Genomic DNA, 72089 nt, shown 5'->3' with positions numbered 1-72089 from the left:
ATGTATCCGTTTTGCGTGTCTTTTCTTCTGAGTATACATACATTTGCCAGGAAAGTGTAGCGATCGACCAAAATAGTCTTCTAAAGTAAAGAAACTGAAACAACCACATTCACTCATGTGAACAGGTCCGACACCGAGATGGCCCATGCGCATTGAAGATTTGCAAGGGCAGGAAATGTTTGGATACCCGAAGTGGAAAATTTGTCTGTGTCAGAGGTAAATGCTGAAAATGGCTCATTGTTATTAACATTGCTTTTAACAATTCATGTATAAATTTGTTGTTGTATGAATATTGCAGTCTTGTTTACACTCAGGTTTTAAGGAAAGCATTGTTCCTAACTAGATTTTATTTATTCTATCCTCGTAGCTTTATTGTCAGGAAAGAGAACATGAAGCTTTCATATGCTGTTTTATGTACTTATTTGCAGTGTAATGTTGATCAATGGTTTACAGACATACATGTTTGATTAATACCAAAAATAGCAGTAGGAACATTGTCCCTTTCAATATAAAAGAAACGGGAAGATATTGTAGACAATTGAATAAACCAGCTTGAAGCCTTAATTCATTGACTAATGGAAACCAAATAAGGACCAAATAAGAGCCAGGTCAAACAAAAGGAAATCCTGCAGGATCCTGAAAAGGAACACGCATGAAAGGGGTATTATGTGCAAACTAATAGCTCAGTTATTGAACCAAAATCAAGAACCAAAGAATTCATTTGGTTTTGAATTCTTGATTCTACGTTGTATTTGAGTGTGACAATAAAGTGATATTTAGATACAATAAATGATTTAATCACCAAGGAAAAGTAAAACATCCTGATATGAAATGAAATCTGGTTTCAGCACTAAGTGACATGACTTGTGAACATCATGTTCCACCAAACTGGGCTTGGGTTACACAACCAATGGATAATGAAGGTAAAGGATTTCATCGATTGAGATATATATATATATATATATATATATATATATATAGAGAGAGAGAGAGAGAGAGAGAGAGAGAGAGAGAGAGATCCAATGATTACAATGAAAACATATAATAAAAGGCTTAACATATTTACTATTCCACACAACTTACCAAATTCAGAGCGGTGACATATCTCCTTTAGATTCAGTTTGTACAGGTATGAGGTAAATTGTACTGTGATAGTTTCCCACACATTTTGATCCAGCTTTTGAGGAAATTCTGTTCCAGTACCAAATGATAATAATAACATATTTGTTTTTCTTGCATTTCGAAATCACCATATGTTTCAACGTCAAGAAAGTCAATGCCAGGAGACAAACATACAGTTCTTTCTGATACAAGCGTTTCACAATGTCAAATAATGTAGCTGTCATAGTTTAAAGCATGCTTATTAGAGAGCTTGCATTCTTTGGACAGTTTACTGCGTGATGAGACTTTCACACAAAGTTGTAAAGCAGTTTGCAAGTTATTTCAGTTCAGGTTGCTTAATCATTCTGACCCATATTTTCACTCTTGAAATTGGATGAAGATCAGAGCTATTTAACCCTAAAGATCTTAAGGAGTTAATATTTTGTCTTGCTTTCTGACAGTACTTTTGAATTCCTGAGTTACACGAAAGATTATCCGTTAAGAGTATCCAACCATACATCGTAGAATACATTAGAATCAGCGGCATGCATGTGTGAACTATCAATTTAACAAAGACAGTTATGCCCTTTGCGTTCTACACAATTATTGTGCTTTTTGATGAATAATATGTTTGGCGCCACCTTCAGGCATATGTATGTACAATTTCAAGGGATGTTTGTACGCCTTTCGATGATGCGCTTACAAGTGTCAATATCGTCAGAAAGCAAGACTGCAGGAATATACATACCATATGCACGAATGCTACGTTGTGCTTCTCTGAGGAGTGAGTGGGTGAGTGAGTGAGTGAGTTAATATTTAACGTAACAGAAAAAGTATTATATTCGAAAATAGATATATTTAGACTGAATAAAAACCTGTCGTTGAAGGACAGTAAAATAACTAGATTTATCACAGATTAATATTTAAAACTAGCATACAATCATAAAAATATATCACTAAATGAAACAGTACAATATAATAAAGAGTTATAGATTGCCAGCATCTGAAGGTAGATCACCATGCTAGGGCCCATGGGGACTTACAGTACTTTTGCTACCTGCATGGACCCCAGCCGGATATACATCATCCCTTCAGCTGTTGGCGATTATGACAAATTAAGCCAGAGTTAAACGAACATATATACTACTATTAAAAACGTGGCCGAAAAAATATACTTTGAAAGACGTGGTCTCACATACCTCTCAGGGGGACAATAATTTTACACTACTTCAACCCCCTTCGAGGATACAGCCACTAACAATCTCAGTTATCACATTTTTTTCTGCCAATTATAAAAACACTATTTTTATATACACAACATTTTATTCTTTTTGGGGGGAACAATTCAATTTCTTTTAAAAAGCCAATTATGAAACGAGAACTAATAGTGTTAAAAAGATCTTTCATAGATTTAACCTTGAAATAGTTATCCCTTGTAATGGAAAAATCAACACAGTCAAGCAGGACATGCTTGACTGTGATTCTTTCATCACAAGGGATGCAGAACGGAGGATCCTCATCTTTCAATAAATATTCATTGGTGTAACGCGAATGGCCAATACGACATCGTCGTAAAATTACCTCTTCAAATCTTGACTGACAACCCAAGTAGGTGTAACCGATATTTTGGTTTAATGTCATGTAATTTACTAACGCCTACTTGGGTGTCCCACTTCTTTTGCATCAGATCTCGTATATATGATCCAATCACAGGCCTGTAATCAGTGTATGGAACAAGAAGTGGTGTCACAGATTTGTTGAGTGCTGCTTTAGCAGCAGCATCGGCCATTGTGTTACCTTTAATGCCAACATGGCTTGGTAACCAGGAAAACGCGATGTCGTATTGGCCAGTAGCAAGTTCATTATATAATTCAAGAATTTTGATTAAAAGTGGATGTTTGGTAGATTGATTTGTGATTGCCTGAAGACAGGAAAGTGAGTCGGAAAATATAATAAATTGTGTACGCTTTGATTGTTTACGAATGTATTCTAGTGCTGTATTCTAGTTAATATGTCCTTTGATTCGGCTGTAAAAATGGAACAGTTATCTGGCATTCTAGATGATATAGTCCTGGATCCAATGATGGTGACGCTGGCAACTGCGTCACCATCCTTTGATCCATCGGTAAATTTAGATTTATAAGTATCATATTTGTTTCTTAACTGATTATACTCTTGTTGAAAAATTAGTTGATTTGTTTCAGATTTTTATAGTTTAGTTAAGGTTAGATCCACCTGTTTTCACTAACTGCCATTGGGGGGAAGTCAAAAGTTGGGTGGGGGCTTGGGTGGGATTTATTTTACCAGCCGAAATGGCCTATTGTATTCTTAGGCCAAGGGGTGGAATAAGAGATGATTTTTTTGCACAGTCATAGGCTGGATTGGATTTCAAAGAACGTAATTTAGAAACACATTGACAAGATAATTCAATGCGACGTTGTTTAAGTGAAGGTTCATCAGCCTCCACATACAAACTATGAATTGGAGAAGTTCTAAAGGCTCCAAGGCAAAGCCTCAGGCCCTGATGATGAATAGAATCCAGTTTTTTCAAATTGCTTTTACATGCTCCACCATATACTTGATGGAGCCGTAATCAAGTTTAGAGCAGATGAGGGCTCTGTACAGTTGGGGGAGGGTTTTCTGATCCCCTCCCAATTTTGCGTTTGAAACTACTTTTATTATATCAAGAGCCTTCAGGCATTTACTTTTTGAATAATTTATAAGTGGCAGAAAGGTCAAGTGGTGGTCAAAAATAATACCAAGATACTTCGCCTCTTTGACATCTTTGATAGGAGCACCATCCAAAACTAAATCAGGGTCCTTTTGCGACTTATACTTTCTACAAAAATGAATGCAGTTGGTCTTGGCTTTTGAAAATTTAAAGCCATTTTCCGGACACCATTTATGGATTTTGTTAAAACACAATTGTAGTTGCCTTTCAATGGTATGCATGTTTTTACCGCGACAAGAAACATTAAAATCATCCACAAATAATGATCCATCACGTGAATCGTTTAAAACCTTCGACAAACTGTTTATCTTTATGCTGAACAATGTTACAGACAAGATAGTGCCTTGTGGGACACCCTGATCCTGATTGTAATGGTCAGACAGGGTTGAACCCACACGAACTTGAAATTGTCTATTTTAAAAAAACAGATATAAATAGAGGCAAACAGCCTCTTAAACCAAAATCATGTAGATCTTTTAAAATACCATACTTCCATGTGGTATCATATGCTTTTTTGAGATCGAAAAATATTGATACAGTATGTTGTTTATTTATTATGGAATTGTTAATAAGAGATTCTAAACATACTAAATGATCGATGGTAATACGATTTTTGCGGAAACCACATTGAATGTTAGTAATGAGATTGTTGGTTTCCAAGTACCAAACTAAACGATTATTTACCATACGTTCCATTGTCTTACAAACGCAGCTAGTAAGGGATATTGGCCGATAATTCGAGGGATCGGTATGATCTCGACCAGACTTAGGAATAGGAATGACAGTAGCATTTTGCCATGATGATGGAAAATTACCAGAAGTCCAAATATTGTCAAAGATATATAACATTGTTTCCAAACACGATTCAGGTAAATGTTTAAGTAGCTGATAGTGAATATTATCTGGCCCCGAAGCACAATCATTAGCTTGCCCAAGGGTGATGTGGAGCTCATGAACAGAAAAAAATCTCATTATAATCCTTACGTTATCGGACTTAAAATTAATTTTCTTTTTTTCTTGCTGTGCCTTAAATTTCTGAAAGTTTGGCACATAATTTGACAATGAGGAATGTTTAGCTAATATTTCACCTCATTTATTAGCAATATCAGATTTATCTGTTGGAAGAGTGTCACCCTCCTTCAGATGGTGAACATTAGGTTCGGGTTTTAATCGTTCAGTGCATAATGTGTGAAATAAAGACCAATTGGCCTTTGTAAAATTCCATCTTAGTGATGGTGGGGTATCAGTTGGGTTTACAGTTGAAATAACAGTGGGGAATTGGTCACTTCCAAAAAGGTCATTGTGGACTGACCATTCGAATTCATTCAATATATTGGCATCTACAACAGACAAATCAAGAGAAGAGTATGAGCCATTTGCAGGATGTAGATATGTGTTAGTGCCATCATTATAAATACATAAAACGTTATTTGAGAAGAAATACTCGAGTATCCTACCCTATGAGTTGGTGTTATTACTGCCCCAAAGTGGATTATGGCCATTGGAATCTCCCATGATAACACAGGGCTTAGGGAGTTAGTCTTAAAGGGCCTGAAGTTCAGACTGACGTAGAGAAGATGATGGCGGAATATATAGTGAACACAAAGTAAAAACAATGTGCATGGTCACTTGGATAGTGAGTGAGTGAGTTATGATTTTACATCGCATCGGCAATATTGCAGCCATATCGCGATGAGAACAAGTTTATTATTATAAAAATACCTGTCGACAAAGGACAGTAAAACAGTAAGGTAATTATCACAGTGTAGACATAAAACTTACCTGAGCAATATTAAAACAAAGAAGTCTTCAGTGTATTAGTTATTAGAAAGTAAAACCAGGCTATAGACCACTGGTAACCAAAGCTAAACCACCTAACTGGGGATCATGGGGACTTACAGTACTTTTGCTTCCTGCATGATTCCCAGCAGGATTTATGTCATCACTTTGGTCACGTGTGGTTGTATGAAATATTAACCAATATTAAAAATCAAAACACAATCAAGGAATTAAAACACTAGTTGATATTAATTACTTCAATATAGATGGAATTATGTGCCACAGTCAGGGGGACAATAATTTTACACTACTTTAACCCCCTGAGTGGCACCGCCTTCATACATTTCAGTTGACAAGAATATCCAACTATTCTAAAACAATTCAAAATTTATCAAATAATAGTATTTCTTTTAAAAATCCGAGTATTAAATGAGCACTGGTATTATAAAAAAGATCCTTTAAAGACGTTGAATGATAATAATTGTCCCTTATGAGAGAAAAATCAACACAGTCAAGCAAAACATGCTTGACTGTGATTCTCTCATCACAAGGGACACAAAATGGAGGATCCTCACCTTTTAAAAGATACTCGTGTGTACATCGACTGTGTCCAATACGACATCGTTGCAAAACAACTTCGTCATGTCTCGAATGGCAACCCAAGTAGGTATACCCTATTGTTGGTTTTATAGCATAAAGTTTGTTTATACCTACTTGGGTGTTCCACTTCTTTTGCATTAGATCTTTGATGTAGGATCTAATTATTGGCTTGTAATCACTGTAAGGTAAAAGAAGTGGTGTTACTGATTTGTTGAGTGCTGCCTTTGCAGCAGTATCAGCCATAGTGTTACCAGCAATTCCAACATGACTGGGCAGCCAGCAAAATACGATGTCGTATTGGGCAGTGGCGAGGGTATTATTCAATTCTAAAATATTAAGAATCAGCGGATGATCTGAAGAACAATTATGTATGGCCTGAAGGCATGACAAGGAATCAGAAAAGATGATGAACTGTTGAGATGATTGGTTTTGAATGTATTCCAATGCTATAAGAATAGCATTGGCCTCAGCTGTAAAAATAGAGCTAGTACCAGGAATTCTCGAAGACACTCTTTTAGATCCAATGACAGTGGCATTTGAAACTTTGCCACCATCCTTTGAACCATCGGTAAAAATAGATCGATGAGAATCATATTTGGACCTTAATTGGGCATATTCTTGTTGATATACCAATGGGTTGGTGTCAGATTTCTTTAGGGTAGTTAGAGTGAGGTCTACCTCTGGTTTAACTAGTTGCCAAGGAGGTGTAGACAGTAGCCGGGAAGGTGAGATAATAGAAAGATCAATATTAGCTGCTGTAATATGTGGTTGAATTCTGAACCCCAGAGGAGGAACAAGTTTTGGTTTGGAGTGAAATAATTTGGCATACATGGGATTAAACACACACTCATATGCTGGATTCGAAGGGTTTGAGTACAATTTAGTCACATATTGTAACCAAAGTTTGATTCGACGTTGTTTTAGAGATGGCTCATCTGCCTCTACATATAGGCTATCGACTGGTGAAGTTCGAAAGGCTCCAAGACAAAGTCTCAGGCCTTGATGATGTACTGAATCTAATAATTTTAAGTTGCTTTTACAGGCCCCACCATAAATGATAGAGCCATAATCGAGTTTGGAACGGATGAGAGAACGATATAAATGAAGGAGTGTTGTCCGATCCCCTCCCCATTTTGAATGAGAAACAACTTTCAACAAGTCAATTGCCTTCAGACATTTAGTCTTCAGATATTTGATATGTGGTAAAAATGTTAGATGATTATCAAATATAATACCCAAGAACTTGGCTTCCTTAACAACTTTAATAGGAAAACCAGCCAAAAATAGTTCAGGGTCTTTATGCGGCTTATATTTGCGGCAAAAATGGATACAGTTTGTTTTGACTTTGGAGAACTTAAACCCATTCTCTAGACACCATTTCTGTATTTTATTGAGGCATAGTTGTAGCTGTCGCTCAATAGTGTGCATATTTGTACCACGACAAGATATATTAAAATCATCTACGAAAAGTGATCCATCCACTGCATCACTTAAAACCTTGGAAAGACTATTGATTTTAATACTAAATAGAGTAACTGACAAAATACTTCCTTGTGGGACACCCTGCTCCTGATTATAATGGTCAGACAGGGTTGAACCCACTCGGACTTGAAATTGCCTGCCGTCTAAAAACTGTGATACAAAATGTGGTAAGCGGCCTCTCAGACCAAACTCGTGTAAATCTTTTAAAATGCCATGCTTCCAGGTAGTGTCGTAAGCTTTCTCAAGATCGAAAAATACTGACACTGCATGTTGTTTGTGGACAATAGCATTTTTTACAAACGATTCCAATCGTACTAAATGATCAATAGTACTACGATTTTTGCGGAAACCACACTGAATATTTGTTAGTAGATTATTGGTTTCTAAGAACCAGACTAATCTATTATTTACAATTCGCTCCATGGTTTTACAGACACAACTGGTTAAAGATATAGGACGGTAATTTGCAGGATCTGTATGATCCCGACCAGGCTTTGGTATAGTGACTACAATGGCAGTATGCCACGAAGGAGGAAAATTCCCCGACGTCCATATTTGGTCAAAGATAGCCAATAGTGTTTCTAGACATGATATAGGCAAATGTTTCAGGAGCTGATAGTGAATATTATCAGCACCAGCCGCTGTATCGTGAGCTTGCCCTAGGGCTGTATGTAGCTCATGGAAGGAAAAAACTTCATTATAGTCTTCCCCGTTATCAGAGTGAAAATTAACATTTTTCTTTTCCTGTTGTTTCTGATATTTTATGAATTCAGGGGCATAATTAGACGATGACGAATGTTTTGCCAATGTTTCACCAAGTTTATTTGCAATGGCTGATTTACCAGTTAAGAACTGATCACCTACCTTAAGATGGTGAACAGTAGACGTTGATCCTTTGCCTTTAATTTTTTGTATCATGTTCCATACTTTGGATATAGGAGTACGGGAATTTATTTTGGAGACGTAGTTCCTCCAAGAACGACGCTTATTTTGTTTATAAGCCCGCCTGGCTTTTGCATTTGTAATTTTTACTTGATCTAAATTATGAACTGTGGGATGTCGGCGGAAGTACTTTTCCGCTTTCTTCCTACACTTTCGTGCCTGTTTACATTCGTAGGTAAACCACGGTTTGCGAATATGAGGATTTGCAGAGGACTTAGGAATTGTTTGATCAGCTATTTCATTGAGCTGATCTGAAAACAATTGAATGGGATCTTCAACATTTTGAAAATGATGAGGGATTAATTTTGCAGTACACAATGTTTCATACAATGACCAATTGGCCTTTGTAAAATTCCACCTGGATGTGGAGGTTTCAGGATTTGGATGTACAGCTTTTAGAATGGTGGGAAAGTGATCGCTTCCGCAGAGGTCATCATGGACCAACCATTCAAACTCATTAAATAGTTCTGAATCTGTGAGAGACAGATCAAGTGCTGAGTATGTTCCAGTGGCAGGATGTAAATAGGTGTTCGAATCATCATTACAGATACACAAATTATTATCAGAAATGAATTCCTCAAGTATTTTCCCTTTATTGTTTGTGGTAACACTTCCCCACAGGGGGTTGTGCCCATTCAGATCACCCACGATGATACATGGCTTGGGGAGCTGATCATACAGATTTTGAAGATCAGATAGTCGAAGCAAAGTAGATGGAGGAATATACAAGGAACATAGCGTAAAGACAACGTTCAAAGTTAAACGAACAGCAACAGCTTGAAGATTTGAATTGAGAGCAACAGGGCTGTGAATCACGCCCTGTCTAACCAAGATAGACGACCCCCCAGTTGCTTTGTCACCTGGGGGGGAATATGAATGATGACAGTTATACTGTCTGATATCAAATTGATCTGTACTTTTAAGGTACGTCTCCTGAAGACATAAAGCAGACGGTTTAAAATCCTGTATCAATAATTGAATGTCATTAAAATTGTTTCTAAGTCCTCTGCAATTCCATTGTATCATATTGGACAATTGAGTCATGGAGGCTCAATTGGAGATCTCACACGCGAACGTGAGGACGAATTACTCCTACTGTCCTGTACAGACAGAGTTACCTCCATGTCAAGAGGCTCAAAGGAGTTGTGAAGAGATAGTTCTGGGGGCGAGGCTGCCGGAGATGATTGTTTTCTATTCAATTTCTTTTTTTTCTTTTTGTCAAGTGAGCTGTCAAGTGGTTCAGTGCTTTTGTTCTTTTCTTGGACAACTGTGTCAGGCTGACTAACAGTCAGAGTATCAGTCTGAGTGTCAGACTGAGTAGAAGTCTGGGTTGCGGAACTGGTCTGATTATCAGAAGTTGGTGGACTGATTCCAGCGGTATTAAGGGGCTGATCAGAATGGACCCATGACAGATCCGTTTGGCATGTGATTGATGCAGTGGCAGTAGATATAGTTGCAGAACGTGTAACTGCGGCAGAGTAAGTAAGATGTGATGGAGTAGTGGATTGTTTAGTGAACAGTTTTCTTGCATCTGCAAAAGAAATGTTATTTTCATATTTCATTTTATTGATTTTTGATTCAAGCTGCCAAACAGGACACGACTTAGAAGAAGACAAATGTTGGCCACCACAGTTAGCACAAACAATGTCCTCCTCACAGTCGTTACCCTCATGGCTGCCAGCACAACGATGACATTTGACAGGTTTAGCACATGATTTAGAACCATGGCCAAAAGTTTGACATTTAAAACATCGGAGTGGATTTGGGATATACATATCCACTCCGATATTAACATAACCAGCTTTGATTGATTGCGGTAAGGAAGAACGCGCAAAAGTGAACAGGTAAGTATGCGTATTGGTGACAACTCCATCGTTGATTCTGGTGAAACGTTTGACAAACGTAACACCTTGATCCTCCAGTTCAGACACAATTTCTTGTTCTGACATATCAGACAGGCATCGAGCTCTGTCCCGAACAATTCCCCGACACGAGTTCAGTGTTCTGTGCACGGACACAGCAACATCAACATTGGCAAACTGAGTAATTGATAAAAGGTTCAGAGATTGCTGTCTCCGTGCACACTCCACAAGTAAGGAGCCAGACCGAAGACGGGTTACATTTTTTACTACACCACAAATTCCGGAAACAGCTTTTGAAATAGCAAAAGGGTTTAGTTTTAACGGTTGATGATCAGCAGCCTCGATTACCAAGAAGCGAGCCCAAGAATCATTGTTTTGAAACACATTTTCAGTTAAACTGTCATTTTCGAGTCTTCTCTTTTTTTCACGATTTGAACCAGGGTTTTGTTGCGCCATAATGACAGGAATTTATTCGGCACCCCTGTTCCCCACCCGCCATCGAGTGTCAAAAAGGACGATGCCGAAGAGGAAGCCAGTCTACAACACCAGGGTTACAGGGGTGGTATACTCCAGTAAATACAACACGAAAAGCTACATTTATCTACCAAAAGAAATGCCCAGCTGGTTCGGCCCGTGACAGAACATTGGAGACATATAGAATTCGGAGGTTGACATCACCAGATTGGCCCATGAGCCACCGCCTTCTGGCATAGGACTCTAGGCAATAATTACATTGGCATAGTTATGAACATATTTGATCATCATAAATTATTTGACATCATGTTTCTAAATTGACACATATCCATGCACAGGGCATGGCGTGACCAGCCGATTGATAGAATCGGGCCAATTCTACCACCCGTCTAGGCGAAGTAAGGGTCGAAGTGGTGTGTTGGGCAAAAGGAATACCGGTTCCTGGCTCCAATGCCCTCAACCACCAGAATTCCGTCCTCCGCCGACACAGGGGCGCAACCCACGGCAAACGGGCTGCCCACTTTGGTCGCCTCTTACGACCAGCAATGGGGTGCTGTGGAAATATTCTACCCCGGTTCCACACGGGGGAAGAGCGATTAGCGTTACCCAGCACTCACCACGAGGAGGTTGCTCTTCACGAGTGCCTCACTTGGATAGCTACAGCTTGAAGTGTAGTATTCAGTGAAACAGGGCTGTGGATTACACCCTGCCTCACTAAGATTGACGACCCTCCAGTGGCTTTAGGTCCTGGAGGAGAAAAGAAATGATATGAATTGTAGTGTCTTATATCAAGTCGATCTGTATCTCTAATATAGGTTTAATATATCTATCTCTAATATATGTCTTGTATCAATAACGTTAAATCATTAGAATTATTCTTTAGTCCTCTGCAGTTCCACTGAATTATATTATCTGAGGTATTCGTGGGGGTTCAACTTTAGAACAGGGGTGGGAGGAAGGTCCATTCCCATGATCTGGGAGTGAGGGACCAAACTCCATCTCAAGAGGTTCAAATGGATTATGAACCTCAACCGGGCTTTCAACAGAAAGCACCTCCAAGTGCTGGAGTGCCCAGGTCCTTTTCTTCATTTGTTTTTTCTGTTTACTAGTCAAGTGGGCTTTGCCCAAAGTTTGAGTTTCATTTGCTGTTGCTGATTGTGTCATTGGTGGAAACGTTTCTGTTTGAGAAGCTGATGTCGATACCATAGGGTCAGTTTGGGAGATCTGATAAGCTTCATCAAGGATTATCTGATCACCCTTGACCCAGGAGATTGTAGTTTGGCACAGAATAGAAGCTGTGGAAACTTTGGACACTAGAGAGGGAGAAGAGACTGCGGCTGAATATGATTTTGTAGAAGAGATTAGGATTGAATTAACTTTTTGGCTGCATGATAAGTAATGTTATTTTGTGCTTTAGTTTTAGAATTTTGGTCTCATGATCAAAAACAGGACATGTTTTAGAAGAAGCAAGGTGCCCACCGCTACAGTTAGCACATTTGACATCATTGTTGCACACGGAGCTGTCATGAGCTCCACTTCAGCGGCAGCAAATGATAGTCTTGGTACCGTAGAATTTGGCGCCATGACCATATTTTTGACATTTGAAACATCGGAGTGGGTTGGGTATGTAAACCTCCTCTCTGATGTTGAAATAGCCAGCTTTTAAAGACTTTGGGACTGTTGACTTGGAAAAGGTGAAGAGACAGGTGTGTGTCTTGTGTATGGTTCCATCATCATACATTTTAGTAAATCTTTTTACCGTGGTAACGATTTCCTCCTCAGTCATGTCCGTCAGACAATGAGCTTGGTCCCGTAAATCCATCTACAACAACCAGGGTATTGACAAACTACTGGAGACCCAGCAGGTTGATAGATTGTTGCCTCCTTGTACATTCCACAAGAATGGAACCAGACCAAAAAGACGGGTGACATTTTTTACATGTTTACACTTTGTATGCCCTTGGATACGGCAAAGGGATTTAACTTTAACGGTAAACCGTCAACAGAATCTATGACTATAAACCTGGGACAGGAATTTGAAGCTTCAGGAGAGATATATTCATCTGATGATATAAGATCAACATGACGACGTTTGTTGGGCTTTGACGAACTAGAAGAGTTGTTGAGAGCCATGATGGAAATAATATTGTTTCGGCATCCCTGCTCCCCCCCCATCATCGAGTGTCAACATGAATGATTTTGCAGCGGAAGCCAGCGTGCAACACCAAAGCTGCATGGATGTTATACTCCAGAAATAAGGACATGAAAAGCTTTGAAAACTAAAAGAATAGATGTGAGGCTGGTTGGGCCCATAACAACATTCTCAAGAACCACAGATTTCAGAGGTCTATATTACCAGATTGGCCCATGAGCCACCGCCTTCTGGCATTCGACAATTCATACAACATAGGTTCCATGAACATTCATGAATTGTGAAAACATTCTAAATACATTACACATGAATGGTTTCCATGCTCAGGGCATGGCGTGACCAGCCGATTGATAGAATCGGACCCATTCTACCACCCGTCTAGGTGAAGTAGTGAGTGAGTGAGTGAGTAGCCATATTCCACCAATATCACGGTGGGGGACACCAGAAATGGGCTTCACACATATACCCATATTGGAAATCGAACCCGGGTCTTCGGCGTGACGAGCGAACGCTTTAACCACCAGGCTACCCGGCGCCCCTCTAGGTGAAGTAAGGATCAAAGTTGTGTGATGGGCAAAAGGAACACTGTTCCTGGCTCCAGGGCCCTCAACCACCAGAATAAAAAAAAGGCAGAAATAAATGTAAACTCAACAACAAATGTTCCTGTGACACCAATATTTTAGTGTATTTTTCAAACAAGTAAAGTTTGGTTTCCAATATTGTTATACATGTATTGAATCAAGTCACAAAAACATAACTGCTACATGCAAAAGTCGACTTTTATGCAAGCCCAATGCATTTCACTACCCAAGAATAGGTATAAAAACATGTGCGTTAACGGGATTCCATATGCATTGTTTAGCATCGTGCGGACAACAACCACTCGGATTTGGTTTGTTGTTTAACGCCGCACTCAGCAACATTCCAGCTATATGACGGCGGTCTGTAAATAATCGAGTCTGGACCAGACAATCCAATGATTGATATCATGAGCATCGATCCACGCAATTGGAATCGATGACATGTATCAACCAAGTCAGCAAACCTGACCGCCCGATCCAGTTAGTCGCCTTTTACGATAAGCCTGGGTTGCCGAAGACCTATTCAATCCCGGAATCTAGGTGAGATTTACCATCATTGAAATTGGATTGACTTGTTTCATATATACACAAACAAATACAAACAGCGTTATGGTATGGGGTGGGATTACAGCAAGACAGAGGACCTGTTTGATAGTGGTAGAGGGAAATCTCAATGGACAACGCGAGATCATCGGCCCTGTTGTTCTACCGTTTTTGCGTCGTCATGGCCCAGGCATTACCTTTCAACATGACAACGCCCGGCCTCATATTGCTCGACTTGTTCAGGAATCTCTTCAACAAAACAACGTGAAAGTCATCCCCTGGCCGGCTCGCTCCCTTGATCTCTCACCAATCGAGCACATGTGGGATGAGATGGATCGGCGCCTTCGACGTCAACCACATGTTCCACAGACACTCAAGGAACTTCGAAACATGCTCCAGCAGATATGGACAGATATCCCACAGGACTTTATGCGACGCCTGGTCCATTCCATGAGACGAAGATGTGTTGCTTGCATGGCAACAAGAGGTGGACACACACGCTGTTGATTTGTAAATTGACAAGTTGGCATGTTCATGGTTTTTTTTTTTGCAATCACGCATTTTCTGAAGTCAGTATGGCAAATTAAATCTTTTGAACACTTACATGAGTCTTTTATCGAAATTGTTTCAGATCTGGACCTTGCATTAAATCTTATTCCATGTCACAGGAACTTTTGTTGTTCAGTATACATTGAAAGACATAGTCTTACATACCCTCTCAGGGGGACAATCATTTTACACTACTTCAACCCCCTTCGGGAATACAGCCACTAACAATCTCAGTTATTAATTTTATTCAATTATACCAATCATAATAACCTGATTGTATACAAAACAAATCAATCACAATTTATGTAATTACTCAATTTCGTTTTGAAAAACGATGATTGAAGATAAACTAAGATAAAAGGGATCCTTGAAGAATGAAACTTAAGAATAGCTATCCCTTATGATGAAAAAAATCAATACAGTCCAGCAGGACATTCTTGACTGTGATTCTTTCATCACAAAGGATGATCTTCACCTTCCAACAAATACTCGTGTGTTTATCTGCTGTGGCCAATACGACATCATCGCATAATGATCTCTTCAAATCTGGACTGACAACCCAAGTAGATGTAACCGATATTTGGTTTAATTTCATGTAATTTATTGATACCTACTTGGGTGTCCCACTTTTGCATCAGATCACAGATGTAAGATCTAATTATAGGATTATAATCACTGTATGGGATAAGAAGGGGTGTCACAGATTTGGTGAGTGCTGCTTTAGCAGCAGCATCAGCCATTGTGTTACCAGTGATACCAACATGGCTCGGTAACCAACAAAAGACGATGTCATACTGGCCATTAGCAAGATCATTATGTAGTTCTATAATTTCACAAGATATATTCTTAATTTCCCGAAGACAGGAAAGTGAATCAGTAAAGATAATGAACCGTTTATGTTTAGATTGAGTATTTATATATTTTAGAGCAGTTAATATTGCCTGTGATTCTGCTGAAAAAATGGAACTATCATTCGGTAATCTAGATGATATGGTTCTGGATCCAATGACAGTGGCGCTGGCAACAGCGTCACAATCCTTGAATCTATCTGTAAATATGGACGTGTAAGTATCATAAGTGTTCCTTAATTCATTATATTGTTGTTGATAAATTAGTTGATTTGTTTCAGATTGTTTTAATTTGGTTAATGTGAGATCGACCTCTGGCCTTACCAGGACCTCACCTCACCAAGGAGGTGATGCAAACAGTTGAGTTTGATTTTACGCCGCTTTTAGCAATATTCCAGCAATATCACGGCGTGGGACACCAGAAATGGGCTTCACACATTGTACCCATGTCGAGAATCGAACCCGGATCTTCGGCGTGACGAGCGAACGCTTTAACCACTAGGCTACCCGACCGCCCCTCAAACTGTTGAGAGGGAGCTATATCTTGCAGTTTGATATTAGCAGCAGACATGGCAGACTGGATTCTGTTTCCAAGTGGTGGAATAAGATAATTTTTATTGTAAATATCTGGGTAAAGAGGATTAAAGACGCAATTAAAAGCTGGATTTTGTTGATTAGAATACATTTTAGTGACATATTGTAAGGATAATTTCTGATGGCATTGTTTAAGAGAAGGTTCATCCGCTTCTACATACAGACTGTGAATTGGAGACGTCCTGAAGGCTCCAAGGCAAAGCCTCAGGCCCTGACGATGGATAGTATCCAGTTTTGCTAAGTTACTTTTGCAGGCTCCACCATATACGATGGAGCCGTAATCGAGTTTTGAACGGATCAGTGACCTGTACAAGTGTAAGAGGGTGGTTTGATCCCCTCCCCACTTAGAATTAGAAACTACTTTCAATAAATCAAGTGCCTTCAGACATTTAGCTTTAAGGTAATTAATATGCTGAAGGAAAGTTAAATGACTATCAAAATAAGGCCTAAGAACTTGGCCTCTTGTACAACTTTGATAGGGGTGCCATTTAAAATTAGTTTAGTCCTTATGCGGCTTATATTGTCTGCAGAAATGAAGACAGTTTTCGATTTGGAAAATTTTAACCCCTTTTCAAGGGACCATTTATGAATTTTATTGAGACAGATTTGTAACTGCTTCTCTATTGTATGCATATTTTTTCCACGTCAAGAAACATTAAAATCATCCACGAAAAGTGATCTATCTATTGAATCACTTAAAACCTTTGAAAGAATTTATTTTTAACACTAGAGTTACAGACAAAATACTGCCTTGTGGGACACCCTGATCCTGATGATAATGATCAGACAGGGTAGAAATTGTCTGTAAGTTAAGAACTTGGATATAAATTGAGGCAAACGGCCTCGCAATCCAGAATCATGTTAATCCTTTAAAATCCCATGTTTCCACATAGTGTCATACCCTTTTCTAAATCTAAAAAGATAGACACTGTATGCTGGTTATTGATTATTGCATTTTTCACAAATGATTCGAGCCGAACCAAATAGTCAACAGTACTTCGATTCTTACGAAAGTCACACTGAATATTTGCAATTGAATTATTTGATTCTAAATGCCATGTTAATCCATTGTTGACCATGCGTTCCATTGTTTTGCAAACGCAACTGGTCAATGAAATGGGTCTATAATTTGAAGGATCACTGTGATCCCATCCAGGTTTCGGTATGGGTACAACTATGGCATCACGCCAGGAAGACGGAAACTTACCTGATGTCCATATATCAGCAAGCATTAACAAAAGGGTATTCTAAACAGGGTTCTGGTAAGTGCTTCAGGAGTTGATAGTATATTATCAGCTCCTGTAGCATTATCATGAGCTTGTCCAAGCGCAGTAGGAAGTTCATGAAAAGAAAAAAATTGATTATAATCTTTCCCATTATCTGGGCTAAACTTTATAGTTTTCTTTTCCTGCTGTTTTTGAATTTTTTGGAATTGAGAGACATAATTTCAGGAAGAAGAATGTTTCGCTAACGTTTCGCCTTGTTTATTTGTGATATCCAATTTATCAGTTTACAGGTCATTCCTATTCTTAAGGTGGTGGATGCTTCATTTAGAGCCCTTACCTTTAATTTTCTGCTTCATGTTCCATACCTTGGACATGGGCGTTTGTGAGTTTTTTTTCTTGAAAGATGATGTTGCCAAGATTGGCGTATATTTTGTTTAAACGTATGGGATGGCGTCGGAAAAAGTGTTCAGCCTTTTCCCGTGCCTTCCTAGCTTGTTTGCAGTCACTGTTGAACCATGGTTTATGGATGTGTGGATTAGTAGAGGACTTAGGAATACATTCATCTGCTATTTTGTTTAATTCATGCGAAAATAATTGTACAGCATCAGTCGCGTCAATAAACAGATCAAGTTTCAATGTATTGAATGCAAGCATGGATTGTGCCCATTCAGATCACCCATAATAATACAGGGCTTGGGGAGTTGATCATACAGAGTGTGAAGTTCAGACTTGAAGAGAAGAAGATGGTGGAATATACAGCGAGCACAATGTAAAAACAATGTGCAAAGTTATACGGATTGCAACACCCTAAAGGGGATTAGTAAGTTGAACGGGGCTATGGATGACGCCGTCTTTCATTAGAATTGAAGAACCTCCAGTGGCTTTAGCACCAGGAGGTGAAAAGACTTTGTAGGAGGCATAACCTCTAATATCTAATATGTCAGTTTCCTTATAATATGTTTCCTGTAAACATGGCAGAGGGCTTAAAATCCTGTAGTAAGAGTTGTAACTCATAGTAATTATTCTTAAGTCCTCAACAGTTCCATTGAATTAAATTTTCGTGGTGGCTCAATTGGTGATCTCTCACGTGAATGTGAGGAAGATAAACTCCTACCGCTACTGTCTAACGATGGAGTCACTTCCATGTCTAAAGCACTAAAGGAGTTGTTGAGAGACACTTCTGAAGAAGAAGGGGTGCTGGGTGAAAGATTTTTATCCACCTTTATTATATTTTTTTTATAATATTCGGTCCAGAACATCTGGTTCTTTAGGAGAAGTCTGAGACGTAGTCTGTGTCTCTGCCTGAACACTAACGGGTGGAGATGCGGATTGACTGTCAGATATATTAATGTTAGCGAAAAACGCAGTTTCAACTGGTTGAAGAGAAGTGACCCATGTCAAATTGGTCTGACATTGAACAGATGATGAGGTCCTATAGGCTTTGCCACAGCAGCAGATTAATGCAGAGTTGAAGAAGACCTTGACTGATTGACAAGCTTCCTGGCGTCTGCAAAAGATATGTTTTTTTCACAGTTCATTTTCAGAATTTTGATTTTGGTCTGATAAATAGGGCAGAATTTGGAAGAGGCCATGTGTTGTCCCTCACAGTTGGAGCACTTCCGGTCTAGACTACAGTCCGTATTCTTATGGTTGCCACAACAACGATGACAAACGATGGGGCGAGTACAAGTTTTTGAACCATGTCCAAACTCTTGACACTTGTAGCATTGGAGCGGATTGGGGACATACACCTCCACTCCGATGTCGACATATCCAGCTTTAATCTGGAATCGATGGCCGGTCAAAAGTGAACAGATATGTGTTCGTTTGAACAATATTTGATTTTTCATCATTTCGGGTGAAACGTATAACTGATTGAACTCCTTGATTTTGAAGTTCTGAAACAATGTCAGCTTCTGACATATCCGACAGTGAACGTGTCCTGTCACGGACAATGCCACTGTAAGAGTTCAGAGTCCGGTGAGCAGAAACAACGACCATCACATTAGCAAACTGGGTAATTGACAATAACACATTCTACCAAAAGAGATCCACTGCGCAAACGTGTCACGTTTTTACATCCCCGCAATAGCCATGAACAGCTTTAGATATAGCGAAAGGGTTCAGTTTGATTGGTACATGATCTGCAGCTTCGATCACAAGGAATCGAGCCGAGGAATCAATATGCGTATAAGTCTCAGACGAACTTGTATCTAGATGTCTTCGTTTAGAACCACAATGATTTTGAGCCATGGTAAGAAAATGACCCAGCAGCCCTGCTCCCCACCCACCATGAGAGTCAACAAGAACAGTTAAATTGCATCGGATCTCCAGGATGCAAACACCAGTGATACAGGGCTGTTATATGCCAGCGAATATGACACAAATGCCAATATTTGTATACCAAATTAAATGCCGGGCTGGTTCTGCCCATGATAAGAAATTGGGTACATATTGCATTTGGAGGTCAACAACACCAGATTGGCCCATGAGCCACCGCCTTCTCGCATACGACTCTAGGCCAAAAATATGTTATAACATTTTCATCAATAACATTCAATTAGAGCATTCAAATAATGCAAAACAATTTTGACATGAATGTTTTCCATACATAGGGCATGGCGTGACCAGCCGATTGAAAGAACCGGGCCCATCTACCACCCGTCTAGGTGAAGATAGGGTCAAAGTGGTGTGTTACACAAAAGGAACACTGGTTCCTGGATCCAGTGCACCCAACCACCAGGCTCCCTTCCTCCACCGACACAGGGGCGTAACCCTCAGCAAACAGGTTGCCCAATTCGGTCGCCTTTTACGACCAGCAATGCGGTGCTGTGGAAACATTCTGCCCAGGTTCCACACTGGGGAAGAGCTATAAGCGCTACTCAGCACTCACCACGAGGAGGTTGCTTTTCGCAAGTGCCGCGAAATACATTTTACGCACAAGGCATGACATGATCAGCCGATTGTTAGAATTGGGCCAATTCTACCGCGTGGACTAAGAAGCACTATTGACCTTCCTCTGCCAGCCCACGGCAAACAGACTGCACAATTTGGTCGCCTTTTACGAGCAGCAATGGGGTGCTGAGGAGACATTCTTGTTTATCTCCCCCGGGTCACCATGGGGATCATTATCTAAGAAAGAACACAGACTGCAAAGTATCTTTGTATGTAATATGGAAGCCTTCGAGCAATGTAAATACTGACATGATAGCTCCGTGTACTTTTCTCAAAACAAACTGGAAGGTACCAGGATAATCTGGATTAAGCCTACACAGTTTGTCTATTATCGTTTGAGCAGTATCTTTTCAAAGAGCTCACCGAGACATAATGTTAAAGTAATAATTCTATATTTCCGAGGATTAGCTTTCTCATTCTTCCCCTTATGGGATGGCATGACCATGCCAAGTCTATAATCATAAGGTACGCATTGCAGTATTATATGCTAAGTATACATAAGGATTCAATATTCTCCTGCAGTAATCATGTGTTCTTTTGCAATGTTATCACAACCTTCAGATTTATTACTGCTGAAAAATTTGACAGCCTCTCTTGTCTTGAGATGTAAAATATTTTGCCAATTCCCCGTCAAGTTTCTCCCGTATCTGTTTAGATATCAGTACTTTACAATAATAAATACCACATCAAATCTTTCCGAATGGGGGGTCACGGGTGGCCCAGTCGTCTAAGGCACCACGATCCGCTGTGCAGAGTTGCGTCCCTTGGACACGCCAGAAACCTATGATTGTGGGTTCGAATCCCGGTTCGCTCCGATTACGATTCTAGGTTTGTCAGCACCATACCTGTGCTCGTGGGTTTCACCGAAGCGGTAAACGTCTAAGACCTGCATCACTTCGGGCTTTCCTCCCACATTAAGCTGACACGCCGCAATATAACTGGAATAGTGTTAAAAGCGGCGTTAAACCCAACTCACTACTTTCCGAATGGCAGTGTTTGGCTTAATCTGAAAAAATATTGACCCCCATAAGCTGAAAATATCTGAGGTAGTCAAGTCACTTTCATCCTTAAGGGTGAGTATTTGTATATCGGTCGGTCGGTCGGCCGGCCAGCCGGCCGGCCTCCCTCGTTGAAAATTTTTTATATCAAGTTCAGTTGACTCCTGCTTTGCATTTAATGACCAATGCATTGACTTTGTATAATAATAACAGACAAATGTTTATATTCCCTTACAGCAAAACAGGATCATACACAATACCAAACTCAGTCAAACACTAATCTGCTCGAAGCCTGCAAGACTGGAGACTTATGTCTAGTCAAATACTATCCGAGGGTCGTGCATACATCAACACAAGAGGACAGAACGGAATTGCACCACTGATGCTGGCAGCACAGAATGCTCATAGACAAGTGTATGACTTTCTTGTGGGGCAAGGAGCCAATATGTCAATCTTGAGTAGAGCTGATATGAACATCCTTCATATGGCATGTGAAGGGGGAAATGTTCCAATAGTGAAGCATGTCCTCCAACAGACCGTGACAGACATTAACAGTAGAAGACGGGATGGATCGACTGCTGTCATGCTAGCAGTCTTAAATGGCCATATAAACGTATTTAACTTGCTAGTGGGTAAAGGTGTTGATCTGACAATGTTTGATGATAAGGGTTCTCCTCTTCTCGAAAAGGCCATTCAGGGAGGAAATACTGAAATAGTGAAATATATATTCAATCAGACCAGGGTGGATATAAACAGGAAACACTGTGGGCTGACACCTGTAATGCATGCGGCATATTGTGGGAAGCTAGACGTTTTTATGTTCTTTGTGCAAAAAGGCGCTGATCTGTCAATAACAGATGAAAATCATGGAACAATCCTTCTCAAGGCATGTGATGGAGGAAATGCTGACATAGTGCAGTATGTTCTCGAACAGAACATTGTTGAAATAAACACCAAAGGAAAGGAAGACCTAACACCAGCAATGAAAGCAGCAAGAAGGGGTCATAGAGATATATTCGAGTTACTTGTGAAAAAAGGAGCTAATCTGGCCCTAAAGGATGTGTGGGACTTAAACATCCTTCACCATGCATGTCATGGAGGAAATGCGGATATAGTAAAGTATGTCCTCAAACAAAATATTGTAGACATCAACAGCAAAGCAGAGTCTGATCAGACGCCAGCAATGATGGCAGCATACAAGGGACACGGAGAAGTATTTGACTTACTCATCAGAAACGGAGCAGATATAACTGTGGACGTGGACACATTCGACAGCAACATCCTTCATTTGGCGTGTCAAGGCGGAAATGTGAATATAGTGAAGTATGTCCTCAAACAAAACAGTATAGACATCAATACCAAAGAAGAAGATGGAAGGACACCAGCAATGATGGCAGCAAAGAGTGGACATGGAGAAGTGCTTGACTTACTTATGAGGAAAGGAGCTAATCTGAGACTAGAAGATACGTACCACAACAACTTCCTATATTTTACCGTCACAGGTCAAGTTACTGAAATTGTGGAGTATGTCATCACCAAAAATATTGTGGACATCAACAGTAAAGATTATAAGGGCAATACACCTGTGATGCTGGCAACAGAAAAGGGATTTGGAAAGGTGTTTGACTTGTTCGTTTGTAAAGATGCTAATCTAGGTATTGTAAATGCTAAACAGGAGAACATTCTTCATCTGGCCTGTCTTGGATCAAACGTGGAGATAGTGAAGTATATTCTTTCACAGAATATTGTGGATGACATAAACACAAGAACAAAGAATGGGAAGACTCCACTGATGATTGCAGCAGAAAGTCAAAACAGAAAATCATTTGATTTACTTCTGCTGAAAGGAGCAAGTCTGGCACTTGTGGATAACAATGACAACAACGTTCTCCATTTTGCCTCGGAAGGTGGAAAGTTGGAGATAGTGGAGTATATTCTCACACAGAATATTGTAGATATTAACAGCAAAGGAGAGGAAGGACAGACGGCAGTAATGAAGGCGGCCTTGTCGGGAAATACAGAAGTGTTTCACTTACTTGTGAAAAAAGGAGCAAATCTATCACTTGTGGATAATCACGGCAAAGGCATCCTTTTTGGGGCCTGTGATGGTGGTAATATAAACATTGTGAAATACGTCCTTTCACATGTCAAGGTAGATACTGCCGAAGAAGGAAGTAAAATATGTAGGAAGCTTTCCTGCAGTATTGAATAATCTTTGTACAAAACCAATTATGGATATTAATGTACAGTTCTATGTACCCATCTAACTAAACTATCTTATAATAAACCTATCACAGCCTGTGAGTCAATAAATATGTCCATGATGTTATATATGTTAAACATGTTGTAATTTTGTTACACTGTTTATGTTTAGAACAGTGTGTTTAATCAAGAATTAGTTGGCAGGGTGAGTCCAGTGAAATCTGTATGTTTGTTTATTTGTTGTTTAACGTAGCCCTCAGCAATATCCGAGCTATATGATGGCAGTCTATACCAGACTATCCAGTGATTGACATCACGAGCATCGAACCACGCAATTGGGACACAATGGCATGCATCAACCAAGTCAGTGAGCCTGACCACCAGATCCCATTAGTCGCCTCATTAGACAAGCATGTTCGCCTTTTACAACAAGCATGGGTTGCTGAAGACCTATTCTAACCTGGACCTTAGACTATATAACTGGGTAAGGCATGCTTCTGCCATCTCAAATTAAATCAAGACCTGCGGGGTTGTGTTTTTCACACTGGATATCCCAGCCTAGGCCTACTTTGTAAGCTTTACCACTGTCACTGCTAGGTGAATATTATTATCACTGACATTTTTGCTATTACCACTACTTTCTTTTGTACTGCCATTGTAATTGTACGCTATTGTGAACTGTCATTGTTATTACCTTGCAGTAATTTGTATCAATTGTAAATCTAGTTAATTTTAAAATACAACTGTGAATTGTATACAATTTGTTGTTTGTTTGTTGTTTTCACACTGTATCCTTTTGCGTATAGATTTCTGAGTTAGCTTATTGTTTCAATTTCGAAGTCTAGCTGTTACAAATATTGGGAGCTCGTTTGGAATCGAAATATGATATATCACATAATTATTGGCCAAAACAATTGGATTAACATTTTATTGTGTTTAGTTTTGATGGGTTTGTTAGACAACCTTCTTGGGTACAAGGGACGGCAACACTGCTCCTTAGTCCAGCACACCACTTCGACCCTAACTTTGCCTAAGTGGGCGGTAGAACGGGCCCGATTCTATAAATCAGCTGGTCATGTCATGCACTGTGCATAAACTATTTCGCACAAACTTTCTAAAAATGAATTTATTCTACATGTAAATTCTATATGTATGAATCTATTAACTTGCTTCATAACCCTATGCTTAGAAGACCGTGGCTCATGGGCCTATCTGGTGATGCTGACCTCAGAATTCTGTACGTCTACAATTGATTGTCATGGGCCGAACCAGCCTGACCTTTAATTTGATAGGTTGTTATAGCTTTTATTGTCCAATGTGCTCGGACGTTGCAGCTTAGAGATCCGCTGCAGCATAAGACACTCCAATGAACACACATAGATTCTGACCTCGTCTGTCGGGAATACATCCATTCGATCTGACTATTGGCCACGTTTTTTAGTAATTGCATGTGACAAAGAACCAATCAAGCTAAATCATTCTGCAATCTCCTAAGGTATCGCTGGTATCTGCAGTAAGGTTTCAAATGTCACTAAACCTCGTTCCGGTTCTCTCCTTGCAGAGTTTGGAAAGAAACAGCAATCTGTCAAACTACTCAGCTCAAAAGAGTTTCGCAACAAGGTTGCTGTTTCCTAGCACAAGACGCTGAAGTCATGTAAGGGCATTGTCCGTGACAGAGCATGCTGTCTGTCTGACATGACCGAAGATCAAATTGTCAAAGAACTTGTCTAACAGTCAGTCACAGCTGCGAAGCAGTTTGCTGTCAAGAAGAATCGTGTTGGTGAACCGACCAACACCTACCTCTTCACTCTCGCTCGTTCAATGATTCCACATTCGAGTAAAGCTGGTTATTGTAGCATTGGAGGGTACGTGTATATCCCCTATCCACTCTGGTGCTACACCTGCTAAGCGTTTGGACATGGATCCAAGTCCTGCCATGGCTCTACTGTTTGTTACCACTGCGGTGACAAGCACAAGGCCACCGACTGCAGACAGGATGTGAAGTTTGCAAACTGTGGTGTGAACCATATGGCATCTTCCAAATCCTGCCTTGTGTGGCAACATGAATCACAGATCTTGAAAACAAAGACTGAACAAAACCTCTCATACTATGAAGCTAAGAAGAGGGTTGTAGGTTCTACTGCAACCACTTCTTCTATCTCTTACTCAGCTGCTGTCTTTCGTCCTCCTGTCACCAATGCTTCTATCGACTGCCAGACTGATCTGACATGGGTCAAGTCTGTCCAGCCACTTCCAACCGCTTCACTCCAAAACCCAGCTGTGACACCCCAAAACCAAAAACTGTAAAAAAAGGGGAGTCAGCTTTTTGTCTCCAAGAATTAATCTAGAAAACACAGATCTATTTGATATCCGTCAGTACAGTTCTTACCACTCGTTTTCCCCTCCTGGTGATAAAGCTACAGGAGGTTGTTCTATCCTGGTGAAGCACGGCATAATCAATAGCCCTGTTCCAGTCAACACTACTCTACCACTCTTGCTGTCCGTGTTACTTTGAACATAGTGTTTACACCTCCTCAACTATCCGTCAGTCAGACCTTCCGACTTTGTACGATCAGCTCCCGAAACCCTGTATCATCATGGGCGATGTAAACGGTCACAATCCCCAATGGGGGAGTACTTATGTAAATAATAAGGGAGTAAGCGAGTTAGTATGATTTTAGGCCGCTTTCACCAATATGCCAGCAATATCACGGTGGGGGACACCAGAAACTGGCTTCGCACATTGTACCCATGTCGGGAATCGAACCCTGGTCTGCGGCCTGACAAGTGCATGCTTTAACCACTAGGCTACCTGACCGCCCTGAAATAATAAGGGAAAAGTCCTTGAAGATTTATATCTCAAATAATGTTACCCTGTCTGGGGCTTGGCATTAAAGGGCTAAAACAAGGACTGATCGGCTCGGAGTCAGTATAGTGTGTCTGAGTGGGGTATTCATCTGGTATGGTATCTCGGTGGGCTAGCACTATCAAGCAGCAACGCACACACACGTGCATGCACGTCCCTATATAAGTGCACTAATCTTGGACGCGACGTTTCACCTCACCTCACCTCTCACATAATTAGTTATGCATCTACAGTGATGGCTCTGATACCTATCCTCATCCTGCCACTGGCACATATTCTGCCCTTGATCTTTCACTGACAGGTTTAAATATTTTAAACGAATTTGAATGGTCGGTCCATGATGACCTTTGTGGAAGTGACCATTTTCCAACAATACTTTTAACAAACTATTAATGCGACTGATGAACCACCTTCAACAAAGTGGAGGATACAAAGGCCAATTGGTCTTTATTCCAAACACTACGTACAGAAAAACTAAAACCTGACAGTTTCAGGAATGTTCCTGATCCCATACAACATTTTTCAGATCAATTAACTGATATCGGAGACGAAAGCATTCCTAAATCCTCTGCAAACCCGCATATACGTAAACCATGGTTTGATAATTATTGTTAACAAGCTAGGAAAAATAGGAAGAATGCCGAAAAACATCCAACTGTCCATGACTTGAATAATGATAAGATCACGAGCGCCAAAGCGAGACGTACCTTTAAACAGAATAAACGTAAATCCTGGAGGAACTATACTACTCAAAATTTGATAAGGATCGTAGATATTTTTCTGAATAAAAAAACAAAATAACTGCATAACTGGCAATATTGTGTTCAAGTGAAATCAAAAACGTCTCCAACACACGTGCACGTGCATTTCATGCCATGGGAAATGCGTTTCACATCACAGTTCATGCTTTTGCTACCATTGCACGATTTCCAATCAGGCAACGGTGTCTGATTCATTCTGAAACTGTAAACTCAATTGAGTGTTTACACTACGTTTATCTACGCAATGCCCCCTCAACGTGTAAGGCGTCGCCTGACGACAGAACAACTGGGCAGATGTATTGGAATGCTTGATGCTGGCTATTCACAACGTGACGTTGCCAATGCACTAAACGTCAGCCAGAGCGTTGTAAGCAGGGCCTGGTCCCGACAGCAAAATTTTGGTACAGCAGCACACCGACATGGGGGTGGTCGTCAGAGGTAGACAACCCAACGCCAAGATCATTTTGTGGCTCTTCAGGCACGACGTCATCCCTTCTGGACAGCAACCAGCCTACGTAACGACCTCCTGAACGCCTCGGGGGTGAATGTGTCCACTCAGACGATACGGAATCGTCTTCACAATGCAGGTCTCTACTCGAGAAGGGCATGTGTCCGAATCCCCCTGACTGTTCGACACCGGCGGGAGCGATTGGAATGGGCTGAAGATCATGTCACTTGGACACGGAACGATTGGGTTCCAGTTCTGTTCACCGATGAGTCCAGGTATTGTTTGGACTTTACAGACAGGAGGCAGCGGGTGTGGCGACGACAACGTGAACGTTTCCATGATGCCAACATCAGTGAACATGACCGTTATGGTGGTGGTTCCATCATGGTCTGGGGTGGAATCAACAGAGATGGAAGGACAGATCTTCATGTCCTGGAGAGAGGAACAATGACGGGGGTGAGGTACTGGGATGAGATCCTCGATGTGTACGTCAGACCCTACGCTGGTGCTGTTGGCCCTGAGTTCATCCTGATGGATGATAACGCCCGTCCTCATCGCGCCAGGGTGGTTGAGCAGTACCTTGACCAGGAGACAATTGTCCGCATGGATTGGCCAGTGCGCTCGCCGGACTTGAACCCGATTGAGCATGTCTGGAACATGCTGCAGGTTGCCCTTTCACGCCATAGAGCACAACCCACGACTTTGGTAGAGCTCGGACATGCCCTCGTGGAAGAGTGGAACAACCTTCCCATTGGGAACATCCGGGTGCTTATTGACAGCATATCTCGACGTTGTCAGGCAGTCATTGATGCAAGGGGAGGTCATACTCGATATTGACACTTCATCGACTAAGTGTAATGATGGACTATCCCTCATAACTGTGTAATTCTTTCTCTTGTTTGCTGTTAACATTTTTTAATGAAATGCCTTTTGGTGTTTGCAGATTTCAAACATTCCATATTAATACAAGTTCATGCCGTTCATGAATTTTCATTCATAACATGATTAAACACGTTTCTGAGTCAGAGTCATGTCTTTTGTTATGTTTGTGGTAACTTACACACATATCACCTAGTGATCCTTATCAAATTTTGAGTAGTATATGTATCAATAATCAATTCCCACACACCCATGTCCAAGGTGTGGAACATTATTCAAAAGATTAAAGGCAAAGGATCAAAATCTGGAATTCACCATCTCAAAGATGGCCAACCTCAATTTCAGAGGTTTCAAAAAAAGCAGGAAGACAAAAAAGGTAAATTGTAACTCTGATAATGGTGGGGTCTATAATGAAATATCTTCACTCCATGAATTACATACTGACACTGCAGCAGGAGCCGACAACATATACTCACACGCAAAAGAAACGCAAGTGGTTTTAAGCAAATAGGTAACAAACACGGAACCATAAATTGATACGAGTTTTAGCATGTAGTGAAGCCTGATGGTATTACAGCCTGATGTATCAATATTTTTGGTTGCATTTTGGAAGCCCCGAGTAAAAACGCAACATAAAAAACGAATTGCCAAAACGCACCATTTCAATGAATATGTGGGTATCATGCACCCATTTCTCGCGAAATCGAAATTGCATGAACTGTCACGAATTGTAGTGGGTATAAAACTGTGTCCGATTTGGACCTACCACTCCTTAGTCAACAATGCCACGCCTAACTCAAATTTAGAGAAACCAGACCATCGGACGTTTGGAAGCTGGAGAGTCTGTCCAAGATGTTGCCCATCATTTCAACGTTAACATAACCACAATTTACCGTCTCCTGCATCGACAGAATGCTACACAGACCACAGTTGACCGTCCTAGGGTCACCACACCTCGACAAGATCGGCAGATTATCCGTCAACACCAGCAACATCCGTTCCTAACTGCAAGTGAAAGTGCTCGACAGACCATAGGAACACATAATCGACACATTAGCCGGGGCACTGATCCGACGTCTCCAGTCCAACAACCTCAGATGTTGCCGATCAGCACGTCATCCTGTTCTCCAACCACGGCATCGACAAGCACGACTTCAGTGGGCACAGGGTCATCACAATTGGCGTCATTGTGAGTTGAGGCGTGTTATCTTCTCTGATGAAAGGCGTCTGCACAATGTGCGCCCAGTCCCTACAATTGCCGATGAACTACACACAGCTGCTCTGGATGTGTGCAGGAGGATCCCTAGGGCCTTCACAAATCGTCTGATCCACTCAATGTACAGGAGATGTGTGGCAGTGATCAATGCTAATGGTGGTCACACCAGGTATTGGCTGAGATTTTGGGTATTGACCCGAAACTGTGTAAGCCCTTAACATTTGAAAAAACAATTATGTCATCTGCCTTTTAATCCATTAAACTGTCTTCAGTCAAATGTTTGTCAATCTTGCCCTATAAGTATTTCTTGTCTTTACTGTTGAAAATAAATAACATGTATACTGCATACTCGACTTGCGTTTCTTATGCTTGTGAGTATAGATCTCTCATACGTTCAAAACTGGATTTTGGCTCCATCGTTTATTGGGGAGCATGCAAAAGCAATCTAAAAATTCTGGATTCTATATATCACCAAGGACTACGGCTCTGCCTTGGATCCTTCAGAACCTCTCCCATTAACAGTTTATATATAGAGGCTGATGAACCATCACTAAAACTCAGACGTCTAAAATTATCTTTACAGTATATTACCAAATTATCTTCAAATCAGTCAAACACTGCTTATGTTTGCGTTTTTCACCCCCTATATGGGGACATCTACCAAAAGAAATCTTCTCTTATTCCCCCTCTTGGAATAAGGTTCAAAACTTGAATTTCTGATGCGAATTTACAGGTTGAAAATATTTCTTCCTACCGCCTTCTGTCTTCACCCCCTAGGCAATTGATAAAGCGAGAGGTAGACCTGACACTAACAAAACTAAAGAAATCACAAACTAAATCACTTATTTATCAACAAGAATACCATTAACTGAGAACTAAATATGATACATACAAATCTATGTTTACAGATGGATCCAAGGATGGTGACGCAGTTGCTAGCGCTACTATCACTGGATCCAGAACATTATCGTTCAGGTTGCCACATGACAGTTCAATTTTCACGGCAGAATCACACGCCATCTTAACAGCTCTTAAATACATTCAAAATCAATCTAAACATAAGCAGTTCATAATATTTTCAGACTCTCTTTCGTGTCTTCAGGCTATTCACAATATGTCCAGTAAACATACACTTTTACTCGAAATTGTCGAATTATATCAAGATCTAGCTACTGGCCAATACGACATCGCTTTCTGTTGGTTACCCATCCATGTTGGAATCGTTGGTAACACAATGGCTGATGCTGCCGCAAAAGCAGCACTCAACAAATCTGTGACGCCACTTCTAATCTCCTACAGTGATATTAAACCCTTGATTAGATCGTACATGAGAGATCTAATGCAAAAGAAGTGGGACACCCAAGTAGGTATTAATAAATTACATAACATTAAACCAAATATCAGTTACACCTACTTGGGTTGTCAGTCCAGATTTGAAGAGGTCATTTTACGACGCGCTACACCAATGAATATTTATTGAAAGGCGAGGATCCTCCGTTCTGCATCCCTTGTGATGAAAGAATCACGGTCAAGCATGTCCTTCTTGACTGTGTTGATTTTTCCATGACAAGGGATAAATATATTTCAAAGTTAAATCTATGAAAGATTTTTTTAATAATATCAGTTCTCATTTAATTATTGGCTTTTTATAAGAAATAGAGTTGTATATTAAATTTTGTTTACTTGTTTTGTATAAAATATTTTTTTAACATTAGTAGAATAAATAAATATATGTGGTTGTTTGAGGCCGTATCCTCGAAGGGTGTTAAAGTACTGTAAAATTATTGTCCCCCTGAGTGGATATCGTAAGTCCCTGTCATTCAAAGAATATTCATATCTTCTACGTTTTTAACCGTAGAATTTTTGTGGCTAATCTAACATACAATCGCCAGCGACAGATAGGATGGTGTAAATCCTGCTGGGGTCCATGCAGGTAGCAAAGGTACTGTAAGTCCCCATGGACTACAGTGTGGTGATCTACCTTCAGTTGCTGGCGATCTATAGCTCATTTTTATCTTGTATTGTTACGTATGGAGTTACATTTTAATGATTATCTGCTAGTTTTAAATAAAATCTGTGATAAATCTAGTTGTTTTACTGTCCTTCGACGACAGGTTTTTATGGTCTAAATATATGTATTTTGAATATAGTACTTTTTCTCGTCACGATATGGCTGAAATAATGCTGATGTGACGTTAAATTTTAACTCACTCACTCACTATTTGACCAGCTCCCTAAGCCCTGTATCATCATGGGTGATCTTAATGGACATAACCTTAATGGACATAACCCTCTATGGGGAAGATCCAATACTAACAATAAAGGGAAAATCCTTGAAGATTTTATTTCTAATAATAATCTATGCATATTCAACGACTCCTCGAACATATATTTGCATCCTGCAACTGGTACCATATATTATGAATTTGAATGGTCAGTCCATGATGACCTTTGTGGAAGTGATCATTTTCTGACTGTAATTTCAACTGTAAATCTCACTGATGCTCTACCTTCAACACGATGGAATTTTTCCAAGGCCAATTAGCCATTATTTCAGACCATATGTACTGACAAATTGAAACCAAAACATTTCATGGAAGTTCCTGATCCAATTCAGTCTCTGACAAACTGAAGAACATAGCTGATGAAACTATTCCTAAGTCCTCTGTGAACCCACATATTCGGAAACCATGGTTTGATGACGAATGTAAACACTCTAGGAAGCGTAGGAAGAAGGCAGAGAAATATGTTCGACGCCATCCTACAGTACATAAATTAAACAATGTGAAAATCAATTCTGCCAAGGCTCGACGAACATTTACACACAATAAATGTCAGTCTTGGAAAAAATTATGTTTCTAAGATAAATTCACGCTCGCCTATGTCATAGGTATGGAACATGATCCAAAGGCAAAGGTTCCAAAACTGGTATTCGTCATCCATAAGATGACAATAATTTATTGAATGAAAAATCAGATATTACAAATAAATTGGGCGAAACTTTAGCTAAAGATTCTTCTTCGTCAAATTATAATCCAAAGTTTCAGAAGTATAAACAACAACAAGAGAAGGAAAACGTTAATTTTAATTCTGACAATGGCGAAGATTATAATGAAGTCTTTTCACTTAATGAACTCCACACTGCTTTAGCAAAAGCTCATGATAATGCAACTGGTGCTGATGATATTCATTATTAGCTCTTAAAACACTTGCCTGATTCTTGTCTAACAACACTACTGAATATTTTTGATGATATTTGGACAACAGGACATTTTCCTCCTTTATGGAGAAATGCGATAGTTGTACCCATACCAAAACCTGGCAGGGATCATACAGATCCATCAAACTATCGACCTATTTCATTAACTAGCTTTGTTTGTAAAACCATGGAGCGCATGGTAAATAATTGATAAGTTTGGTTTTCAGAAACCAATAATCTGATTACTAACATCCAATGCGGTTTCCGTAAAAGCCGAAGTACAATTGACCATTTGATTCGTTTAGAATCATTTATTAAAAATGCTTTTGTAAATAAACAGCATGCTGTATCTATCTTTTTCGATCTTGAAAAAGCTTATGACACCACTTGGAAGCATGGTATTTTAAAAGATTTACATAACTTTGGTTTAAGAGGCCGCTTGCCTAAATTTGTATGACAGTTTTTAACAGACAGACAATTTCAAGTTCGTGTTGGATCAACCCTGTCTGATCATTATAATCAGGATCAGGGGGTTCCACATGGTAGTAATTTGTCTGTCACATTGTTTAGCATCAAAATAAATAGTTTATCTAAAGTATTAAATGACGCAATAGATGGGTCATTGTTTGTGGATGATTTTAATATTTCATGTCGTGGTAAAAATATGCATACCATTGAAAGACAGTTACAGTTGTGTCTTAATCAAATTCATAAATGGTGTCTTGAAAATGGATTTAAGTTTTCACAGACCAAGACAAATTGTATACATTTCTGTCGGAAATATAAACCCCATAAAGACCCATTGCTCTCTTTAGATGGCACTCCAATTAAGGTTGTAAAACAAGCCAAATTTGGGGGATTGATTTTCGACTACCATTTGACGTTTTTGCCACATATCAATTATTTAAAAACTAAATGCCTGAAGGCCCTAGAATTATTGAAAGTTGTCTCAAATTCAAAGTGGGGAGGGGATCAGACAACCTTTCTTCACTTATATAGATCTCTAATTCGCTCTAACCTGGAATGTGGCTCCATTGTGTATGCTGGTGCTTGCAAGAGTAATATAAAAAAGCTAGATTCCATCCACCATCAAGGACTAAGACTGTGCCTTGGTGCATTTAGAACTTCTGTTGACAGCCTCTATGTCGAGGCTGATGAACCCTCTTTGAAACAACGCCGTATTAAATTGTCTCTCCAGTATATTACTAAATTACGTTCCAATCCTTCCAATCCTGCTCATGACTCCGTTTTTCATCCCCTATATGAAGAGCTGTTTCAGAAAAAAACAAAGCTGGTTCCACCACTTCGGATCAAATCTCATATTAATGCTGCAAATTTAGATCTGGATATTATCTCTCCTTACCGACTTTTGTCTCCTCTCTGGCAGTTGTTGAGGCCGGAAGTAGACATTTCCCTTACACGTTTTATAAAATCTGACACTTATCAACAAGTATATCAACAGGAATATTTACAATTAAGAGCTAAATACGACACACACCGTTCAATCTTTACTGATGGGTCCAAGGACGGTGACAAAGTAGCATGTGCCACTGTCGTTGGATCAAAACATTTATCATCTAGAATACCAGACAATAGCTCTATTTTTCACTGCTGAGGTCAATGCTATCCTTACGTCCTTGGTATACATTCAAAAACAGTCTGCATAGTCTCTTTTAATCATCCAATTATTTTAAACATTATAGAACTTTACAATGATCTTTCAATTGGCCAATACGACATCGTCTTTTGTTGGTTGCCCAGTCATGTGGGCAAAAAAGGCAACACAATGGCTTATGCTGCTGCTAAAGCAGCACTCAACAAATCTGTGACACCACTTCTAATTCCATACAGTGATCATAAACCTGTGATAAGAGATCTTATGCAAAAGAAGTGGGACACCCAAGTGGGTATCAATAAATTACATCAAATTAAGCCAACTATCGGTTACACCTACTTGGGTTGTCAGTCCGGATTTAAAGAGGTTATTTTACGACGATGTCGTATTGACCATTTAAGATATACAAATGAATATTTATCAAAAGGTGAGGATCCTCCGTTTTGTATCCCTTGTAATGAGAGAATCACAGTCAAGCACGTACTGTTTGATTGTATTGATTTTGCCATTACAAGGGATCAATATTTCAAAGTTTCATCCATAAAGGATCTTTTTAATCTAAGTTCTCATTTTATAATAAGTTTTTAAATGAAGTAGAATTAATTGATAACATAGTTATTTTTTTTACGAAATGGTAGTGTATAATTAGTAACCTTGATAGTTTGTGGCTGTGCCTTTGAAGTAGCGTAAAATCATAAGACCAAATCATTCAGTTTGTTATTCCTACCGTAATTTTTAATCGCAGAATATTTGTTAATTTTAAATAGTGGCTAACATTGACTACAATCACCAGCAGCTGAAGCGATGGTGTAAATCCTGCTGGGGAACCGTGTAGGTAGCAGAAGTATCATAAGTATGGTGGCCTAACTTTGGTTGCTGGCGATCTATAGCCCGTTTTTATAATGTATTGTCGAATCATAGATTATTCTTTTAATAAATCGCAACTACTTTTACTTCAAAACTGTGATATGTTTTAATTAATCTAAGTTTAAATTTTATGAACGTTCTCGTCACAATATGGCTGAAATATTGCGAATATGTGACGTAAAATTTTAACTCACTCACTCACCCTGTAGCGAGACACTATTATGTTGTATTTACCTATATAATGTATCCCAGTAGCGAGGCACTGCTGTGTTGTATTTATCCATATAATGTATCCCAGTAGCGAGACACTGCTGTGTTGTATTTACCCATATAATGTATCCCAGTAGCGAGACACTGCTGTGTTGTATTCACCCATATAATATATCCCAGTAGCGGGACATTGTTGTGTTGTATTTACCCATATAATGTATCCCTGTAGCGAGACATTGTTGTGTTGTATTCACCCATATAATATATCCAAGTAGCGAGACACTGTTATGTTGTATTTACCCATATAATGTATCCCTGTAGCGAGACACTGTTGTGTTGTATTTAACCATGTAATGTATCGCTATAGCGAGACACTGTTGTGTTGTATTTAACCATGTAATGTATCGCTATAGCGAGACACTGCTGTGTTGTATTCACCCATATAATGTATCCCAGTAGCGAGACACTGTTGTGTTGTATTTACCCATATAATGTATCCCTGTAGCGAGACACTGATGTGTTGTATTCACCCATATAATGTATCCCAGTAGCGGGACATTGTTGTGTTGTATTTACCCATATAATGTATCCCTGTAGCGAGACACTGTTGTGTTGTATTCACCCATATAATGTATCCCAGTAAATAGACACTGTTGGGTTGTATTTACCCATATAATGTATCCCAGTAGCGAGACACTGCTGTGTTGTAATAACCCATATAATGTATCCCTGTAGCGAGACACTGTTGTGTTGTATTTACCTATATAATGTATCCCTGTAGCGAGACACTGTTGTGTTGTATTTACCCATATAATGTATCCCTGTAGCGAGACACTGTTGTGTTGTATTCACCCATATAATGTATCCCAGTAGCGAGACACTGCTGTGTTGTATTTACCTATATAATGTATCCCAGTAGCGAGACACTGCTGTGTTGTATATGCCCATATAATGTATATCTGTAGCGAGACACTGCTGTGTTGTATTCACCCATATAATGTATTTAACCATATATCCCAGTAGCGAGACACGGCTGTGTTGTATATGCCCATATAATGTATATCTGTAGCGAGACACTGATGTGTTGTATTCACCCATATAATGTATCCCAGTAGCGGGACATTGTTGTGTTGTATTTACCCATATAATGTATCCCAGTAGCGAGACACTTTTGTGTTGTATTCACCCATATAATGTATCCCAGTAAATAGACACTGTTGGGTTGTATTTACCCATATAATGTATCCCAGTAGCGAGACACTGCTGTGTTGTAATAACCCATATAATGTATCCCTGTAGCGAGACACTGTTGTGTTGTATTTACCTATATAATGTATCCCTGTAGCGAGACACTGTTGTGTTGTATTTACCCATATAATGTATCCCTGTAGCGAGACGCTGTTGTGTTGTATTCACCCATATAATGTATCCCAGTAGCGAGACACTGTTGTGTTGTATTTACCTATATAATGTATCCCAGTAGCGAGACACTGCTGTGTTGTATATGCCCATATAATGTATATCTGTAGCGAGACACTGCTGTGTTGTATTTACCCATATAATGTATCCCTGTAGCGAGACACTGTTGTGTTGTATTCACCCATATAATGTATCACAGTAGCGAGACACTGCTGTGTTGCATTCACCCATATAATGTATCCCTGTAGCGAGACACTGTTGTGTTGTATTCACCCATATAATATATCCCAGTAGTGAGACACTGCTGTGTTGTAATAACCCATATAATGTATCCCAGTAGCGACACACTGCTGTGTTGTATTTACCTATATAATGTATCCCTGAAGCGAGACACTGCTGTGTTGTATATGCCCATGTAATGTATCCCAGTAGCGAGACACTGTTGTGTTGTATTCACCCATATAATGTATCCCTGTAGCGAGACAATGTTGTGTTGTATTTACCCATATAATGTACCCTGTAGCGAGACACTGTTGTGTTGTATTTACCCATATAATGTATCCCAGTAGCGAGACAATGTTGTGTTGTATTTACCCATATAATGTATCCCAGTAGCGAGACACTGCTGTGTTGTATATGCCCATATAATGTATATCTGTAGCGAGACACTGTTGTGTTGTATCTACCCATATAATGTACCCTGTAGCGAGACGCTGTTGTGTTGTATTCACCCATATAATGTATCCCAGTAGCGAGACACTGCTGTGTTGTATATGCCCATATAATGTATCCCAGTAGCAAGACACTGCTGTGTTGTATTCATCCATATAATGTATCCCTGTAGCGAGACGCTGTTGTGTTGTATCTACCCATATAATGTATCCCTGTAGCGAGACACTGTTGTGTTGTATTTAACCATATAATGTATCGCTATAGCGAGACACTGCTGTGTTGTATTCACCCATATAATGTATCCCAGTAGCGAGACACTGTTGTGTTGTATTTACCCATATAATGTATCCCTGTAGCGAGACACTGTTGTGTTGTATTTAACCATATAATGTATCGCTATAGTGAGACACTGTTGTGTTGTATTTATCCATATAATGTATCCCTGTAGCGAGACACTGCTGTGTTGTATTTACCCATATAATGTATCCCAGTAGCGAGACACTGTTGTGTTGTATTCACCAATATAATGTATCACAGTAGCAAGATACTACTGTGCTGTATTTACCCATATAATGTATACCTGTAGCGAGACACTGTTGTGTTGTATTCACCCATATAATATATCCCAGTAGCGAGACACTGCTGTGTTGTATTTACCTCTATAATGTATCCCTGAAGCGAGACACTGCTGTGTTGTATATGCCCATATAATGTATCCCTGTAGCGAGACACTGTTGTGTTGTATTCACCCATATAATGTATCCCAGTAGCGAGACAATGCTGTGTTGTATTTACCCATATAATGTATCCCAGTAGCGAGACAATTTTGTGTTGTATTCACCCATATAATGTATCCCAGTAAATAGACACTGTTGGGTTGTATTTACCCATATAATGTATCCCTGTAGCGAGACACTGCTGTGTTGTATTTACCCACATAATGTATCCTAGTAGCGAGACACTGTTGTGTTATATTCACCCATATAATGTAAACCATCTTAAATCTATTTTCACAAAACATGGTATTCCGGATATTGTGATTTCCACAGTACTCGTCCTATGTCTTTCAGAATTTTTTCGAGATCTATTTCTTCACTCATATCACAAGTAGCCCAAAGTACCCCAAAAGTAATTGTGAAAAAGAGAGAGCAGTTCAAACTGTGAAGCAACTTTTGAAGAAATCATCTGATTCTTACATGGCACTCACCTATAGTACACCGTCACAGAATGGTTTCAGCCCTTCTCAGCTCTTGATGGGACGCAACTTGCGGACAACACTCCAAGTACATACATCTCAACTTCAGCCTAATCAGCCTTCTTCACAGGAAGTGAAGTCATCGTTTACCAAAATCCAACAGCGTCAAAAATCGAACTATCACTCTCGTCACAGATCACACATTTCATCAGAGAAGGTCAAATCCACAGGGAGGCTGAAACTCAGGATCATTCTACGTCAAGTCAGGTGACAGCATTCTGCGCAGGAATCGTAGACACCAGTCCTGACTCCTGTGCCAGAAAAGCATCCAATAAACACAGACGCCAGGTCACAGCCCATGAATATCTTGCCTGGTGTGCCATCAAGTGTGCAGCGTGACATTTCACCTGATGTGACTCTGACCAGATCTGGAAGGGTTTCAGTTAAACCTGACAGACTTAATATGTAGAAAAATGAACAGTAGTCAGTTAAGAAACATAATTGCTTCATGTTAGTAGTTAACAATTCAGTAGATTGAAATTGACATTGTGTCAGACAGAAAAGACACTGAGTATCAAATGTATGTTTACTCCAAAAAAGTGGAAAGAACTGTCACTTTATTAAATTGGCCTCATCCAGGAGGTCAGGCACACTCTTGTACACAGCTACACTTACAGTAATTAAACACAGTTAACAAACGAAGGCATTTTTGTCATATCGCCACAGACATACTCAGGCGAAGTCGTGTTGGCCACTCTCGCTGTACACATGAATATTTATTGAAATTTTTGTATCCTTCATTTTGTTATGAAAGAATTGCAGGCAAGCATGTCTTGCTTGACTATTGATTTTGCCATCACAAGGGATAATTAATTCACGGTTTCATCCGTAAAGGATCTTTGTAATCTAAGTTTTCATTTAATTCTCATACTTTTAAGTTAAATTGAATTGTTGCATAATGTTTTATTTGTATAGTTGAATATAACTTCCGTAACTATATCTTTTTAGTGACGGTTTGTTCTTGTATTTTTAGTTTTAGGTGAGCTTGGTCCATAAAATAAATAGGGCCGTGTTAGCTGCACTATTTGCCCACACCGCACGGGCATGCTCAAAGTGCACACAAATTGCAAGACTAGCACATGGCTCGGCAGGATAAAGCCAACGGATAAAAACGATATCCATTGGGGTCATATGCGGATAGAGATGCAAATATCAAAGGTCAAGTAGGGACTACTTTCACTGTTTATATCCCTGGTAAGGTGGCCTCACTTTGGTTGCTGGTGATCTATAGCCCATTTTTATATGGTATTGTTGAATGATAATATATTCTTTTAAATATTCTAAACTAGTTTTAAAATCGAAACTGTGATACTGTCCATCGTTGACAGCTTTTTATACATCTAAGTTTAAATTGTATTAATGTTCTCGTCCCTTTATGGCTGAAATACTGCCGATGTGACGTAAATTTTAACTCACTCAGTCACTCACTGTTCATAAACAAACAAGGCGCAGCCCTTGTCATTCGGCGATCGAGTCAGAATGAACCATCGGGATTCTGGAGAAACTACTGGGATAATTGCTATCATCATGAAAATAATAGTCTAATATACCAAAAATCAGTGTCTAACTGTGACGTAGCTGAGGCATTTTACAAGTTTTTGCAACTTTGATAAAGGGCAGTTACTCTATCGGAGACCGCCTCCGTGGTCTAGTGGTAGAGCGTCCGCCCGGAGAGGAAGGTCCGGGGTTCGATCCCCGGCCGCGTCATACCAAAAGACGTTAAAAGATGGTACTTGTTGTTACCCTGTCTGCCGCTCGGCATTAAGGGGCTTAAACAAGGACTGGTCGGCTCGGAGGCAGTATACTGTGTCTGAGTGGGGTATTCATGTTACACTGCGGCTTTGTATCTCCGTGAGCTAGCACTTTAAACCGGCATCAGTCCGGACTAGCACAAGCAGCCACACACACAGACACACACGCGCGCACGTGCATGCACGCCGCTTTTTTAGTGCAATAATCTTGGACGCGACGATTTCACCTCACCGAACCGAAGCCAATGTGGACTCATTTCAACACAGGCATATGTATCATGCAAGGAAGCCATACAAGCCTCTGTAGTTCTTTTAGTTGTAAGGCTTATGTTATCCACTTCAACACATAGATACCACACAACAAACAATTACACAGTAACGAAAGGGGAGCATATAGATAGAGATATGAAATAACAGAAGTAACACATGTCCATGTGCTCTAAGTGTATACAGGGAAACTTGAGCCATGAAAGAGATCTATTAATGCCCAACACTCGGGAGTCATCAATATTACAAATCAAGCCAATCAAATAATGTAAATAATAAAGAGTCCGGACCAGACAATGCAGTGATTGACATCAGTAGCATTTGTCCCCGCCGTCGGGAATGACACGCAATCAACCAAGTCGCTTGATTCGTTTGATTGCCAAGCACGACCTATTCTAAACCGAAATCTCAGAGCCATGAGTGAGTGAGCTTCTGTTTAACGCCGCTTTGAGCAGTACTTTTGGTATACCACGGCGCGTCAGTTTGATATGGGGGAAAGCCGGAAAGGTACGGTTATAGTGCTGACAATGATAGATATAATGAAGGCAAACCGGGATTCGAACCAATCAGTGTATGTGGGGGGCACTTGATGCTTCACAGTGTATGTCTGCTGGCGATCTGTAGCCTGTTTTTATCTTGTATCGTTATGTATAGTGCTATTCTCTTTTATAATTCCGTACTAGTTTTATATCTTTTTCGGTGATGAATCTAGTAATTTAACTGTCCTTCGTTGGCAGGTTTTTATACAAGTTTCAATGTATGTATTATGTTTAACTATTGATAGTCAGGATATGGCTGAATTATTGCCGATGTGACTTAAAATTTAACTCACTCACTCACTCACTATGTTTGCAAACACAACAGCAGGAACATGTTGTTAATGCATATGCACAGAAATGTCAACAATGCCCATATTTGGGCATATATCAATATTCATGCGCAAACAAAATTTTGCAACCGGTTTCAGTTTGGTCTGTATCATGTCATCGATCCCAATTGTGTGGATCGATGCTCATGATGTCAACCACTGGATTGTCTGGTCCAGACTCGATTACTTACAGACTTAGTGTGATACTGCCCAGACTGGGTTGGACCTATGAGGGAAAGACTGGGGAGCCGGTGAGCAGCGGACAACATATTTGTGGTTTTAAGATTATGAAAATAGGTTTGTCACCTACTTAGCCAGTCATTGTACGATTCATATGAGCTTTTGCACATTAATATCGATGAAGCTATGCATAAGAGATGATTGAAGGCCTCATTACACCACTATCGATAACATTGTCGTATTACAGGCGATAGTAAAAAAAACACATTGGTAGGAAAAGAGGCAGATTTTACCGCCTCTTCATTGACACTTGACAATCATGAATTTTTGAATAACACCACTTAACTTGTCTCTTGACAATATACACTTAAACCCACACTCGTGTGTAGTACGCCTTACTGTATCTATAGTTATTGCTCACATCGTTGACATTTCGTTAAGTCAAACGAAATCTCTCTGACGCATTTTTTTCAAATATATATTGTGAACAGGGCCCGATGTACTTGCACTTATGGCAGACATTAGATATCACATGTATGTGATGTTATCAATTTCAGGATATCATAGCATCTCCATACACAACTACACTATATTGATATACAATCAGTTGATTTGTGGATGCATGTATTGCATGGATATAATGTGCATGTACATCATAGCTTTAAAGAGGAAGTTAGGACGAACATGACTCCCATCCAGCTCATGACACGAAGGACATATGATAGTATAAGGCGTGTCCCTGGAGGATTGGGTCTAGTAGCTGTCATTTTGACTCCAGACTGAAACAACTCCTGCTGACAATCTCTCTGGAGGTCTGTGAAGCATCAAGTGTGGAAGCACACTCTCCAGTGAGGGAGAAAACAAGTCTTCAAATGGGGCTGATTCCTGGAGTACTGCTGCTCTACCTGTTCCTCGTCACAAATGTTCTCCTTCCCATATGTGCACATGACCGCCACTACTATGAAGGTAAGTCAGCTTACACGTACCACACCATGCAGTAGTGGTGTTCCTACAATTACACTCCTTTCAGTGGCTGACGATTTCTAGCCCATTTTTATATTGTGGTGTTCATTAATGCTTACTGTTTTTTAATGTTCACAATGTTCGATGTCAGATATTTATTCCATTCGAATATATGTATTTTATATCAGTTCTCGTCACGATATGGCTTAAATATTGCCCATGTGACGTTAAACAATAACTCACTCACTCACTCACTCACTCCTACAATTACAAGAGCTTCCACAAGGAAAGCGTCATACCGGCATACGTCAACAAATGGTACTTGTTGTAACCTTGCCTGGCGCTCGGCATTAGGGGGCGAACACGAGAACTGGTCGGCTTGGTGTCAGTGTACTGTGTCTGAGTTGGGTATTCAGTGTGTTTTCAGTATTAAAGTCCGGCAATGTATATCAGTGGGCTAGCACCATAAACTCGGCATTAACCCCGACTAGTACAAGCAGACACACACACACGCACCGGACACACACACACACACACACACACACACACACACACACACACACACACACACACACACACACACACACACAGAGTAAATCCTTATAATTGAATTCGACAACGAAAATATGTGTTATCTACTTAAGAATTGACATTCACACAAAATGAAAGTCTCTTCTTATAATATTTGTATCACAATTTCTTACCTCAAAGGATGTAGGCCAAGGTCTAAACACAATTTTATTTAGTACGCGTGCCTTCATGTTTACACTGACAGCCATACAACAACCAGCTATATCGCGGAGTAAAATAGTTCCTCAAAAAGAGAGGTGACATGAGCGTATGGATGCACAACTTGCTCTTCAGAAACATCTTACGCAGCACATGTGTTCAAATCACATCCTCATTAGATGGGAAAGTTCTGTAAGGAACTACCTCAGTAAGTCAGCCACAATGACAGCGCGTCGTAATACATTTACATCAAGTACAAGACGTCAAAATGGCCGACACGATAAACGTGACGGGAGAGATTTCCGAAGTTGTTAATGAACCTGTGGCGGTTACATGTGTTAGTCATTATTGATCAACTGGCCGATCATTGAAAGGTGAATAAAGATGCGTCGAACAGACACTAAGGTAAATTCATAGATTGCTGGAGATGGTCAGTGTCAGCCGAAGACACGAATCGAGTCGATTCTACCATAGTTTAGATGTGCATTTCTTCGTTTGTTCATATGATAGGCCGTAGCGAGGATATTCGTAAACAATCATGCAGTCATGCTCTCTGACATTTCTCAATGTATACTGAAACGCTGAGACCAAGAATAAAGGTTCTAAATGATCAGAAAGAATACTTATGTATGTTTTCGTGCAAAGGAATTCCCAGGGGTTTCCCCAGGAATGTGGAAGTAGTCTGTCAGTGTTTACGTCATTTCAAGAACACGGTCTCGTGAAAAACGTATGAACGTCAAATTGTGTCGTTCATACACTTATGAGCGTCGATTTCGCGGTCATGTGACCGACCTCTCGTCCAATGGAAAAGCCGTACATCGTGTAAACTTCAAATTAAAAAATTATAATAGTTTAACCAAAACAGTTGTATATATCAAAGCAAATAAAATTACGCGACTGATATACACAATTCTAAAGCAACAAAGCCCGTTCCATATTCCAGGGAATAGCATGATAACACCAGAAAATCACCTTGATTATCTGCTGAAAAAGGTTCAAATGGGGAACAGAAATGAAAATTATTTGAATGGATCACTGTTCGTGAATAGGATATTACTGAGCATGTTCTGCACTACCGGTAGCACCTGCCACTTACAAACATTGCATAAAAAAGTAAGTGTTCGAATTTTTAAAAGAAAATATGCCTTCGCATTTAGCGTTCTCAGGTCGGCATAAAGAACATGATGTTTGGATTCTAACACAGATATAAAAACATTGAAGAGAAAGATATCGGTAGAAGACATGCTGGATTGCCAAAACTGATGTAAAGCCCCTTATTCTTGAGAGGACTGTCTCCATGAGATGATATTACTTTTGTTAAGAGTATAAGAGATGAGGTTCGACAACGGATGGCAGAAACTAAAAATGCCCAGCATGCCTAATAGTGTCACACTAGTGTATGTGTGTCACACGAAGAGGCATGCTGGGCATTTTTAGTTTCTGCCAGGTGCGTTGATGGTGGCAGATGGTGTGAGAAATATAGATATCTGTAATAGTTAATAATTGTAAAACCTGTCCCCTTACCATGTAATTGAAGGGGGTAATTATGAAATTAATAAGTAAATTTGCACATAAGTATCAACACAAAAGATCCATATGAAGATCTAATTGGATAGGGAAAGTAAATCAGTAGAATTGGTGGTTATAATAAAGGCCAAAAAGTAGAGTAAAGCAAAACGGGTGAAAACTTTAAATTTAGGTTAAAAGGGAAAGTAAATCAGTAGAATTGGTGGTTATAATAAAGGCCAAAAAGTAGAGTAAAGCTAAAGGGGTGAAAACTTTAAATGTATGTTAAAAGGGAGAGTAAATCAGTAGAATTGGTGGTTATAATAAAGGCCAAAAAGTAGAGTAAAGCAAAACGGGTGAAAACTTTAAATTTAGGTTAAAAGGGAAAGTAAATCAGTAGAATTGGTGGTTATAATAAAGGCCAAAAAGTAGAGTAAAGCTAAAGGGGTGAAAACTTTAAATTTAGGTTAAAAGGGAGAGTAAATCAGTAGAATTGGTGGTTATAATAAAGGCCAAAAAGTAGAGTAAAGCAAAAGGGGTGAAAACTTTAAATTTAGGTTAAAAAGGGAGAGTAAATCAGTAGAATTGGTGGTTATAATAAAGGCCAAAAAGTAGAGTAAAGCAAAACGGGTGAAAACTTTAAATTTAGGTTAAAAGGTTGGGAGGGGAGGGGATGCGAGGCGGCAAAATGAAGTCATTGTTGATGTTATTGCGAGTTAGTGTGGTGTGGTATTACCTTGGAATCACATTTAGGGATCACTTAATTGTTATTGTTATTATATGCAGGTGACGCTGTTCTGGTTGGTTTAAGTCCCTCAGAATTACAACAAATTAAAGGTTAATCTAGACAAAACTAAATGGTCTATATTCGTCAGTGAAAATGCTAGTAAAAATATAATGTATTTAAGTTTGGAAATAAGCTTTTACAAGTTGTGAATAGTTATGTTCATTTAAGGGTTAGATTTCCTAAAAAAGCGTAAGTTCACACAAGTCATTAAGTGTCTGGGGGAACAGTCATTAAATACAATGCTGGTGTCCCCCGCCATGATATTACTGGAATATTGCTAAAAGGCGTAAAACCATACTCACTCATCCACTCATTCACTCACTTAAAACAATGAATTGTTTATTGTCCAGAGCTAGGAATATTCACTTACCATTAGATTGTATGATGATTGCTTTTGATCACATGGTAACCCCCGTTATGATGTATGGCTGTGAGGTCTGCGGATTTTGTGATTCCCCACCCATTTCGAAAATGTACAAACATTATTCCTTGAATTAGTTATGCAGCTCAGGAAGCACCCCTGCAAACATTTTGTATAGAGAGACCAAAATATTATTAAGAAGCGAATGATATCTCACTGGTATAAACTGGTAACAGGTTCAAACTCAACTAAGCTTAATCATATTGTTTATTTAAAATGTATTACAGTTATTTAATGTTGATACTTATAAGTCTAAATGCTTATTGTACATCAACAGTATTCTGGCTGATTGTGGTTTTAGTTATATATGTCACAGCCAATCAGCCACTGGTAAACAATGGCTGGTCGCCTTCGTGAGTGATAGACTGAAAGACCAGTTTCTACAGAGATGGCACAATACTTGAACACTTTCCACGAAAGGGCTGCTTTATTCGTGTTTAAATCCATAACCTGGAATAGAAACCTATATATATGATTTTTGTCAACCTGCCAAAATTTCGTACTTGTAATCACTCATTATCAGAGGAAAGAGTGAGGGAGTGAGTATGGTTTTTCGCCGCTTTTAGCAATATTCCAGCAATATCACGGCGGGGGACACCATAAATGGGCTTTACACATTGTACCCATGTCGGGAATCGAACCCGGATCTTCAGCGTGACGAGCGAACGCTTTAACCATTAGGCTACCCGACCGCCCCCTGTACATTGTGCCACCTCGTAGTTGGTGATGAATTCCATCACATACTTGAATGTCCTTACCCTCTGACAGAAAGACAGAGCTACATGTATCTTAACCGTTATTATTATGTAAAACCTATTTTTTATGATTTACAGCAGTTATTCTTAACTGAAAATATATCTGTACTAAGGAAACTATGTAAATTAAGACAATATATTTATTCACACTTCTCATGTATTTTAGTATTTACTGCCTACTTATACATTATGAACATATTGGCGTATTCCATGTACCACTGTATGGTGTGTTATAGCGATGAAGAATTTGGTTGCCTTGAGGTTGAGGGCAGCTGTTCATAGGCTCGATACTGGAACTAAAACGCGCGGACGTCGTAGAAGACAAACCGGGCTAAGAATTTCACTCCCGATCCGAAATGGGAAACGTTGTTTTATAGTGAGCTTATTCGGCAGTTGAATTTGTTTGGGAGGGTCTAAAATTTGTTCAGTAGGATGGTTTGTTTCATGATAGTGATGATGGGGGATTGGGGAGTTATGAAAGTAAGGAAAGATAATCTTTTTAAGTTTAGTGGGATAGAGTTACATAGTGTTTCTTGATGCTGAAAGGACTTCTTGGCTATTGCAGCGATGACATTTTTCATTAGGATTTTCCATTAGGGGTTAGTATAGATATGCGTTTAAGTTTTTCAGCGACACTGTCGATTCTGGTAATTATTTCATCAAAATTAGTCGAGGTAGAAAAATTGAGACGATTTGTTGTTGGTATTTTTAAAGTGATAAAATCCATTTGGATTTAGACTGTTTCACAATTGTAATTGTTTGTTGTTTTTGACTAATGTTGTGGTCTCGCTCTCACTTGTGTGGAACTTTAGTTTAGGGGCTGTTTCTTTTGTATGGCTTATTTGACCGCCAGGTCTGCTGTTTGGTTTATAGGGATGTGTGAGTGGCTGGTTACTGTTACGTGTTGATTCCTAAATTGAAACAAGATGCTAACCAATTTAGTGTGAAACCAACAAACAAACGACAAATGGTATACAATCAACAACTGCAAAACACAATTAACTAGGTTAACAAATCAATAAAAGTACTGCACATCAATTACAATAGCAATACACAAAAGAGTGGAAGTACAATGTTCAATGGCAAAATATGATATGATAGCAGTGGTCAGTATAAAATGCACAATATCTTGGCAGTGTTTGAAGCTAAAAGTTCAGCAATAATAATATTCATCAGCAACAGTGGTCAAGCTTCCGCGATATGCCTAGGCTCAGAATTTGGGGTGGTAAGTAATCTTCACACAAAAGTTGGTCTTGAGATAATGTCATATGAAATACGAGATTAAATGTGAGATAAAAGGGGCACGCAATTGTCTCCGTATATAGCCCAAACACCTCACAAAACATTCTCTATTGCTCTAGTCCACGCTGTTCCGGAAGTTTACACATAAATCGGGGAGCTAAATATAAGCTTCCTCACTACTGCTGACATTAAATAGCACTACATGCCTGACAACTAATTTTGTCCAAATACACTAATAATAAGTCCATTTATACTGCGCCAGTTTCCATTCACCAAGTTAATGCTCACTGCGCTACATAGTTTTAGCAAGTAATGCTAATGAAAGGGGGAGTAGAGTTGATAGTGTTGTGTGAAAAGGTGTATTTTCAGATGAGCCTTAAAGGATGAAAGCGATGGCAATAGCTTAAGATCAGATGGTAGTTTGTTCCATAGCGAGGAAGCGCAGAACTGGACAGATCTCTTACCAAAGGTTTTGAGACGGGTTTCCGGGACTTGTAACAGGTGGTTATTCTGAGAATGGAGAGATCTGGAAGGTTTGTATTTAGGCAGTAGTTCGGTGAGATATAATTTGTCTGTTACCATGTAGCATTTGTAAGCCAGGGTTAGAATTTTGAATTCAATTCTTGCTTTGAGTGGTAACCAGTGCAGGGACATGAGAGAAGGTATTACTGGAGTCCAATTTGATGTCTTTGTGACGATACGTGCTGCTGAATTTTGTACACGTTGGAGCCTGTGGAGTTGATCATGTGTGATGTTACTCATGAGTCTGTTGTAATAGTCAAGCTGTGATATAACTAAAGATCTAGCCAATGTGTGTGCAGCTTCTTTTGTGAGTAAATGTCTAACACTTCCAATTTCGCGGAGATGAAATAAGCAGGACTTTGAGACATGGCTTACATTTTGTTCAAAAGTTAGTCAACAATCCAGATAAACGCCAAGATTTTTCACTGATTTTGAGAATTCGATATTGGAATCACCAACAAGAATGTTGTTAACTCTCATTTTCTCAAGATTTGTTTGGGTACCAATCAGTAAAGGCTCTGTCTTGTTGTCGTTTAATTTTAGTTGGTTCTCAGTCGTCCACGATTGGATGGCTCTGGTGTAATCTTCGACTTTTTGAAGCTCTGTTTCAGTTTCAGATGGCATGAAATTCTTCATCAGTTGCGTATCATCGGCGTAGCAATGGTAGCTCAGTAGTCGCTTAGAGATGATATGACCCAAACCTTTAGTGTACAGTGTGAAAAGAATGGGGCCCAGAACTGACCCTTGGGGAACCCCACAAGAGAGAACAAAACTACCTGATGTTGCCTCATTGACAGTGACTGACTGACACCGTCCATCTAAGGATGATGTAAACCATTTGAGAGCATTTCCTTCTTGTCCTATCTGATGGTGTAAACAGTCCAAAAGTTTGATGTGGTCTATGGTATCAAATGCTGCAGACAGATCAAGTAGAACAAGCATGCTTACGTTACCTCTGTCTGCAGATGAAAGGAGTCCATTTAAGACTCTAAGTTATTCAGTCTCTGTGCTGTGATTAGCTCTGTATGCGGACTAGAATTTGTCCACTAGGTTATGGGCATCGAGGTGTTTGGAAAGTCGAATTTTAACCGCCTTCTCAAGCACTTTCGAGAAGAAAGGTAGGTTTGATACCGGACGGTAGTTTTCAAGCAAATTGGGATTCAGACCAGGATTCTTGACGAGACGTTTAACTCTTCACCTGATGAAAGACTAAGGTTGATAATCTTTTATATGGCAGGAAGTAGAGTGTCAAGGTGATCAATGACGATCTTTGTTGGAATTGGATCTAGCTGACCGGACGTAGGTTTTGAATCAATGATCATTTTCCAGATTTCTAGTTCGGAGAATGGTTTCAAATCCTTCAGAGGTTCACCATTGAAACTGTTTTGCATGTCATGTAGTAGCAGGGAACTGTCACGTAACAATCTGGAATGACGTTTGTGTAAATGTCATGGATGGACTTCTCATCTAGGCTTTGTCGAATCTTTTGTATCTTTTTGACAAAGTAGTTGCTAAAATCACTGGCTAATGTTTTGCTGCTTGCTGATTTTGGTCTTTTCCGTCTTCTTGCCCATCAAAGAGAAAGTAAACTTAAAGAGATCGCCTGGACGACCCACACTGTCCTTGATTATCTGAGGGCAGTAGGCTGTTTTAAAGATTCTTATCTGCTGAGTAACGGCATTTCGTGCTGCTTTGTAGATCTGTCTATGAACTTCCAATTTTGATTTACGCCACTGGCGTTCAGCAATGCATCTATGTGCCTTTGCACGTGAAACAATTTCACAATATTAAGGAGCTGCAGGCCTACTGGGACTTGGCTTGTCTACACCTGGTGCACGTAGATCAAGGAGATTGGAGAGAGTGATGTGATAAGACTGACGAATCTCGTCTAGATCATTGGTGGATCTATCAGTGGACTAGATTCTTTCAAGTCACATGAAAATGCTGATGCATCCATATTCATGGTGTTGCGACACCGATCGCTGACTTTGATTCGTGAAGGAGCTTTAAGGGACAGCTCAATGAATACCATGTAGTGATCATATATTTGTATATCCGTTACTCACACAGTGGATATGATGTTACTCTCCTTTCTGGTCACAAGTCAGTCAATAATGTGACCAGACTTGTGAGTTGGACTGTCCACATGTTGCTGTAGTCCGTGAGTTGGACTGTCCACATGTTGCTGTAGTCCGTGAGTTGGACTGTCCACATATTGTTGTAGTCCGTGAGAATTCAATAGCCTGGCTAATTTCTTAACTTCTGCTTTTTCAATTTGTTCAAATTAAACATTAAAGTCTCCAAGAAGAAGTATTTTTTCCTGTTTGTAATTTTCGAGGAGAACTGAAAAATCCGCATGAAACTGAGATAGGGGAATTTCATTTCGTTTTGATGGAGGTGGTCTGTATATGAATGCAGATCGAATACTGACACTTGCAATCGAGATAGTCCTCTCCATCAGTTCGAATGACTGAAAGTTGTGTCCAGTTGAATCAATCATTGATAAATAAATGCATGATTTGAGGATAACTGCAATGCCGCAACCACGTCCGGATTTACGTGGAAAATGATTAAATGAATACCCGACAGGTGTCATCTCGGCCACTTTTGATTCGTCTCCATGTTCTCTGAGCCATGTTAGGATGAGAACTGGCAAGTCGAGTTGATAATTCTTCACAGCATCAGCAATATCGATGGCTTTGTTCTGAGATGACTGGGCATTCCACAATGCGACAGTTAAATTTGCAGATTTTCGTATGGGATGCACTCTTATAATATTTGAGAAGTCAATGTCCTTCTTAGTATTGCTAGATTGACATGGTCGGTTAAATTGTCCACGTACAACTTTGATTAGTCTTTGTTTCTTCCTCCCACTTCGAGTGCCTCTCCGTGTTCGCTTACAAACACATATATTTAATTCTCTAAGGCAACATATTATTGAGGGTGGTATCCACTGTTTTACTCCTGGATTGAGAAACAGAAGGTTTTCTCTAGTGTAGTGTTCAATGCTTAGGGTTTCTGTGTCCTCATTGACTGTTGGCCAAGGCTGGTTGATTGTCCCCATTGTTCTACACCCGTCCCAAGCTGAGGTGTGATTGCATGTACCAGTCAAATTTATAACATCATAAGTTTAAGGAGTAAACTTATGGCGTAGTTTTCGTCATGGATTGAAAGTCATCAAATGAAATAACCAAAAAATGTTCCTGGTCTTCTTAGCTACTTGATGATCCAACTTTCACTGATACAAATTCACAAGCGATCATGAAAGATAGCAAGAAAGGGAGAGCTGTGATTTTCCGCTGCCAGGCGGCGCGAGCACTCTCAATGCAATGCAATGAGCTCAATAGGAAGAATGTAATACATTAACAATCATTTTTTAACAATAAATCACACTGCCATATAGTTGTTCCCATAATAGTGTTATAGATTTATGTACGGATTGTAATACTGAAGTAAGATGGGTGATGTCATTAATTAAGACGGATTCTTGAATATTTGTTTGTATAAAGCTAAAAGAATCTGACTTGATGACATATGTTGTGTGATTAAAAATCTTGACTTGACGGGGTGCAGTGAACATAGCCAAGATGGATTTCATTTTAGTAAATTACATGAATACTTAGCCCTGCTGTGTTGTGTGTGTTTATTGATGCATCTGTATATATATGTGCATGGTTTGGCCGGTTGTGTTGTATGTAGTGGATTGTGTTTGTTGATTTGTATGTTGAAGTAAGGTTAAAGGTTACATGAAAATGAACCTAATTTTCTTGTACTTTTTCCACATTAAAAGTGTTAACCTAGTAGTGTCATAGGCAAAAATATAAAAATATCACAATTAATTAAGATATATTTTGCATTAAAACGATTTATATTTTTCACATTTACCAAGTGTTCTATTTGCATTACAAAAGCACCGTGGCTTATGCCCCTTGCAATATGACGTCATTGGTGCCAGTTGATAAACATTAAGAAGTCATCATGCTTTGTTAGAGCCGCTTCACGTGGTGTAGGTACTGGTGTGTGATTCTAGCCTTTCAGATGCCAGCCAGCATAGTGTTATCCTGAATCACCACTGTGCCGGTGTGTGTCGTAGGTCATGTTGTTTTACCGCAACTGGTACTTGATATCTTTTGCGTTGAGAATAGACAGGGACCCGGTTGAATTGGCACCAATTACGTCATAATCTAAGGGGAATAACGCAGGCCTGTTTAGCTCGAAAAACGAAGGCCTCATAACGGCATATCATGTTCACACTTTGTGAGCTTCCTACTTTTATTGTGAAAAAAATGAGTTTATATTTTCAAACACAGATACCAACTAATTCTAAAATTGCGTTTTGTCTAGAAAAAAAGAAAGAAAATGATTTTTGCGTGTACACTTCCCCTTTAACGTTTAGTAGTGTTTGAAATGTAGTGTGGAGGGTTATGCCTGTTCTCAGGGGAAGCTTCAAGTTGGATGGATACTTCTGATAGTGGTGCATGGGTAATGTGCTCTAGTTTATATTTATGTAGGAGTTTAAGGAGGTGGGTAAGGTACGGAGCTTGAGAGAAATTTTAAGTGTGAGTTTATTAGTGTTGTGGTATTTTGTTTGAAATGTTTGGAATATTGGATAATGCTGGGTCCTAGCCCAGTAGTTTAGAATTAGGTTTTGGCATCGAAAGGGGGTTTAACTGATACCGGAAAGAATTAGTAGGGAGTGCCAGGCCTGGTGGGTTTTGTGTGTATTAATTTGTAATGCCCAGCTGGAAGACCAATTTTGAAAAATAAATATTCTTTCTTTGCTTGTGTAATTGATTTTGGGGAAGTAAGATAATTTTTGTCTGCAATGTTTTGCTGCTGAGACGTTTTGAATGCATTTTGGGAAAAAAATGTCGTCAATCATAAAGTTAAAGAGTGTGGTGACAACATACTTCCCTGTAGGGCGCGGTTTTCTAAAGAGAATGTGTCAGCGAGTGTTGTGTGATTTTACTGTAATGTCGGTTAAAAAGGAGAGAATGAAATACAGTAAACTACGGTTATAACGAACTCAAAGGGACTACTAATTTTAGTTCGTTATAACCGTTGTTAGCATATATACAGCATAACTACAGCAAAGAGTCGGGACCAAAAAAAAGTAAGTTCGTTATATCCGTCAGTTCGTTATAATCGTGTTCATTTTAACCGTAGTTTACTGTATATTGTTCTTCCACTTATGGCTTTTTATTGTCGAACTTTTTCACCAGCCCATTATGTCAAACCATATCAAAAGCTTTACTGAAGACTGTAAATTTGATCAAAGTGTAGTATTTTGTGTTTTTGCTATTCTAACATCTTGTTCCATATGTAAAATGGTTGGCAGTTTGGACTGATGCTGCTCTGGTCAGGACTGATAAGGTGTTTTTAGAAGTTTTGGATTCTGAGCCTGTTCTTTAAGGATTGACTGTGTATTGTATTTGGTTCATTAAAGCATGAATCGAAAAACCGATGTGCAAACTGTATGAATCCGCGTAGTGGATTCTTACAAAAGTTTGCACATCGTTTTTTCGATTCATACCTAAATGAACCGAAAACCGAACACAGTCAATGCTTATTATTAAATTCGACAACGTAAAACATATTTTATCTACAATAGTTTAACCAAAAACAGTAGTATATATCAAAACAGACTAAAATGACGAGATTGATAAACATGTCAGGAGTTGGAATACATACTATGGCGTGACATGAATCAGGTGATTGTTTAATTTATGCACATAACTTGACACGCCTACACAGTCAGTAGCCAGTCAACGGAGAATATGATCAAAACAATGTTCATAGGACCCGTCAATTAAGGCAAGAGGCGAAAAGAACTGCAAAAGTCAGACTGTAAGATATATGGCCGGGAGAAGGCGGCTGTTTGAAATAACATGCCCAGTTAGCGCCAGATTCAAACTTTACTTCCCTGATTACGGTAAAACACATTTGGAAAAATGGTAGTTAAAAATGAAACCCGAAGACATGAAAGTTGAAACAAGGCGAGCGGGAAAAAAACAGGCGAGTGAGCCTGCACGCTTGCTGTTTCATTCATTCTCGGCCGTCGGTTTCAAAGGGTTGTTTGGACAACGAATATGCATGAATGTCGCTAAATGTCCTGTGCATGACGATACACGTGAGCAGAAAAAGAATTCCCTCGGCTGTAATATTGGGATTCCCCGACATCCCGCAATAATAAAATTAGTGCGCCTCGGTGGGCGTGGCTTAATTTTTTATATTCATTGGAAAATGAATGCAAGAACACGTGACGAATTCAGCAAATGAGAATGCAGGAATTTCAATGAACACACATGCAAATTTAATTATTAAATATTGACTCCATGATTTTGCATATGTGAGACGTTAATGAGTCAGGCTCATCAGAGTGCATCCCTTGTTTTAGGACTGCAACCATAATAGCTGGTTTCCAGGATTGTTTTAGGACTGCAACCATAATAGCTGGTTTCCAGGATTGAGAGATGGTGTCCGAAATCCTGATTTGGTTTGTCTATGCTTGTTGAGGCTCTGTTTTGGCATTCTATAACTGTTTGAAGTTCATGTATGTTTTGTGTTCGGTTGTATGTTAAGTGGGCTTGTGCTGGTTTGGGTGGGTGGTTTGGTTGGTTTAAGATTTTGTTTCGAAATTCCAGAGGGTGATTGGTGAAGCTATTAATTTCAACCTGTTAATTAGTATCAAGTAAGCTTGTTTAAGTTAATAATCCGTTTATAATCAGCTTGTTAAAGTTTTAAATCCTAAATGTATATCTGCCTTCATCATCAGTGTACTAAATGTTATTTCTATTTTTCTTTTCTTTTTTTAAAAAAATATTTTTTTTACACAACCAATTTGTAAGGATTTAGCTCCACGCTTAGTCAATAAATATTGCAAATATCTGCCCGTTTTCACCATGTGTAAACTTTGATGAACACCTGTAGCAAACTTAAACTTGCTGACCTGCTGTCTGCTGAATAGGTAACCTATACCTAACAAGTATGCCAGAAGACGTGCTACTCCAGGTATAATTCTGTAATGTCATATATTGAATTGGATAAAATATATTTAAAAAGAAAATGTTATTTCTAAAAGTACATCTGGCTTATATTATATTTATTTACCGCTCATTACTTGGTTTTAGTCACTCCTTCTCGATAACGGTGTAAGAATCTACATTAAAAAGTCGCTACATGTAATACACCAGAACTTTTATCCATAAAGTTGTACGTTTTCTATTGTCAAATGGTTTTCATGGGAGTAGAGCAGGTTCAGGCGTGAAACATGACCTATGAAGTAATAGGTCGACACGACTATTTTGATAAGAGCGTCGTACCTAGTTTCGTGTTTTAAATAAATTTTAGACTAATTGACTTTCAGGGAAGCATTTTCACGACATGGACGTGGTCCAGTACGGGATGGTGCGGTGCCCCTATTTATAATACTACTCTAAACATGGAGAGGGTGATGTCATCCCTGAACATTTTATTGAATCTGGAGAGGGTGATATCGCCTCGCATATGGTTTTTTACTGGGAACAGTAATATCATCTCTTAACAGTCTTCTGAAGCAGCCACAACATGTTCACATTTCATTAGTTTTGTCAAATAATTATCATGTTATCCACTCAAACTGAGAGAGCCTAAATCACACGATTCCTTTCAGTCGTTTGTGTTACTATTTGCATAATTGCATAATGTTACTTGTATTGCACTTTCAGCAAAGCGCAATATTTGCAAGTGTCTGGAAATAGGATCTATTAAAAACATACTAAGATGCCCTTGATTTGTATGTGCTAAGCGACAGATTTGAAGGCGAATGAAACTTTCGGCGCAAACACGCTCCCGTCGCTTGTAACAAAGGCCTATTGTCACAGATTGAATAGCGCAGATAAGAGGATTTATTTAAGCATTGTTATCGTTCACCAAACCTTCTACATGCTATCTACTAATCTTGAATGTTTTATCTTGTTTTTCATTAATGTAGAGAGATACGGCTTTCTAATGTCAAATGAAAAATTGTATTTCAACGTTGCCCCAACCCTCCATGACGTGCTATGCCGCCTTCGCGGATAAATGTTTGAACCTGTTCATACTATTACTGTGAGAATGTTTCTGGCAGCAGGCACTCTGCAAAGAGGGTTTTCAGTTTCTTAAACATATTTTGCCAGACTCTTCATTGAACACAATCCTCTCAACCGAGATTCTGTATAATGTCTTAACTACAATGTCACACATTTCTCTTCCTGTGAAACCAACAAGATCGTAATATTTGGATTTTAATAACTAGCATTAATTTTCATGTTGGCATTTAATACTGATCTGTGTCCCTCATGTTGTAAGAAATGTTGGCCATGTTGGGTAGCCTTAAAAAACTATAAACACATGCATTTCCCTGATTGTAATATTTTCTCTCACACAACTCTTCACTGCATTCTTCACAACAATATATTATTATGTATTGGGCTAGACTCGATACACAAGGTGCATGTTCCTTAAATGTATATAGAACACTTCACCAGTACAGTATCTTGAAACATATTACAGGTGTCTGCCTATGACGTGTAACGTTACATGGACATTTGTATCTAATCTGTGTTTCCTTGTGAGCAGACCATCTTGGAAATATCAGCCTCAGTGAAGACTTCTTAAATATCAATGGCAAGCTAGTGTGCAACGAAGGATTTTCTTTGCTCGATGCTGCTGTTGTGTGTCGGCAATTAGGTAAACCCACGTGAGTATCGTACTGTGTGCTTGCTAAAGTTCAGCCTAGTATAACTATTGTTGTGTGTTAAATAGTTTTAGAATTAAGATTGACACTCTCGCACTTTTTTATTTGCAAAAATTCAGGATTGTTGTATTTTCTTTGCAAATGCTGACACAATCAAGATAACAGCTTAAACTATGGGCAAAAAGTTACAAATCAATTTATACTGCTTTATTCAATTCCAATTACCGATCACATTTAAAACTATTCCATGATCACCAACAACAACTTTTCCTGCTGTCACACGCGAAACAAAATTAATGCCTGCCGACTTCGTCACTCTCGTGTGTTTCAGTGCCCATGTTTACATCATCTATAATGAGACGGTGAAGGCGAATGAGATCCTGAGATCCCTCAGGGGACATGGGTGCAGAGGAAACGAGACAAGACTGCAACAATGCTACGTTGGCATCAAAGCTGGATGCAGACAGAAAGTACCTATTTCTATCACCTGTAATGAAGGTACACTTCTAAAATTCCACTTCATACCAATGTCTACTTTTTAGATTAAATTACTTTTGTACATTTATGTCCAGCTGCTGTGATATATGATACTCTACCAATAGCTTCTTGATTAATTGTTATCCCTTAACTGGCTCCACAATTTTCTGTTCAGATTTGGATCCGACCCCGAATTAGTTCTATATGATTACGATCTTTAGCGCTCTCTTTCCACATGAAGCTGTTACACAGATGCATGAGAGGCCACGGTTGGCCCAGTCGTCTAAGGCGCCGCGATTTCCTGTGCAGAGTTGCGTCCCCTGGGCACGCCAGAAACCTGTGATTGTGGGTTCGAATCCCGGTTCACCCCGATTATGTTTCTAGGTTTGTCAGCACCATACCCGTGCTCTCGAGTGGTAAACGTCCAAGACCTGCATCCCTCTGGGCTTTCCTCCCACATTAAGCTGACACGCCGTGATATAACTGGAATAATGTTAAAAAAGCGGCGTTAAACCCAACTCACTTACATGAATGAAACACTCACTCACTCACTCGACTACCTCACCTCCACCACTTAGAACTATAATATGTATAGGTTTTCTCCACCAATCTGTAGTTACCTGTCTCTCGGTTAGGGTGCACGTGTGACCCTAAAATCTGTATCTGTGCAAGGATTCACTGATCGTGGTGTAATTGCTATCATGTTTGGAGTCAGTACTTGTTTTTCTTTGTTTTAGAGCAGGCGAAAATGTGTCAAAACACGACTTTAACTCTGCTGCCAGGGAAAAGCATTCGTGTGTACAGTGGGACGAGGGTGACTGCAACGTGTTTAGCACGCGGCTTGTACATGCCCTCACAATACTGGTATAAATGGACCCTGTCATCTGATAATTCCTTCGTGAGATCGTCACCTTCCATATCGCTCCAAATGAATAATACGTCCCCTGCCAATATGTCGCTTACGTGTTCAGTGAATATCGGTCGTCAAGAATGCCACGTGAATGACTCTATTGACATACAGGTCTTCCGTATGTATTTCCAATTGTGTATTTCATAAATATATTATATGTAACTCTCATATTCACTGGATATCCATCGTACACGTAGATAACTTGGAAGTGAATATGAAACCTGTTTCCCTGTCTACTTTGAAGCATTTTCTCATTTATTCACTGTTAATCAATGTGCTCCAGTTTATTTTGGTATATATTCATAACTAGAGCTGATTCACCACAACCTTCGAAAATGCATAAAAATAATAACCAAACGTTATAATTTCCATCACACATTAGCTTTCCTTGCACAACCTTTCGAAATTTGTGAAAGGGCTTTTAGGATGTCCTGATACTGAGAAGTATCAAGGCCTGAACCTTGCGTATTCAGGAGAATGAGTTTTCACCAAACAAAATCTGTTCTTTATACATACTTCAAAGTAAACATTCTAGTCGTCAGTAAGGATAAGAATTTATGGATGAACAACTTCTTTATTACAATTAAGAGCAGCGTTTCGGTGCCTATCAAAGAAGTTCTTCTAGACGTCAGACATTATTTTGCATATTCACAAAGTCCTACTGGATGTATTCTTCCTTTTTTTCAATTCTTTCAGGTGACCCAAAACCATTGACAAAAGCCTTCCACTTGACAATTGGCCAAAGTCTAAATTTTAGCAAAGAATACCTCTGTAATCCCCGTTGTAAGTGTAGCTGGAGAAAGATAGAAGGCGATAGAGAGCTCGAGCCCAAGCCCGAGGATTGTGATGAAGTGAAGATCCAGAACAAAGCGCAAAGTGGGTTGTACATCGTCAATCGTACAAACTACCTTAATGTAACGATTGGTAAACCTCGAAAAGGGGTTTCAGTCGACGTAATAAAAGTAAAAGTATCAGGTGAGTTCATTCATGTGATAGAAATATGTCAAACCTCAAAAGAAAGTGATTATGCCTCAAAACCTTTTGTAGTCCAGCACAGATGTTACTACATAGCTACCGCGGGACATCACCTATAAAGATACTGGCTGCACCGATGCTGATGTGGGTTAGCTCAAAATGATATCTAATCAGTTCACTTGGGATTATAGTATTCAATTAAGTGCTGAGAGCTTTTGTATACTTATGCTGTTGTTAATGGTACCCAATGTCCAGGTTGACATCATTGTATTATGTATTTAGACTCCCGGAATGTCAGTGTGTCTAGTGTATCGCATATTAGTATGACTTGTGGGTATTGGAAGTTTAAATAGGCTCTCAGTTTGTCTAGCGTTTATTGGGTCTTGTGCCACACTATCAGTTTCTTGTGCAGTATCCCAATTAAACGCTCATTTTCCCTGTCTCTTTTGGTACGCCAATGTATAAGTATCCCAAATTATTCATTGCTTAAATTACTTGTAACGCTAATATCCCATCGAGTTTTAAAATTGTTTTTGAGAGGTATCAAAGCTATCATGTAAATGTTATGGTTCGTGGTTTATTAAGAGTCTTTTCTTAAATGTATCTTAGCTGTATTTTCAGTGGATTTCACTGGTGCAAGTTCTGTATCGCTTGACATATGTATCAGTGACGTATGATAAAATATATTGTTACGTCGAAACGCAAACGCACAAACTCAATGAGGTAAACTATGTCCAGTATACTTTATTTTTATGTTATCATATGTTTTTACATGCACAGTTGTAACTCATAAACAAATTGAGTAAAATATATATGCGTTATTTCCTCGATACTGAGGCACGTGTTTTCCTCAATGGATGTCCACCATCTTATTGTATATTTTTTTAGATAAACCAACAATGAAGTGTCCAGAGGAACAATATGTCATCTTAACGAGTAAGAAAGATCACAACATGTGCCATTTCAATGGCCAATGGGAAAACATAACCTGCACTGGGGACAGATTTTCGAAGTCATGCGTAAATTGCAGAATTAATGAATTCCAGAAAAGCGGTAACTATACATGTACAGCAGGCTACAAGGACCAGTATATGTCCAACCTCATCATGACCACCCACAACATGACGGTTCATATCCTGTGTAAGATCCTTTGTTATTTTATTTTCGAAACACGATTTATGTTTTCTGCACAGTAATTTCATTAAGCCTTACACTCCACACATATATATTTTTCAGGGGTGTCGGATACTTGATAAGTGAATTAACTTTCTACCGCTTCTGATGTGGATCTCTGATCCTCGTAACAATATTACAGACCTCCTCTCTCCCTGTGATTTTCTTCTCCTGAATGCCAAACCCTTCTTAAAGCATTTAAAACTGGTTCCTGTCCGATTGTGCTCGCAATTGTCACTCGCAATTGTCACTCGCAATGTTCGTCAGTAAGAAAAGTGTTTCATGTAAATATAAAACGTCAACGACAGAGAGTAACCAGTCTCGTTTATATACCGAATAACTTTCCATTGGGCGTAAAAGGCAAAAGAGTGGTGAAAACCTGTATTAGGTTCACTGAAAGTCGGTTCGCGAAAAGAACGTCCAGCTCTGATTTTTTTAAATTGTGTAATGTTCGTGTATTTCACGAAAATAACAACAGCCCGGGTGTAAGGACATCCATGTGCCTCGGTTTCGTTAAATGGGTTTAAGATTATATATGGCAAACACATGAAAACGGTGACATGAAATCATGTTATCTTTTATACTTTGGCAAATGACAATTTCACAGCGCACTTTCCTGTTGCAACTTTTGTGCTGGATACATACTGTATAATATTTGTTTGTGTTTCGTATTTCAAATTTCTGTTCCTTGTTTTCCTTTCCTTTTAGTTCTTCTAGTATCATTATTGAGATTGTAGTAAGAATGATAAGAGACTCTGGTGCTTTTTTGTACTCGGCCTGTTTGACTCTCTTAGAGTCATATTTGTGATATATTCTCAACTATGTTACATCTGATTGGTGACCTTTACAGTACATAGGCACATAGACTCTTACTTGACTGATCTGAATAAATGACCTTACATGTGTAACTATTGTGACACATGCATTTGAACTGCAAATATTGAAAATATTTCAATCTTTCTCTTGTGATTTCAGCTAGAAACTCGACGGTTAGTGTGATGGAAGGATCGAGCATCAACCTAAACCTCCCCAACTGTTCTGATACTAACTTCGCTTTCAATAACTACACTTGGAAAATCCTCAAAGAAGACGGGGAGGTGGAGGGAGATTACTCGCAGCTGGACAATGTTACAACGTCTGCTAACTACGTGGGGTTTTCAATGAACGTGCCAGAAACTTTGATAACGCTTAACGTTTTATGTAAGTATAACAGTATACAGTATAACATACTCACATCACGTAATGTTATCTATCTACTTTTACAAACGTCATTGTCAACTCTTAATAAATCATAACAAATAATTATATTGCACTCTTTCCGTTCACCTTTAGCCTGAAGAGCTGAGGAGTTCAAATCTTTTATACCTATTCAATGAGATTACAGAAAAGCTCATGTCACTAGGTAAATGGTTCCAGTTACTTGAAAATAAGGTATTGTTACCATTGAGGGATGGGACAGTATACACTCAGTGAATGTCACAACTTCGAAGGATATATTTACAGATGGACCTAAGGTTACTTGCGACGAGAAAGTTTTTGTTCCACTCGGCACCAGAGCAAGCCTGAAGTGTTCAGTTAAAGCCAATCCCAATAGTTCTTACATCACCTGGATCAGGGTGTCCCACAAGGCAGTATCTTGTCTGTCACCTTGTTTAGTATTAAAATTAATAGTCTGTCCAAGGTTTTAAGTAATTCAGTGGATGGATCATTGTTCGTGGATGATTTTAATGCATCTTGTTGTGGTAAAAATATGCATACCATAGAGAGGCAGTTACAAATCTGTCTCAATAAAATTCATAAATGGTCTCTCGAAAACGGGTTCAAATTTTCTATGTCTAAAACTAAATGTATACACTTCTGCAGAAAATATAAGCCGCATAAAGACCCTGAATTATTTTTGAATGGCACCCCTATCAAAGTTGTAAAGGAGGCCAAATTCTTGGGACTCATCTTTGATAGCCATTTAACTTTCTTACCACACATTCAATCACTTAAAGCTAAATGCCTGAAGGCGCTTGATTTATTGAAAGTTGTATCTAATTCCAAGTGGGGAGGGGATCAGACAACCCTCCTACACTTATACAGGTCACTGATCCGTTCCAAACTTGATTATGGCTCCATCGTCTATGGTGGAGCCTGTAAAAGTAATTTAAAAAAACTTGATACTATCCATCACCAAGGCCTGAGGCTTTGCCTTGGAGCCTTTCGCACTTCTCCTATTCCAAGTCTGTCTGTTGAGGCGGATGAGCCTTCTCTTAAACAACGCCGTCTGAAACTATCTTTACAGTACATCACTAAATTATATTCCAATCAGTCAAATCCAGCCTTTAATTGCGTATTTAATCCTCTGTACGAAGATATTTACAATAAGAAAACATCTCTTGTTCCACCCCTAGGAATAAGAATTAAATCAGTCATTTCTGCTGCGAACATTAACTTTCAGGATATAGCTCCCACAAAACTATTTTCATCGCCTCCTTGGCAGATGGTAAGACCAACTGTAGACCTCACATTAACTAAACTTAAGAAATCTGATACAAATCCACTTATTTACAAACAAGAATACAATCAATTAAGAAACACTTATGACACATATAAATCTATATTTACAGATGGATCCAAGGATGGTGGCGCAGTTGCTAGTGCCACCATCATTGGATCCAGAACAGTATCTTCACGTTTACCCGATAATAGTTCAATATTCACAGCAGAAGCGCACGCAATTTTAACAGCACTACACTATATCAAGAAGAAATCAAAATCTAAAGACTTCATTATTTTTTCAGATTCACTTTCATGCCTTCAGGCTATTAAAAATATGTCATGTAAACATCCATTTTTAATTGAAATTCTTGAGTTATTTAATGATCTTGCGACTGGCCAATATGACATCGTTTTTTGTTGGTTACCAAGCCATGTTGGGATTGTTGGTAACACACTGGCTGATGCTGCCGCAAAAGCAGCACTCAACAAATCTGTGACACCACTTCTTTTACCATACAGTGATTATAAACCTGTCATTAGATCTTACATCAGAGATCTAATGCAGAAGAAGTGGGACACCCAAGTGGGTATAAATAAATTACATGCAATAAAAGCGAATATCGGTTATACCTACTTGGGCTGTCAGTCCAGATTTGAAGAGGTCATTTTAAGACGATGTCGTATTGGCCATTCACGTTATACTCATGAATATATTTTAAAAGGTGAGGATCCTCCATTCTGTGTCCCTTGTGATGAAAGAATCACGGTCAAGCATGTCCTGCTTGACTGCATTGATTTTTCCATCACAAGGGATAAATATTTCAAGGTATCATGTATCAAGGATCTTTTTTATCAGGTAAGTAGTCATTTAATTACTGGTTTTTTAAAGGAAATCGAATTACTGCATAAATTTTGATTGTAATAGTTTGTAATTAAATAAATAACTTTTATAATTGGTAGAATTATTCAGTAACTGAGATTGTTAGTGGCTATATCCTCGAAGGGGGTTAAAGTAGTGTAAAATTATTGTCCCCCTGAGAGGGTATGTAAGACCACGTCTTTCAAAGTATGTTTATTTCTGCTCGTTTTTAGACGTAGTATATATGTTCATTTATTCTGGCTAAATTTGTCATTAATCGCCAACAGCGGAAGGGATGATGTAAATCCGGCTGGGGTCCATGCAGGTAGCAAAAGTACTGTAAGTCCCCATGGACCCTAGCATGGTGATCTACCTTCAGCTGCTGGCGATCTATAGCCCTTTTTTATATTGTACCGTTATATATATCTTTTATAGTTGTATGCTAGTTTTAAATATTAATCTGTGATATTCTAGTAATTTTACTGTCCATCGTTGACAGCTTTTTATATTGTATACATTTATGTATTATTAATGTACTTCTCGTCACGATATGGCTGAAATACTGCCGATGTGACGTTAAATGTTAACTCACTCACTCACTCACTTACATCACCTGGACACGAGGAGGTGAACTACTTCAAAACACATCATCCGAAACCTACGTCCTGAGTAAGACTGGAATGCTGGACAGTGGAAGCTATATCTGCACTGCCTACAACACAATGGTCCACTGCTTCCATGAAACACGCGAGGGCAACGATTCCTGCACAACAACTGTGGACGTGTATGGTAAGTCGGGATGCAGACGTTTTTATCTGGTGATGCGAATTGTAATGGTTTGGTTGTCACCTTTATCTTTTTGTCGGGTAAGCATAGACACACTATAGGATATCGTAATCATATGACACGAAGTAATACTTTTATATTTAGGATACATTTGTTGTCATTCTTATTCGAGGTAAAACACCACAAGAGCACTAAATGTTATGCACTAAATGTTATGCACTAAATGTATATGCATTAAATGTTTTGCACTCAATGAACATAAAACAACGTTATAGTTTTTACATTTAATGCGTCATTTATATGTCTATCTTATTCCACTAGCATTCTACATAAATCGATTCAAAACGTAAGTTGATTCATGTAGATTGCTGGTGGAATAAGATAGGCATGTATTTGATGAATAAAATGTCAAAACTATAACATTCAAAACTTCTAGGGGCCCATGAAGATCCGGGGTAGAATAGGTATTCAGCAACCCATACTTGCCGTAAAAGACGACTAACGGGATTGGGTGGTCAGGCTCGCTGACTTGGTTGTTGCATGTCATCGTATCCCAAATGCGTTGATTGATGCTCATGATGTCAATCACTGGATTGTCTATTCCAGATTTGATTATTTACATTGTAGACCGCCGACATAACGTTGTAAAATTGCTGCGTGCAGCGTTTAACAACAAACAATTAAACAATCAAAACTTCAGCTTGCACAGCTCAACATGTTGGATTTTCTTTCTTCTCAATAATATGTTAACAAAAGCGTCCATTTGTGAAAATGTTTATATCCATATTGCGTGGATCGATGGTCATGATGTCAATCACTGTATTGTCTGGTCCAGACTCGATTATTTAGAGAGCGTTGTTTTTTTAGCTGGAATATTGCTGAGTGCGGCGTTAAACAAACAAACTGTCTATATGTGACATTTGTAGTGTCCAGATTAAGAAATTTCATTGAGCCTTTGTACTATCTACAGTTGAGGGGGACGAGCTAAAGGTTACTGTCGTTGCTAGCGTTTTGTCCCTTCTCTTGGTGTGCTTGATGGGTATTGTTGGTGTCCTCAGTGGTCTACTCTACAGGGCTCGCAGAGGTACAGTATACACGAAGCTTACCGTGTTTATGAAAGATTTCTCACCAAACGAAACATTACTTTGTGGCAGATATTCCGCACACTGTATTTAGATGTATATCACTTTTAACGTACTTTTTTAGATCTTTAGTTAAAAATGCTTTTTTTTCGTATGCATCGTCATACATCGTCCGTCATCCATCGTAAACCTTTTCGTCTCCGATACCACAGCACTGATGGATTATAAGTTGCCATACATGTCCCCACCAGTGACTTACATATGTGTTGAAAATGCTCAATGAACAGCTGATTCTCCAATGATACCACGTGTGTAAAAGTAGACATGTTCCGGTTTGTGCAATATCTAAATTTTAACATTCAATGATAATCAAAGTGTTTGGTTACCTTTTCTAACATAATGTGAAAACCAATATCACCAAACCTATAGCTTAGACGGTGTATTCCAGGTTAATGAAAGGACACGTTTATTAGAAAAACATGCTATGAGGTTGCTTCTGTTTCATATGTAAGCCATAACGAAATTCTGAAACCTTTCTCAGTTCTGAGACTGATTATATAATGGTTATTCCTTTTTAATAAAAGGCATCACAACCGAAATTGTATCTTTTGTAAACCAATCGTATGGCATTAGGAGAAGGCATATATACTGAGAGTTGATTATTCACTTTTGCATATCAAGAAAGATTACTGAAATATTGATAATTGTATAGGATCTTTATTTGATTTTCAAATGTGGCTAACTTTGGTATGACGTGTATGGCACTTATGCTGCTAGCTACATCACTTTGCGACTAACAGTGCTGTGACAAAAGTTGGTGTATTGTTGTATCCTTCAATAAGTTCCTTGAAGTCTGTCCGTTATTATATCAGGGGTACAACTGATCCAAAGATAGAGACCTATCCTTTTGTTGCAAGAACAGATTCAATCTACACGCAACATTTGTTTCTCGTTTCAGAAGAGTGGCGTAGAAACAAACCGACGTAAGCATGTTCAAAACCTTCTGTAGAAATTTCCTTTAATATGTATTCCTTTAATAATACAATTAATGTTTGTCACATTTCTTTATATGATTGCTTAAATGATGCGATGCCATGGGTCAGAGTATTCGAGTATAAATTCAAATATTTGATTTTATAAATGTAAGGAATCCCGATTTGGGGATGTGCGTTTACTTATATTTTTCTGCTAAAATTACCAAAGCATCTTAAATTATCTTGCTATTTTATCGCCATTTGACAACTAGATGATATGTTGTTTTGTTCAGGAAAATGCTCCCACTGCTCACGAAACCAGAATCAGGTACGTGGTGTTTTTATAAATGAACCAGAAGCATTTATATTTTGAGATATTTGTCATCAATCAAACGCGTTGTATTATTTGTAGAAGAAGTTTCCACTAAGTTTTATATTTTACATAATAACCAGATTCTTTCTTATATTATCTGGTGGTACTATTGCATGGTCTGCCAAAAGTCAATGATATAGGTTGAATAACGATAATACTGTTTACCATTGCCACAACGTGACTGCGATATATCCAAGAGTAATAATGTGTGATGCTTTTATTCTTTTTCAGTAAAAGATGGTCCAGCAGCTGACATCTACGAAAATGCCTGAGGACCAAATGGACAAATAAGAGCCTTTAAACCTACTGTATGTCTGACACATACCTGCCATAGAGTCTAAATAAGTGAGCAGCATGCTTCTTTGCGACAAATAAGCAGTTGAAGAGAGCACACTTGACTGTCTTTGGCGTGTGTGTGATGGTTGCTATCGGTGGGGCAGGCTACGGTCACCTGTTCGCGAACACATGGTATCATCCCTATTTGGTACTGTTTCATAAACACATGATACAGTTGAAATAGTTCGGCGGAACTTTAGTGGAGATCTCTTCTCTTCCTCTTCTTCTTCTTATTATTACGATTTTGTCAATTTTTATTTCTTGGAATGCACGCATTTCAAAAGGACAATTGTATTTTCAAAGGGTACCCAATTTGACTGTACTCCCATGGTGACTCTACGTCAGTCATACAACTTAGAGCACACATAGCAAAGGCTTCCTTATTTTTTGTCAGATATTAAAAGAAAATTAGATGCTTTGATTTGCCTGTGTTACCTGTCTGTCGATTTGAGTATAAATGTTGGGATTTTCTTATTTAGTTGTATCAAAATCATGCCTAACGTAATGGCATGTTGCACCGTTTCCCCCTTCTCAATGTACGTGTACTATGTTTATTGATAATGCATGTTTATTGTTCATTTTAAGTGCCTTTTCCAATATGTATGCATATTGTACATCTGCAGCACCTTTTATCTAATTATTTGGGTCTTACACATACAGATCGGTTGGTCGATGGTGGAAGTCCTCATATGTTTTTTTTCTGTTAACTACGAGAGACATTAATTCTTGTTTCCTTAATCACAGAGGTGTAGTACTACCATCCTTTTCACTACTTTTTGTTGTCTTTTTTTTTCAATAATGATGGTCCGTTTGCTATTTGTATAATGTCACGTTGATCAATAACATGTGTCAATGCATGTATTCGCAGTGAAGGTGAATGCCCCATCCCATAGCTGTACCTGTCGGTTATACCAGGAAATATAAAGTTTAAAGGTATTCTGACATTCTGACAACTTTTTACTTCACAAAAGACGAAGACAATATACGTAATACTATTAATGCAAACATAGGAATATACCAGAAAGAGTTCAAGATCACGTCTAGTATTTTTTTAAGTTGCAGGATCACATGACGTTGGTTTTGATATCTGTCCGATTTAAGGTTGTACTGGATCTCTTCCATCAAAGATGGGAGAGTAATGCATTATTATTTTGAATACACAAGTAAACGTCTAAGTGGGGACACCAGAAACCTATGATTGTGGGTTCGAATCCCGGTTCGCCCCGATTATGTTCCTAGGTTTGTCGGCACCATACCCGTGCTCGTGGGCTCCACCGATTTGGTAAACGTCTGAGACCTGCATCTCTTGGGTATTTCCTTCTACATTAAGATGACACGGCGCGATATAAATGGAATACTGTTACAAGCGGCGTTAAACTCACTCACTCCTGTGTAGGGAGAATTGAAAATAGTTCCCATTCGGTGTCCTATTTTTCGAGAGAATATTGTTTACTCGGTGAATTTAGTTCATCAATACCATATCTTAAATAAATGAATGTAACTATGTATTCATATAAGTATAAGGACAGAGTATACTTGAAACATGACATTCAAACGTTGACAAATGATCTTTCCTCATATGATTAATGGGCTGTCGGGTAGCCTAGTGGTTAAAGCGTTCGCTCGTCACGCCGAAGACCCGGGTTCGATTCCCGACATGGGTACAATGTGTGAAGCCCATTTCTGGTGTCCCCCGCCGTGATATTGCGGGAATATTGCTAAAAGCGGCGTAAAACCATACTCACTCACTCACTCACTCACTCATATGATCAAGATGAGATAATAATTTAGCTTTGCTTTTTGTAAATTGTATTCCTTCCCATACAATTCTTTACGTATTTTTATATGAATTCAATTTATATTTTAATAATAATGATAAGTAGCCAAGTTTGTCACCATTATTGTACTTTCATTAAAATTAGCAATAACTTGAATCTTCATGTTCTTATTTTCTCAATAGGCAAGTCGTATGACATTGCTGTTAATGGACACCTATATGTAGGCCTTGCACGTCCTCCGTGCACGATGGGTAGGGGGTCAGTCGTGATATTGACGCTTCAGTGAAAGGTCGTTAAATCGATCGTGTTTTCAGTTGAGTCCAGATTCAAGCTGGTCCTTCTCGATAGGCGTAGGGAATGTCATACGAACTTAGGTGTGGGTTTGTAAGGAAATGCTGCGGGATTACTATGACCGCCAGAACGCCACTGAATAATTTCCATGGAAGGGTCACCGGATAGTACTACCGAGGAGACATACTGACGCCAAATGTCGTGCCGTTTGCGCACCGTTCTTGTTTTCTTTCAAGACAATAACGCTCGTGCCCACCGTGCACGTATCATAACTGACTACCTTCAACAGCCAAACATTACCAGAGTACAATGGCCCTCCACGAGCCATGACATTTCACCATTATTATTATTATTATTATTATTATAATTATTATTATTATTATTATCACGTTATGGACATGAAAGGAAGACGTTTATGCCGACGTCAAAGACCACCCGCTACGTTTGCCGAAAAGGGTCAGGTGCAAAAGGAGTTGACAGGACTTTATCAAATCTCTTTTAGGAGACCGATTCGGATCGGACCATTACACACCGTATAAATGAATGTTTGACCAATCGTTGAGCAGGACCCATTATTGATCGAGCCATAGCAAACATTCATGTTTTTACTACACGCTCCTTTGTTATGAATACACAATGCCATTTAGAAAGTGGTCAAATGCAACTAATGTTATATTTGAGATAACACTTTCTTAGTAAAGTACAGATTCTAATACTTTTTTTGGGTTGAGTCCCTGGCAGGTGTGGGTTCGAATCCCGGACGGGACTCAACCCAAAAAAGTACTAGAATCTGTACTTTACTAAGAAAGTGTTATCCCAAATATAACATTAGTTGCACTCCTTTGTTTGTTGTTAGCACCCTTACATTACAAAGCCAACATGTTCTTCATTTCTTTCTTATCCATCCCATGGTATTTCTGTAATCATCTATTTGTTTCAAATATCCCCTACTTTTTTGGAAGAGTATATCGCCAATTATCAGAGGACAAACTTCCTTGTCTATCAAAAAATGTACCAAGAACCATTTACATCATATTTGTATGTTTCTTTCTGCATATGAATCGGAATTTCTGTTCCTATTTACCGCCACCGTGTTCTAGTGGATAGAGCTTCTGCACGGAAAGCAGAATGTCAGTGGATCGATCCCCGGCAGCGTCATAGAAAAAGACGTTAATAAACACAAGGCACACACGAGTGTATGGACGTCAATATGTAAAGGGGGGCACGGGTGGCCCAGTCGTCTAAGGCGCCGCGATTCGCTGTGCAGAAACCTATGATTGTGGGTTCGAATCCCGGTTCGACCCGATTATGTTTCTAGGTTTGTCAGCACCATACCCGTGCTCGTGGGTTGCACCGAAGTGGTAAACGTCTCAGACCTGCATCACTTCGGGCTTTCCTCACACATTAAGCTGACATGCCGTGATATAACTAGAATACTGTTAAAAGCGGCGTTAAACCCAACTCACTCACTCACTCACTCACTCACTCAATATGTAAACGTTGTCATCTTGACCGTGATGTTAAACCCCATTTCACCTCACTTAAGCTTACAGTATACCGATGATCTGATGGTCATAATGTCAAACACATTAGTCCCTTCTACTGATTTACCGACCTCAGCTTGATATACAAGAGTAGAATAGGTCTTCAGCAACCCATGCTTGCCGTAAAAGGCGACTATTCTTGTCGTAAAAGGCGACTAACGTGATCGGGTGGTCAAGCTCGCTGACTTGGTTGATGCATGTCATCAACCCCAATTGCGTGGATCGATGCTCATGATATTAATCACTGGGCTGTCTGGTCCAGACTCGATTAAAAACAGACCGCCGTCATATAGATGGAATATTGCTGAGTGCGG

General features: G+C 39.2%; 2 protein-coding genes across 2 annotated transcripts; both read left to right on the top strand.

Moving 5' to 3' along the window:
* Positions 1-21727: 21727 nt before the first annotated feature.
* Positions 21728-25254, top strand: LOC139457047 (putative ankyrin repeat protein RF_0381). The gene is made up of 2 exons (XM_071238490.1): positions 21728-23528; positions 25181-25254. The coding sequence occupies exons 1-2, from the start codon at positions 21728-21730 to the stop codon at positions 25252-25254; spliced, it is 1875 nt and encodes a 624-aa protein (XP_071094591.1).
* A 17627-nt stretch (positions 25255-42881) lies between these two features.
* Positions 42882-70050, top strand: LOC139457570 (uncharacterized). Its single transcript, XM_071238944.1, has 13 exons — positions 42882-43058; positions 57616-57736; positions 58065-58231; positions 58948-59238; positions 59817-60095; positions 60984-61235; positions 62244-62468; positions 62772-62874; positions 65225-65400; positions 66368-66481; positions 67438-67462; positions 67747-67781; positions 68058-70050. The coding sequence occupies exons 1-13, from the start codon at positions 42965-42967 to the stop codon at positions 68096-68098; spliced, it is 1923 nt and encodes a 640-aa protein (XP_071095045.1). The 5' UTR covers positions 42882-42964; the 3' UTR covers positions 68099-70050.
* Positions 70051-72089: the final 2039 nt, after the last annotated feature.

Source organism: Haliotis cracherodii, unplaced genomic scaffold, assembly GCF_022045235.1.
Source record: "Haliotis cracherodii isolate W230 unplaced genomic scaffold, xgHalCrac1.p SCAF_12, whole genome shotgun sequence".
NCBI classification, from domain to species: domain Eukaryota; kingdom Metazoa; phylum Mollusca; class Gastropoda; order Lepetellida; family Haliotidae; genus Haliotis; species Haliotis cracherodii.
This window is presented reverse-complemented; position numbering and strand designations above follow the sequence as displayed.

Coding starts and splice junctions, on each gene's coding strand:
- LOC139457047 (XM_071238490.1), top strand. CDS start 21,728: ATGTCTAGTCAAATACTATCCGAGGGTCGTGCATACATCAACACAAGA. Junction 23,529..25,180: donor TTTTGGGGCCTGTGATGGTG/GTAATATAAACA, acceptor CTCTCCTTGCAG/AGTTTGGAAAGAAACAGCAA.
- LOC139457570 (XM_071238944.1), top strand. CDS start 42,965: ATGGGGCTGATTCCTGGAGTACTGCTGCTCTACCTGTTCCTCGTCACA. Junction 62,875..65,224: donor CCCAATAGTTCTTACATCAC/CTGGATCAGGGT, acceptor CACTTACATCAC/CTGGACACGAGGAGGTGAAC. Junction 67,782..68,057: donor GCTCACGAAACCAGAATCAG/GTACGTGGTGTT, acceptor ATTCTTTTTCAG/TAAAAGATGGTCCAGCAGCT.